This window comes from Lotus japonicus, chromosome 1 (genome assembly GCF_012489685.1).
Source record: "Lotus japonicus ecotype B-129 chromosome 1, LjGifu_v1.2".
NCBI classification, from domain to species: Eukaryota; Viridiplantae; Streptophyta; class Magnoliopsida; order Fabales; family Fabaceae; genus Lotus; species Lotus japonicus.
The window spans coordinates 46,632,934-46,695,247 of NC_080041.1; the positions used below are offsets into that span (position 1 = coordinate 46,632,934).

Genomic DNA, 62,314 nt, shown 5'->3' on the forward strand with positions numbered 1-62,314 from the left:
TTGGGAGAGTGGGAAAGATGCATTAAGTGGGAAACTGTAACCGTCAAACGTTGGTTGGTCCGAATTCAAAAGGTTGGGGATTGACGTGACATGGAAAGGACACTTCTAAGCGGGTGGTTGAGATCCTAAAAGATTGGCTAAACTCTGTGCCTCACCAAAGAGGGAACGCGTGGCACAAACCTGACGTGACTGCACCAGGGCGAGCGGGTCGAGCGTCCTTCTCAAGAGTGTACCTGTGGACTCAAATCGCCGCCAGGAAATCGAAGCACAAGATGTAGAAAATCTGATGTAAACAGGCCATGTTGTCCATAGGTTTCTTTCTTTTTTAAGCATCAGTCTCTATGCTTAGTCGATTTCTTTAAGGGTTATCGCCTCCTTATTTCATTTAAAGACACACTCAGCTCTCATGCTTTGAGCTCGGTGTCTTGTGGACTTGTAGACTGCGCGAGGCCCCGGGTCCCTCGCCTAGGAGTCCAGCCTTAGGCGTGGGATGAAACCAACACCTTTGGGCCCTTCGTCCCGAGGCCTAACTGGCCCACTTATGCATATAAGAGGCGCGAAGGCCCAACCCCACACCTATAAATAGGGGACGAGAACAATTTGTAAGGGACTCTTAGCTCATTAGGCAATAACAACATTGAAATTCTGTTACATTTTCTCTCTCTAAGCAGTTAAGAGCTCATCTCTCTAAAATCTCCAATCACATTCCACACATTCTTGACACTATGCCTTGATTCTATGTTCTTGGCGAGAACAGGGAGAAAGGGGTGGGAGAGTGAAGACTGATGAGTGTGAAATCGTTGTGAGGGAGCGAGTGGAATTTAGAAACAAGAAAGAAGGATGAGAGAAAGAGTTAACACTGACCGGATTGAAAAGGTGATAGTGGAATTCCGTTAGTGAAAATAATGATTCGAATAAAACAAACTTAGAGTGATGTTAAAAAAAAACTAGTGAAATAGTTGGCAAATGAACACGCTGGAGGAAAATTAGCAAAGTTTCCGTGTGATGGAATGCAGTTACACATGGTTATTCTTTTGCTGTAAATTAATGGTTATTTAGTTGCTCCCGTAAAAAAAATACTAGTTGTTACTAATATACTTTTTTTTTTTTTGAAATTTACTAATATAAAAGTAAACTGATTTTTTTTTAAATTTAAAAATAAACTGATATATAAATGGTGAAAATATTGGATTAACTCATACAATAATTAAATTTCATTATCACTTACTACTACTTAGTTAACATTATTTTTTATTTATATTATAATAAAAATACAAATTATAATTCTTCACTAACAATAAAATAAACTACTCACATATCTCTAAATATTATTTTTAAATAGTAAATATAGACTAATTTATATGATCATATAATATTATTTAAAATTATTTTTCTACTTATATAGTTATAATTAATAATTTAAATCAATCAATCAATATCAATATTAATATTAATATATATTAGAAGAGAAGAACTCCTATCACGCTGATTTAGTAATGTGTCATTCTCAGGTTAATTCTCATAAAAAAAATTCCACGTGTTATACTCAGGTTAATTCTCATAAAAAAATTTCATGTGTCATTCCATTAGATAACCACTAGTTTAATATAAAATAATATATTAACTCATTTGTGTAAACTGTGAATGTGGAATATCGGGTAAAGTGAAATAAAATTGAACATGCTATTAGACATAACTAGACTCTATAGGAAATTAGAAGCTACTACATGCTCATCTCACCAAAGATTTTACCTAATAAAACATTATCTCATTTCTTTATATTAATTTTTTTTTAAATAGAATTTCAAAATTTTGGGTGGTGCCATGGCATATCCATGCACCTCCTTGTCTCCACCACTGATAACAGGAACACTATCTACAACTACAAAACAACCAGCACGAGACCAAACCAAAGCCAAGCCCCACAGACAACGAAAGACCAAGCCGAGGGGTAGGAACCAACACTAGCAGGGACGAGATGCGACCAAACACTAGCAGGGAAGAATAAAGTGATACTTGAGAGAAATATGCAAAAGAAATTAACCTTCTAAAACTGCCATTGACTTCAACATTGAAGTATTTGGGTGCTGAGAGTGATCCCCATCTTTTAGAGCTGTCAAGGTGAATATAATCACTAATCAGCGTAGAAAAATAAATTAGTACATGAGGGAAAGAAAATTAGTGAATCTGATTGAAGAATAAAGTGATACTTAAGAAAGATGCAAAAGAAATTAACCTTCTCAAACTGCCATTGACTGCAATGTTGAAGTTTTTGAGTGCTGAGAGTGAAAACTATCTTTCAGAGCTGTCAAGGTAAGTATGATCACTAATCAGCGTAGAAAAATAAAATTGGAACGTGAGGCAGAGGAGAAATTGTACCAGTTAATTCTTCCATTCCCATTGAAGTTGCCAGGGAGCATAGGCATAGCCATGGGGAGAAAGGGGTGGGAGAGTGAAGACTGATGCGTGTGAAATCGTTGTGAGGGAGCGAGTGGAATTTAGAAATAAGAAAGAAGGATGAGAGAGAGTTAACACTGATTGAAAAGGTGATAGTGGAATTCCGTTAGTGAAAATAATGATTCGAATAAAACAAACTTAGAGTGACGTTAAAAAAAAAACTAGTGAAATAGTTGGCAAATGAACATGTTGAAGGAAAATTAGCAAAGTTTCCGTGTGATGGAATGCAGTTAAACTTGGTTATTCTTTGGCTGTAAATTAATGGTTATCTAGTTGTTCTCGTAAAAAAAAAAATTACTTGTTGTTACTAATATATTTAATTAAAGCAAACTGATTTTTTTTTAATTTAAAAATAAACTGATTTATAAAGGTGAAAATATTGGATTTACTCATATAAAATAATTAAATTTCATTATCACTTACTACTACTTAGTTAACATTGTTTTTTATTTATATTATAATAAAAATACAAAAAATAATTCTTCAGTAACAATAAAATAAGCTACTCACATATCTCTAAATATTATTTTTTTAATATTAAATATAGACTAATTTATATGATCATATAGTATTATTTAAAATTATTTTTCTGCTTATATAGTTATAATTAACAATTTAAATCAATCAATCATTATCAATATATATTAGAAAAGAAGAACTCCTATCACGCTGACTTAGTGACGTGTCATTCTCATAAAAATATTTCACGTGTGACGTGTCATTCTTAGGTTAATTCTCATAAAAAAAATTCACATGTCATTCCTTTAGATATCATCTCTTATGTTGTGTTATTTTATCTTGAACCGAATGTTTAAAAAATTTGCTCTAATTATGTATGATTTACCTAGATTACTCCTTACTAAATTTATTTCCAAAAGAAGTCTTGAAACCGTTTTCATTATCTCTTTAAATTAGTAAAAGTCTCAAGCCTAATTTACAAGAATCCCTTAATTTCTCATTGTATTCTTTCTCATGATTTACAATATATATAAAAAATAAAATATGTAGTGCTGAGATTATAATCCATTAAAATTTTAAAAGATTTTCCCTTATTATCTATGATACTGCATTAGACATCTCCTCCCCTATATATCAATATATGTTAGGAAATAATTAGAAGCTTCTCTTCTGTTGACGCGTGTTCCCTGATTCCAAAACAAATCTTGAAATCGAATTTTAAAATATTTGCCCTAATTATCTAAGATTTACCTAGATTACTCCTTACTAAATTTATTTCATCAATCTTGATTTAAATATGTTATAAATATGTTTAATTATTCTGGTGAATTAAAGCAATTATTATTTGATGGATACAGGGAAGATTGCAATATTTGATTTTATTGGTTTCCAAATATTTAAGAAAATGAAAGGTTTTAATAATTATTGCAGAAATAAGAAATTATTATAGAAAAAAATAGGGAAAGAGGAATTTGAAAGAATGAATGAGGGGAGAAAGAGAGCAGCGAATTGAGGGGAGAGAGATAAAATGACAATTAATGGGGAAAGAGGAAAAAATATAGGGAAACTGAAAATTTAAAATTTGAGATGAGAGAAAAAAGAGATGAACAAAATTGGAGGAGAGCACATATTGGGAACAACTTTTAAAAAAATGATTAAAACATAAATAGCTTAGAATTTAAAAATAATAACTAAAAACGAATTCACATAATCACGTTCATGATTAATGTATCAAATACAATAGACATATTTCACGTGCAACGTATAGGAAAAAAAGCTCTAGTATAAAATGTTTTTGAAAGAATAATATCTTTTAATTATTTTTAAAAATTTTGACTAATTTTATCATTGATCACTTACCCCTACTCAGTTAAAATCCATTGGTTAAATATACAATAATTTTAATTAAAATAGACTCTATTTGAAAAAAATTAAAATAGCCGAATTAATAAAAATAAATTTACTTTTAGTTATATTAAAATAAAAGCTCATTTTTAAAATTGTCAAAAAAAATTAAGTTTGATAAAATAATCACTTTGAAAGAAACGAAAAAGCAAGACCCTGTTATTTTCTTAAATCAACAAAGCAAGACCATGTTATTTCCTGTCCACCTCAAATGCAAGATAATATAAGAGTCTATCCTGCTATTATTCATATTATGTCTTTATCAAATCATTTATCTTATCATAATCTTATCCTATCCTGACCCCTAAACGAGTTTATAAGTATTTAATAGTCTCCTACTCACAAAACGAAGAAATTTATTTTGAAGGAGCAAAACAAAAAAATGAGAGATTTTCCTGGGATAAAAAATATAAAAAAATATGAAAGCCATATGTTCTGTATTTAATTATCTAAATCTAAATCTATCTATCTATCTATCTATCTATCTATCTATCTATCTATCTATACTATATATAAAAGCAAAGTTCCTGCAGCCTCAAGGGAAATCAGTCATTCAATATAGTAATGCACATGCGTGAATATTTTTCTATGGACAAATATGTAAATTTGAGAATAAAACAATCTTAACCATTGATTATTTTCTAAATATGCAATCACAACCGTATGTTTCTTTCCCATCTCCGCTTACGTTTCGGTCGTTTCAACTTTCAGGCAACACTTCCTCTACTCTTGCGTTCCAGCCGTTTCAATCTACACTCTCTTTAACGCTTCTTTCTTTTTTGCCCAAACCTCAATCTTTTCTCTCACCATTTTTTTGCTTTCACCCATCAATAACGGTCTTCTCCGCCATGACGGCTGAGCAGCCACCTGAGCCGCTGATATGGTTTTCCATTGTGTTGTCAGCCCGCTCAATTCTACATCCTGGGGGAGTAATCTGTAATCATGCTTCACATTGTTCAGAACACGTCTTCTCTGTTCTCCGCTTGGGTTGATTCGTTTCCATTCTTCTATGTTTAGAGTCAATAAATAGGTGAAGGTTGTCGTCCCCTGTGCGTCATTCTGAATATGGCTTCCTTCACCGGGGAACATTTGGCAAGGCTTATCTTCTATGCAAAATACGAAAGGTTCTAATTTTTTTTTCTATTTTAATTTCAGATTCAAATTCTCTTCTCCCTCAAGGAATTGCTGAGATCAGTATGAATTGTAGCTAGATTTAGGGGCATTCTTTCATTTCATTACGCTTTGTCCAATACCTCTATTGCATAGTAGACATAATTATTCGTTCAGGCCATGCTTTGATATGCAATTTTTCCATCTTTTCTGCCATTTCCATTTGTTACTGCCATTGATATATAAATAAGGTAGTTTTGCGTTTCGACTCTTCTCTGAAGGGTTTGGAAATCTAATCAATTTTCATTCAGGCACATGCTTTGACAGGTAATTTTTCCATCTTAATTTCCGTGGAATCCATCCATTTGTGAAACTTTGGCTGGGACAAGCACTTGGTAGAAAAGCCTTCGCCAAAGTAAGTGCTTCACGTTGTTTGTGATACCATATGTTGATGTTTGTGATACCATATGTTGAAAGCCCTTTGTAGTTTCTATTTTCATTCTTTGCTTTTCATACCATATCTAGCAAGTTAGTTCATGATAATATTAACCTGTGGACAACATGTAGTGGTAATGATATTGTCAACTTCATTATTTTTTTTCTAACAATTTCTTTCCGGGAGGAGGTTTCAGTGTTGTTAACACTCTTGCTATTTAACCCCCGTGCATCGCATGGCAATTGTTGTTATTTCTACTAAATCAGGTTAAAGATAACATCTCTATGCCTATTTTGTGAACTGGATCATTTTGAATTTTTTGTTTAGCCATTTGCAACTGTAATTTGTTTTTCTTTTTCTGTTATTGTAACATTTTTATTCATATCTCAAGGTTATGATTCAATATTGTGATGTCACAGATACTTCTCTTTGAAGCATAGAGTGGGAATATATATATATATATATATATATATATGGGGCCTTTAGGCTGGCAGTGTTCTCATTTGATCAATTACTTGGAGGTCAGCAGCACTATCTCTAATCACTGAATTAGTACTAAATACTTTCTGTATTATCAATCAGTTTTTACATCAAAGTAAGATGTGCATGGTCTAGGGAATTAATGGAGTGCCAAAAATTAAGAATGGTTATAATCCTGCCACTTGGATGTTGGAGGTTACTTTACAAGCACAAGAAGCAGCTCTTGGAGTTAACTTGATTCAGATGTTTGGAAGCAAACACTACTCTTTAAGCTTTTGTTATTTTATATGGTATATATCTACTCCTGACATGTTACTTTAATTTTGTATTTGCAGACAATGGAATTTCTCAAGTCACTTGAGGTATGACAGTCACTTTAATACTCAAACAAGTTGTTATCTTGGAAGGTAATTTTACTGCTGCAACTTACTCTGACACACTATAAGAAGCAATGGGTCACAAACTCAATGTTTTAATCAGACTCACAAAGATATCTCATAAATAAGTTATATTAAAGGAGATGACTGTCTTCTCAAAAATATAGACATTAGTCACAGTATAACAAACTCAATTTTGATTTGGTTGGTACTGATATCGAATTAGTTGTGACAAGTTCTGAGGGAATGGAATAAAGGTTATGGGATCTTAGTACCTTCAGCACCAAAGGAAAGCAACACAATTTCCTCTCTATAATATATGTATAAAGGAGGAATTTTGGAAGCTGGGAGTGCAAAACAATAATTCTATAAAAATAGCTGATCTGAGGATGCAGAGTGACAACATGGAGAATAGGATAGTTCTCAGGTTAATTAAAGTAACTGTCATATTGAAGTTATATTGAAGTTACTTTAAATGAATTATATTGAAGTTCTTTAAAGATGGCTAAAATTAAGTTGATGCATTTGTGTTGATGGTAAAGGAACGGTTCAGTAGAATCACCCAAGGCTAGCCAAGGCTTAGTATAATTTTGTGTAGACTGTAGAAGCCTCTTAATAAAAGTGAAGCAGTTGTTGCTTCTAATGTGCTGGGTAATAGTTTGAAGAGGTGCTACATTGCTTTCTTCTTTTGTTTTTCTTTTCAGTTTTAAGGTGTTTTTAATAGTTAACTTCCTTTTTTACTTCTGGGCAAGAAGAAAGCATGCCTGTAATGTATCCTTACATGTTATAGGAAATGAAGCTATATTAAATTGGACCATTTTAACATAGTTTAGTCAGACAAAGGGTGCATTTTTCTCAAGAATAAGGTAAGTCATCTTTTCTTATGTCTGATGTTTCATATTTGATTTTGCAATCTGGCACATTCTATGATTAGGTGATTTATAAATATTTGATCACACCTTTTCAATTTGATTAGCCTTGCTGCTGACCAATCATGTATATTGATATTTAATTCAGGTTATTTTTTTGAAGGAAGCAGTAACACATGCAGATACCGCTTTCAAAGTTTACTTGGTAGGTGTTTATTCTTTTGAAGGGGTTTACCTGATTAAATAGTTAATTGTCATCACATATGAGGGGGGAATATACATATGTTTATGAGAGGAGAAATAGGAATGCTGCTAATTGTAAGAAGGGAATAGTAGTGGATGGTGTAACAAAATGTTATCATGGCAGCAAGGTATTGGAGAAGGCAATTGAGGGGAATGTGTGTGTGTATCAGCTGTGATTGTTCTCTTATTTCTGCGTTATTTTTATTCAGTAAAAAGGAGAGGGAAAACTATAAAGATGGGGAGAACGGCAAGGGGAAAGATAAAAATAGAGGGAAGGAGAGGGAGAGGGATCGAGATAATGAAAGGCCAAGAGATAAAGTAAGTAGAAAGACCCATGAGGAAGATCATGAATTGAGTAATGTTGATGATAAAGTAGACTGCCCTGAAGAGAGAGATGAGGAGGTTAGGTATGATGGAGTTGTTGCTTTAGCTTGGCTCATTAATTTTTTTAATTTTTTTGCAATGTGAGATATGGTTTTGTTTCTATGTAATTAGTAGTATTTGCTCAAATTCAGGTGTTGGTTTAGTTGAATTAAAGGGATAGGGATAAGGCAAAGGAAAGAGAGAAAGAGAAGCAAACAGATAGAGAAAAGGAGACGGAAAGCTATAGAGCGGGGAGAAGGACAAGGGGAAAGATAAAACTAGAGAGAAGGAAAGGGAGATACATCGATTAAAAGAAAGGTCAAGAGATAGAGTAAGTAGATAGACCCATGAGAAAGATCATAAATTGAGTAATGTTGATAAGTAGACTACTAACGTACCATTTCATGTTATAATTCCTTAACAAGAAAATGTATCCAGCCGCTTAGTCGCTTACAGTCTTTTACTATAATTTGATATTCATAACACTTTTTATTTCTCGATATTGATCTTCTTTTGTTTGTTGACTTAAATTATAGAAGTTAGGTTGCTAAATGGGGCTTTCGTGCAGTGAAAGGAAAAATAAGAATGCTTTTACTTTGCTCATTGCTTTCTATTTTGATATAATGTTTTAGCTTATCCCCTCCTGAGACTTTCTCTAAGGCATATAAGCTGTGAAAGAATCTCTCCCCTGGAAATGGAGCATGTCCTTGGAAACATCTCTCATTGAGCATATCCACCTCTTGATTCCCTAAGATATATCAGTTGTGAAAGAATCTCTCCCCTGGAATTTGAGCATGCCTCTGGAAACATCTCCCATTTTACTTTTGTGTGCTTGTAGAAGTTGTCAGTGATTGAATTGTGAAACTGTATTACTCCATGTGACCAAGTAAACCGCTTTATTTCTAATGCAACCATCTTTTTAATGGTGGAAGCCTCTTAATTTATGTAAATAAATGATGATGTGGTTTTTCATTATTCCAAGTGTAGGTTTATCTAGCTTTACACATTGAAGTTTGAATTTTAGATAGGTCGCTTGAGATTTATGGAGCCTTCCATCAACAACTTCGATTTGAAAAAATGACATATTGAATTAAAATTCACCTCATACCATGGGGAAGACAAGTTTCATCCTTGCCTTTATCTGCTTAGCTTCTATGTTCTTAAATTCTGCAATTATCTTTGTTGGATACAAGATGAATGGTCAGGGCAGAGAAAAAGAAAAGTAGTTTGCAAAGGAAGACAGTTCTTACCTTGCATGGTTTTGAGCTTATTAGTAATGAGATCAGTAAATAGGACTGCAGTGTTAATGATGATAAATAATAAAATTAACAATATCATGTTTATTTGTAATCTACATTATTTGTCAGTGTTGATTTTTGTATTTCAGATGCTTGAATAATATAATTTCATGGGTGTGCTCTTTGTATCAGATCCTTGATCGATGAACTTTGAGGTGGAGACATAAAAATGGTTTATAGATAAAAAAAAAACTTCATCTCATATCACCTTCAAATTTATGATTATGACTTATGATATCTACATGATACCTTTAATAGTCTTTCTATTAACTTACCCTCTCAATTGGAAAACGTTCAACAAACTTAACAATAAAAACGTTTTTAAAGACAATGGGCATATTGTAACTCCCCTAGATAGTGAAATTGTCATTCGTCATTACTTTCTAATTTCTATATTCCCAGCCCATGCACTTTTTTATTACGTTAAAAGAAAACCATGAAAAGATACCATGCACTTTTTTATTACGTTAAAAGAAAACCATGAAAAGATAAAGAAATTGTAAAAACATCGCATCATTGAAGTGTAACGGCTGAAACATAAAAAGCCAAAACTCCATTTATATGATATTTTAGATCTCCATAATGATGACACAAAAATAAAGTATTTAATCAATGGGAGAAAAACATTTTCACTTCTACAATTCCATTTATATATATGTGTTTTACTATTATACAAAAGCTATAAAATAAAATTACTATTCTTTACATAAAGTTCATTTTGCACATCCACAAAATAAAAACAAACACATTTATCAAAAAAAAACTTTAAAAACTTTTTAATTTCTGTTTTCATATATTTAAATTAATTTTGATCTTTTAATTCATAAATTATCTTTTAATAAACATAACAAAAATAATACATATTTTAAAAAATTTCACGTGATAAAAAAGTATGAATATTCCCCGTGCATCGCACGGGTCAAAGGACTAGTAGTATATAAAAGAGAACCTAAAAGATGGCAAGTTTTAATACTTGGCAAGCATTGAAGGAGGTTTCAGCAATTTTTGCATGATTAAAAAAAATCAAAAAGAAAATCTTATTACCACTTTTGGAAACTTGGGAGTGGCATCTTTGTTAATTGTTTTTTTATCTAAGGGTAGTCATGTAATAGCACCTGCAATTTATTTTATTTTAGAAATATTTTTATCCTTAAATTTGACTAACATTCATTATTAATTCACATTAATTATCCACTACCTACTTCTAAACCAATCACTATTTAACAACTTAAACCATTTAAAAAATTTGTTCAAAGATTTAAACAAACTTTATAGCTCACCTAATTTATTCATATTTTTCATTTTCTTTAATCAATTTTACACCTTACATTAATAACTACTTAAATTTTGCTCCCACTACCAATTTCTTGACCAATCATATTTTTTCTTAAAAACAATTTAAATCATTATTATCTTCCTTTTATAAACCACCTCCTTCATTCACCAAAGAAAATTAAACATCATTTCTCTTTTTAAAATCATTATTTAAAACACAATTTATCTCTCTTTATTTCTCTCTTTTCAAAGTTTCATTTAAAACCCAATTGATCTAAGTCCACCCTGCATTATACCTTTTGTGTATGACCTTTCAATTTTTCGAGACCATTGTTTTGTTTTTGGTAAAATTTGAGACCATCCTTTTTTTATTGAAATGTTGAGACCATCCTTTAACATGTTGATTTATTTAAAAAAATATTGGAAGTCTTAAACGACCAAAGCATTGAAAATCAATCAATACTTATATTAAAACAGAATCACTCCAAGAAGTGATTAGTTGATGTGTCAGCTCCTCAAATATTTGAGAATATTTTATTCCCCCAACCTAAATAAACTACAATATTTTATTCCCCCACTCATTATTTTATTCCTTCCTCCCCAATATTTTTGAATATTTTATTCAATCCATCCTCACTAATCTCTCTCTCTCCCACTATTTAATCAATGCTTTTTCTTTCTCCCACTACTTCCCTCATTAATTTCAAATATCAATGACTTCACTCACTATCCATTATCAATGTGACCAATCAATGACTTTCTCCTCAACAAACTCTCATCACTACATAACTCATCCTAATATATTTTGAATTTGAAATTCAAAATTTTCTCTAGCTGTTCCCAATATGTTTTATCATTTTTCCTCATTCCAATTAATCTCTTCCATCTATTCCCTTAATCAATAACCCTTTTGAAAATTTAAATTTAAACTTGTTCTTCCCAATCAAAAGCTGTAATCCAACCGTACACCAATGTGGATGGCGCATCTAGGGGGAATCCTGGTATCAGTGGGATAGGTGGAGTGATTAGAAATTCTGATAAGAAATTTGTGGGATACTTTGCAATGGGAATTGGTTATGGTTGTGCCTATGAAGCAGAGGTAAAAGCAATATTACAAGGATTACTATTCTGTCAACAGTTCCTACTCAGGAATGTCATTGCAGAAAGTGATGCTACAATTGCAATAGGCTGGGTAATATCCAAAGATAAAAGGCCCTGGAAGCTGATGAATGAACTGAACCAAATCGATCTATTGATGTCTGAGATTAATTGCTTGGGAATTCGTCATACCTACAGAGAAGGTAATACAATTGCAGACTATTTAGCAAACAAGGGGTGTGAAATTCAGGATCCCATATGGGTGCTTGTAGAGGACAGGAGGGGAGTGAATGTGGAAAGCACCTAGCTTTGTCTTTGTTTTACACAGGGTTTCGTATCCATGTTTTCCTGGCTGTTCCTTTTGCTTTTGTGGAAGTTGTGTTAGAGAAATATTAGCTCTAATACTGTTTCCTTTCTTCTTGTACTATGTTACTCTTATTAATATTATATCTTCATCTTTCAAAAACAAAAATCTTCTTCCATCCCAAATCACCATGCAACACACAAGCTTTTAAATCTTCTTCCATCCCAAATCACCACACAAGCTTTTTCTCTAGCTTTTTTTGGATTCAATTTCTCTGATTCAATTTCACGCTAACAAGAAAGAGAGTGCATCATAGAAATTGAACCAAAACACCCTAATCCCAAATCACCATGCCATAGATGCAGAATTTCCCTTCTCCTCTCGAAGATCCACCCACCGCGTCTTCCTCCTCCGGTTCAAATGAAGAACATCAACCTCTGTCTCAAGAAAAACACGTAGAAGAAGAAGGAAAAAAAAAGCTTCGTCTTCTCTGCAACCTGATTCCAAAACCCCTCGCGATTTGAGGGTGTTTGCTCCTTCAGGGTCGTTCTCTTGGATGTCATGACTTCAGAGTTCTCTTCTCTTCCCCTCTTTGCCGCGTTCGTCGTCCCCCTCCAGCACCCCCTACAAGCTCTGTTTTGAACCCCAGGTTATTCTTTTTTCTTCCATGTTCTGAACTTAACCTACCACATTATGCTTTCTAATACATTTTTCCTTTCCATGTTGTCCACAGCGGAAATTTTCTTTCCCGTTACTATGTTGTTTCACTGGCAGGGACGATTCACACAGGTATTTTTTCTTTTGAACTTTGGATTTGTATTGGTTTCTATTTGCAATTTCTGAAGTGTTCCCATGATTAACTAAGATCATCTTTCTTTCAGTTTTGATTAATTCTAGGTTGTGAACAGTGGCGGAGTTTGACCGAAATCTTTAAAGGGGCCAAAATGAACATACTTGAAAATAAATTTCTCATAGAGTGCAGGACAAGAATGTTTTAAGAATTAAGAAAAATTTTAATAGACAACTTTTAACCTTTAATTATATTCATTGAAATTTTTTCATCAAGTTCAAACTTGTAAAACTTGTATCAAACGTCCCCATAAAAGTTTGTGTAGAGACAATGAGTATTGTCCAAGTTCAATATGTTGCAGCATGAGAGAGAAATACTCAATAATTAGACTTTAGAAGGTTTGATCTAACTCAACCTAAAAGCTACGTGATACCATATTAGAATTTTAGAGGTCTAAATCAACCAAAAATTTAGTTAATTCAAGAGTTGGAGATTGTTTTACCATATAAAAGTTATCTATGTATGCATCTAGACAATGTGAGACTAGTAACAATAATATTCAAAAAAGAGTTTTCAGAAAAATAATAATAACATTCGAAAAAGAAAGAAATTGAAACTCTTGTGAGAAGCTATATTTTTAGTGGATTGGGCGAGCCCCTAGAGGGGCAACGCCAAGTGTGTAGCCCGCCCAGAGGCGAAGGCCTGGCCTTAAGTTGGGCCTTAGTCTCGGAGGCCCAATGGACCCAATAGGTAGTGCCCAAGCTCTATAAATAGGAGGTAGTTACCAATTGTAAATGACTTTTGCTCATTTTATGGAATAATACATGAAATTCAGCATTCTCTCTCTCATTCTCATTCTCTCTTTAGCACATTCTTCCACTCTCTAGGTACTATCCCCTCCTTCAATGTTCATTCCCAGAACATTTGGCGCCGTCTGTGGGGACCGATAAACTTTCTATTCCAATTCACGTGGACTGATTGTGCAAGAGGCGATCTCTGGTTGCGATTCGACGATTCTGAAGTTTGCCTGGTTTGATTCTGTGATCGGTGTTCGTTTCCCGCTCGAATTTGTGTCATTCTTGATTTAGATGGAGACTCGACGCAGGAGGCAGCATCATTCTCCAGAGCGACGGCGAATTTCGCCGCCTCGACGGCCTCAACGAGTGGGCCCGGACTCTCCGGTGCAAGCAGCAGGCAACGGCGGAGTTCCTCCTCCATCACCACCACCATTTCCTCCGTCACCTTCGCAGATCGGATCCCCGGAGCACTCACCGGAGAAATCACCTACTCCGGAGCGGCAACCGGCTGTAACGCAGGAGGAATGGCGCCAGATGATGCGCAGCATTGGCGACATCCAGCGACGGAATGAGCATTTTCAAGCTCAGTTAGATTTTTACCGACGTGAGCAACAGGATGATGGAGGCAGGGAGGCGGATTCTGTAGCTGAGTTTCGTCCGTTCTCAGAAGATGTTGAAAACGTGGCGATTCCAGACAACATGAAAACGTTAGTCCTGGACTCCTACAGCGGAGATTCCGATCCAAAGGATCATCTTCTGTATTTCAATACGAAGATGGTGATAATCGCGGCATCTGACGCGGTGAAGTGCAGGATGTTTCCATCGACTTTTAAATCGACGGCGACGGCGTAGTTCACAACTTTGCCGCGCGGATCGATTTCGAATTTCAGAGACTTCTCATCCAAATTTCTAGTACAATTCTCGGCGAATAAGAACCAGCCAGTGACAATCAATGATCTATACAACATTCGCCAACAGGAAGGAGAGTCACTGAAGGAGTACATGGCAAGGTACAGCACTGCATCGGTCAAGGTGGAGGATGAGGAGCCTCGAGCTTGTGCTCTAGCATTCAAGAATGGTTTGTTATCGGGAAGGTTGAACAGCAAGTTGACACGCAAGCCTGCTCGTTCGATGGAAGAGATGCGTGCTCGCGCTAGCACTTATATTCTTGATGAAGAGGATGATTCTTTCAAAAGAAAGCGCGCGAAATTGGAAAAAGGCGACACGTCACCCAAGCGCGTGAACAAAGATAAGAATGGCGAAGTTAAGGGGGATGGCAAACAGCAAAGGGAAGATAAAGGAAAGGCGGTATTGAAGCCGACCAAGGCACAGTTGTATCCATGGCGCGATGATTATGACCAACGTCGGCCTTGGCAATCTAAGTCCCATCGCCAGCGGGAAGAGGCTGACATGGTGATGAACACAGATTTAACGGATATGCTCCGCGAGGCGAGGGACGCACACCTAGTGGATGAGCCAGAAGCCCCAAAGTATCAACCACGGGACGCCAATCCCAAGAAGTGGTGCGAATACCATCGGTCCATCGGGCATGACACGGACGATTGCTGGACTTTGCAGCGGGAGATTGATAAGTTGATTCGGGCGGGACACTTCATGCGAGGGGACGAGCGTCAGGGCGATGGACGTCAAGACAATCGTTCCGGCGCCGGACAATATCGAGGAAATCGCCAAAACCAGTGGCACAACAATGGCAATCGCAACAAAACGGATAAGCGAGAGGAAGAGCGAACAGACAATAAGGACGAGAAGAAGCAAGAATCAGCGGCTATCGCCATAAAAGGGGCTGAGGACACGTTCGCTCAACACTCAGGACCGCCCGTAGGTACCATAAACACCATCGCCGGAGGATTTGGCGGTGGAGGCGACACTCATGCGGCGCGGAAACGTCATATTCGTGCAGTTAACTCAGTTCATGAAGTTGCTTTCGAATTCGTGCACCCTGACATAACAATCTCGATGGCAGACTTTGAGGGGATAAAACCTCACAAGGATGACCCAATAGTAGTGTAGTTAAGGTTGAATAGTTTCAACGTTAGAAGGGTACTCCTGGACCAGGGAAGTTCAGCTGATATCATCTATGGCGATGCATTTGACAAGTTGGGACTGACTGACGGTGATCTGACTCCATATACAGGAACCTTGGTGGGTTTTGCAAGTGAGCAAGTAATGGTGCGAGGATTCATTGATCTGGACACCATATTCGGGGAAGATGAGTGTGCCAGGGTTTTGAAGGTAAGGTATCTGGTCCTCCAGGTGGTGGCATCTTACAATGTCATCATTGGGCGAAATACATTGAATCGCCTCTGTGCTGTAATTTCAACAGCCCACTTGGCGGTCAAGTATCCACTAAGCAATGGAAAGGTTGGCAAGCTAAAGGTTGACCAGAAGATGGCGAGGGAATGTTATAATAATTGCCTCAACTTGTATGGCAAGAAGAGTGCGTTGGTCGGACACAGGTGTTATGAAATTGAAACTTCGGATGAGAATCTTGACCCACGTGGCGAGGGGCGGGTGAACAGGCCCACACCAATTGAGGAGACAAAGGCGCTAAAGTTTGGCGATCGCACTTTGAAGATTGGGACCAGATTGACGGATGAGCAGGAAACGCGCCTGACAAGGTTGCTAGGAGAGAACTTAGATTTGTTTGCTTGGAGCTGCAAGGATATGCCCGGAATTGATCCAAACTTCATCTGCCATCGATTAGCATTGAATCCAAGTGTCAAACCAGTTTCACAACTCAAGAGGCGCTTGGGCGGAGACAAGGGAAAGGCGGTTTAACAGGAAGTAGACAAGTTGCTGGCGGCAGAGTTCATCAGGGAGGTGAAATATCCGACGTGGTTGGCGAACGTCGTGATGGTGAAGAAGGCGAACGAAAAATGGCGAATGTGCGTGGATTACACAGACAGACAGACTTAAACAAAGCATGCCCAAAGGATTCCTATCCCCTTCCCAACATTGATGGCCTCGTTGACGGAGCCTCGGGCAACGAACTGCTTAGCTTGATGGATGCTTACTCTGGTTATCATCAAATCCGCATGCACCCAGCAGACGAGGACAAAACGGCTTTCATGACCGCCAGGGTCAATTATTGCTATCGCACCATGCCGTTTGGATTAAAGAATGCTGGGGCGACCTATCAAAGATTGATGGATAGGGTTTTTGTTGGACAGGTTGGGAGAAACATGGAAGTTTATGTTGATGACATGATCGTTAAATCAGCGCGTGGCTCAGACCACCATCAAGATCTGGAAGAAGCATTTGGCGAGATAAGGAAGCACAATATGCGTCTCAACCCGGAGAAATGCTCTTTTGGTGTTCAGGGCGGCAAGTTCTTAGGCTTCATGATCACGTCCAGAGGAATAGAGATAAACCCAAACAAATGCAAGGCGATTCAGCAGATGAAAAGCCCCTCTAATGTGAAGGAGGTCCAACGTTTAACAGGACGAATAGTAGCTTTATCTCGATTTCTTCCTAAGTCTGGTGATAGATCCTTCCCTTTTTTCAAGTGTCTTCGGAAAAATGTTGCATTTGAGTGGACAGCGGAGTGTGAAGAAGCTTTTGTTCGCCTCAAAGAACTCCTATCATCACCGCCAATCTTGTCAAAACCAATGCAGGGACACCCGCTGCACTTGTATTTTGCGGTGAGCGATAGTGCTCTGAGTTCTGTGATACTGCAGGAAATAGATGGCGAGCAGCGAATTGTTTATTTTGTTAGCCACACACTCCAGGGTGCAGAGATTAGGTACCAAAAAATTGAAAAGGCGGCACTGGCAGTCCTTGTCACCGCCCGACGGTTGAGACCTTATTTTCAGAGCTTTACAGTGAAGGTGCGGACGGATTTGCCTCTGAGACAAGTGTTACAAAAGCCGGATTTGTCAGGAAGATTGGTCGCCTGGTCAGTTGAATTATCTGAATATGGGTTGCAATATGATAAGCGAGGCACAGTTGGCGCACAGTCGCTGGCTAATTTTGTGGTAGAATTGACCCCAGACCTGGTTGAAAGAGTGGACACCCAGTGGACTCTCTTTGTAGATGGATCCTCCAATAACAGTGGCAGTGGCGCGGGAGTAACGTTGAAAGGGCCAGGAGATCTAGTATTGGAGCAATCGTTGAAATTCGAGTTCAAGGCAACAAACAATCAGGCAGAATATGAAGCTCTGATCGCCGGATTGAAGTTGGCGCGTGAAGTGAAGATCGGAAGGTTGTTGATAAGAACGGACTCGCAGTTGGTAGAGAGTCAAGTAAAGGGAACCTTCCAAGTCAAGGACCCCAATCTGATCAAATACCTTGAGCGAGTGCGATATCTGATGACACTTTTTCAAGAAGTTGTGGTAGAGTATGTTCCTCGAGCACAAAATCAGCGGGCGGACGCGTTGGCCAAGTTGGCGAGCACGCGGAAGCCCGGCAACAACAAAAGTGTGATCCAGGAAACGCTAGCGTGCCCCAGCATCGAAGGCGAGCTCATGGCATGTGTGAACAGAGGGACGACGTGGATGGGGCCCATATTATCTATCTTGGCGGGAGACCCAGCGGAAAAGGAGCAATGCACAAAGGAGCAACGGCGCGAGGCAAGCCACTATACTCTCATTGACGGACATTTGTATCGCCGTGGTTTTTCGACGCCGCTGTTAAAATGTGTGCCGCCAGAAAAATATGAGGCGATAATGTCTGAGGTACATGAAGGAGTATGTGCAAGCCACATCGGGGGAAGGTCTTTGGCCTGCAAGGTGTTAAGGGCGGGTTTCTACTGGCCCACCCTCAGGAAAGATTGTATGGACTTTGTGAGGCGGTGTGAAAAATGTCAAGTGTTTGCGGATTTGTCCAGGGCACCGCCAAAGGAGCTGGTAACGATGAGCGCCCCATGGCCTTTCGCCATGTGGGGTGTGGATTTAGTAGGACCATTTTCGACCGCCAGGTCGCAGATGAAGTTTATATTAGTAGCAGTGGACTACTTTACTAAATGGATTGAAGCTGAGCCCCTGGCCAAAATAACCTCTGCAAAGATAGTCAACTTTTACTGGAAGCGTATTGTTTGCAGGTTCGGGATTCCAAGGGCGATCGTGTCTGACAACGGGACCCAGTTTTCAAGCAACCAAACAAGGGGATTTTGCAAGGAAATGGACATACAGATGAGGTTCGCTTCTGTGGAGCATCCGCAAACGAATGGTCAAGTGGAATCTGCAAACAGGGTGATTCTGCGTGGATTGAGGCAACGGCTTGAGGAAGCTAAGGGAGCCTGGCTCGACGAACTCCCTGTGGTACTCTGGTCGTACAACACCACTGAGCAATCTACTACAAGAGAAACTCCCTTTAGAATGACCTATGGAGTAGATGCTATGTTGCCGGTGGAAATTGACAACTTCACATGGCGGACTCATCAGGATTTTGAAGGGGAGAATCAAGCCAATATGGCGATGGAGCTGGATCTTTTGTCTGAAACACGTGACGAGGCGCACATTCGAGAGACGGCGATGAAGCAGCGCGTGGCCGCCAAGTACAATAGCAGGGTTCGTGTCCGGGATATGCAGGTTGGCGATCTGGTCCTCAAGTGGCGATCAAGAACCTCAGGAAACAAGCTGACTTCGAACTGGGAAGGGCCCTACCGCATTTTCAAAGTTCTTGGTACAGGGGCCTCTCACTTAGAAGAGCTTGATGGAAGGCGGCTACCCAGGTCATTCAACGGTTTGAGCCTGCGCTATTATTATAGTTGATCGCGGGCGAGAAAGTGAACGAAGTGAATTCGCCAAAGTTGGATATCTTCAATTTTTCTAAAAAGTGTCTTCAAAACTCTCCAATGTATTGCCATAACAAAAGCGTGCTCTTTTTCTCCGAAAGGAGTTTTTTAACGAGGCGCTCCATCAATAAAACGAAAATTCATGAAATTCGTGTCCAAAAATTCCAGGGATTCCCTGACGATCGGAATTGCCGATCGATATAAAGAATTACGGCGATCACTAGGTGGGACAAGCTTGATCCCCAAAGGGGCTTGCAGGAACCCTGAAGGTGGCGGCGATTCCACAAATGGCCTTTGACGCCTGGGAATCACCCCCCGGAAAGTCTGACGTGATCGCCGGTCCCGTAAACGATGTGCTGGGTAAGTCTCGCCAGAATACGACGAGCGCCATTAACTAGGCAAAAGTCTTGGGACCCCCAAATGGCCATTGGGACCCAAGCATTGTAAGCCCCGAGCGGGCAAAGCCCCGGGCGAAGCCCTCAAGAATGGAGGCCATTTATCCCTTTGTGGAAAATGTTTAAAGTCTTGGTGGAGAAATACCAAGCAACAAGCCCTAGTTAAAATTAATGCACAGAATCGTTAGGCGTAATTCAATCACATGACGCGTGAAGAAAAACGCAAGATATAAGGTCGGCGAATGAATAAGGTGGAAGGCGAGTGCTTGGTCACTCAGGATGCTGAGTATTTTATTACTCCGGGGCGTCGGGGCGTTTAACTATGAAATTCATTCTTAAATTTTTTAAACAATAAGAATGCGGCGATTTGCGAAGTGGCGACCAAAAAATTTACGGCGAAGGCAATCATTCAACAAAATTTACAAAGTATTCAAAGGCGATATAAAAACAACGGCGGAAGGTTGCTTATATATGGAAATGACAGGAAAGTGCATTACAGAGGGCGGTAAAGGCTAAGTAAAAATTAAAATTACATTATTCATTATTTCTTTCTTCTTCTCCTGCTTCTTCTTCTTCTTCTTCAGTTGCGGTCCAGAGGTGTTGGTCAATCAAAGGAGGATCATCAGGACCAACTAGCTCTTCAGCGGTGATTTCTTTCATTATTCCCATGGCGCTAAAGTCAAAGTTAGGGAACAAGTGTTGTGCCTGGTTCTTGGCGAGGTAAAAGCCACGCTCACGATTGTCGTAGGCAATGTCAGCGGCTTGCTCCCTCGCCTCAACGGCTTTGGCTCTCTCCACCGCCAGCTCGCCCTCTAGCTCTTTAATCTTCGCAAGGTGGGAAGTAATGTCAGAATCTTTCGCGGCGAGGGCTACCCCATGAGCCTCGTCCGCCTTCTTCATCTCTTCAGAGGTAGCTCGCATCGCCGCCTCCAGATCCGCCTTCGCCGAAGCCAAAGACTCGGCAGACTTTTCCTCCTGCGCCGCCAACGCCTTTTTCGCTGACTCCAGTTCAGCACGCAACGCTTTGAGCTCTGACTCCTTAGCAGCCAGCGCCTCGCCTCTAGCGGCCAAGTCCTTCTCAGCTTGGTCTTTTTCCTTTTTGCAAGCTTGGAGACTTGCATCGAGGTCATCCGCTTCTTCCTTCATCAGCGCCAGATGATCCTCCAGTTCACCGATTTTAATTCCCGCCGTACCAATCAACTTGTCGGCCTGGACTTTTTCTTTGCCCGCTTGGTCCAACAGTTTATCGAAGCGCTTCTTCCAGGCGGCAGCATCCTCTTGGTGCTTCGCATTCTCAGCTTTCAACCGTTCAGTTTCAGCGGCGGTGGCGTTGAAGTTCTCAAACGCGTGGGCGAAGATGCACCCAGCACGCAGAAGGCAAGCAAGGGTCTCCTCCTTGGTTTCATTAATACCCCGGCTCAAAACTTCTTTTTCTATGACGTCACGGTTGAGGCCGGTAAGCAAGAACTCTGAAGGTTCAATGGCGTTGGGAAGCATATTGTAGTAGCTAGAAGAGCCGCCCTCGTTGCCAGGAGCTCGCTCGATCTGGGCTGCTTCAAAGGTAGTGGCGGCACCAGGAGAGGATCTCTCCTCTTGATGAGGCGGGGAAGACATGGAACGCCCATCATTTGTTGGAGGCGGGCTAGGAGGTGTGACTTGGCGAGGGGGAGACTTGGGGGTTTCTTCTTCTTTTTCTTTCTCCCCGGCGGGAGCATCAGAGGATGCGGCAGCAGTTGTGGCGTTGATGGCGGCTGAAGGTTGAGAAGTGTTGGTGGTGGTGCCAGCAGTTGATGACTGGCCAGCAGTTGCGGGTGTGGCAACTACGGTGGTGGACTTGGCGGCAGCAACGGTGGCTGTACCACCGGCAGCAGAATTGGGAGCAGGTTGAGCAGATTCGGTGGTCGTGGCGGCGGAAATATTGGCGGAGGCTTTGGCAGCACTCATACCTTTGGATACAGCGGCAGTGATGGGTTGAGCGCCAGGGTTGGAGGAGCCGGCGACTGCAGATCCTGGGGCGACAGAGGAAACTTTAACCAACCTCCTCCTTTTGGGGACTTGGGCGCCCTCGGCTTGGTTCTCAGCTCCGCCCCGCTTTCTCCCGTCGCCCTCAGTGTTGAACTTTGGAGAAAAACGGGCCATTCTCCTCTCGCGGGCTTTCTGGAGCTCGGCGTTGGTGAAGTTCATATCTTCTGCAAAAAAAAAGAAGAGAAAGGGGTCAGTAACAACATAGGGGGTAAGAAAGAGAATGTCGATGATAAAAGTAAATTATAGGTGACCTAAGTATTTGGGTTTCCTTAAGAGGCGAGCGCCCTCAAGGACTGTTGAGCAGTCAAGGATGGGAAGCGGGGCAAGGAGACTCAAAAAAGCTTTGTCGTTAGCAGACAAAGATTCTTCCGAAGGATCAGTAATCCCATTGGGCTTTTCCGTCCAGTAAAGGGGAAAAAGGGCAGTCCCGTCCCTAAGGGTGAAGGCCTCTAGATAGGCGGGGTGAACCGCCACACGGAAGTACCTCCGGGCAAAGGAGGACTTCGCGTTGCTTTTATGGGGATTCAAACACTTACGGCCGGCTCGGGCCTTTAAAGAGATCCATCCTCTATTTTTGATGGACTTGGGGTCAGCATCGTAGAGGTAGAAGAAGCTGGTGGGAGATTGGGCGGTGCCAATCGTGGCACACAAAATTTCAAAGCACCGGATGAAGGCCCAGGCGTTGGGGTGAAGTTGACAGGGAGCCGCGTTGATGTCGCGGAGGACGGCTTGAACAAAGAGAGAAAAGGGAAGCCTGACTCCAAGCTCGCCAAACATATATTCATACGCAAAGAAAAAATGGGATCTTTTTACGTCGTCGTTGATCTTATGAAGCCAGGGGCGGTCCTCGGCACTGCAGGGCCAAATCCTGAGTTTGGCGTTAAACTCGTCATCATCAGACAAACCACCAAGGTTGCTCACGAATTCCACGATAAGATCACTATCCTGGAAAACGGAGAGTTGGTCTATAGCTTCGTGGGTGGGTGCTCTTTGGACTGGAAGGGGCAGAGTTGCGAATGAAGGTATGAAAAACGGTAGAAAGGGGGGGTTTGAATAACGTTTTCAAGATAAAACTTCCACCTTAAATATTTTGACAAATCTTTCGAGAACTTAAGTGCTAAGAATAAGAGATAGAAAAGCACACAAGGATTTTTATCCTGGTTCACTTGATAAATCACTCAAGCTACTCCAGTCCACCCGTTAAGGTGATTTCTTCCTTCTTAGAATGAAGGCAATCCACTAATCAGGTAAAGTGTTACAGCTGCACTTGAAACCTACAAGTGACTAACAATTACACTGACTTAGCTCACACTAAGATTCACTCTCTTAGTCTTCTCTAGGATCCGATCAACCTTGATCTCCTAAAGGAACTAAACAAACTGTTTATCAAAGAAATGTTTACAAGAGATTTGCTTCTGAAAAGCTAATAGTAAACACAATGAATTTCAGATGAAAGAATGCTTGAAGGTTTTTGAATATTGCTTATGCTTGTGTAAATTCTTCCAACCGCATCTTTCAATCTTCAGCCTCTATTTATACTCCAAGGATTAGGGTTTGAACGCTGCATGGAAATGCTACCGTTGGAGGGCAGTTCTGGAATTTCCAGCTTCTGCTGTGGCTGAGAGCGTTAGGTAGGTCGTCAGGATGGTACAGTTGCTTTTGTACTTGGATAGTGACTTGACCTTTAAACCTAGGAGACTTCTGATCAGGGGAATGCTTCATGTTGGAACTTGTGAAGCCGGTTGATCAGAGTCAGAGCGAAAGCACAGATCCTCTGACCGTTGTATCTTCTGATTCTGAACTCAGAGGGAAGTACATGGTCTTCAGAGTTTCTTGCTTCTGGACATCAGAGTTTCCACTATTCAGCTTCTGGATCTTCAGAGTCTTCTACACCATCAGAACATATGAACCTTCAGTGTTTCTTGGTTATCAGAACTTCTGGATCTTCAGAACTTCTAGTGACTGAGTCCACATCAGAGTTTGTATAACTCCAGAACTTCTGAAGCTTTTCCACTGTTCATACTGAACATGGTGAATGCGAAAGCGTTGCCTGGGTCACTCTTTATGCACAGTGCTTATGATTTGTGTGAGATTGAATAGAGGTCAGAGCCTGTAAATAGCACACTCAGAAAAACACGTTAGAGTACCACAATTGTTCATATCAAAAGGTTAACTTGTAACCATCAAAACATAGAGTTGTACTACTAGATCAAAACTTGATCTTACAGCGAAAGTTTTCAGTCGGAAAGGAGGGATCTCCGGGACCTCCAAACGGAGAGCGCCGGCTGCGGTGGAGTCAGGGTCGCTCTCGAAAGAAGAAGAGGTGTGATTAGGGGAGTTAGGGTTTGAAGCCATCTTCTATGATCAAATGGGGAAAGGGGAAAATATGAGTAGATAAGTGATGCAGAGATAAGGGAAGGAGGACTCACCGGAGAAGGATGTGAAGAGTGGGTAGCGGAAAGGGTGATAGGCGACGGCACCGGAGCGGAAGTTGGAAGAAGGAGCTTGGTAAGCGATAAGGGAAGTAAAAAGGGGTCTTGGAAGAGGATGATTGTAGGGAAAAAGGGTTTTTATAGGCAAAGGGGGGAAGTTGGAGGGGTGACGCGTGTTGGACGCGTGTGGAAGATTGAAAGTCATGATGGTTTTTGGGGAAGTGGAACGCGTGTGATGGGAGTTACTGCGCACGATAGGACAGTTATGAAAAGTGAAATGACGGTTCCGGAAAAAGAGGGAAACTGATGTAACTGAAGCATCACGTGGAGCAGTTAGGGATTTGAAAGGTTTTTGAAATAAGAGAAAGCGCGAAAGGCCTCGCAACCATAAAGACCAAACGCCATCGCCTGACAAGTAATACCAGCAATGAAGTTTAGTCACTCGCCAGGGACATTGCCAGTCAACACTTTGGTGATCAGTACATGATCAATGCCTGTCACCTGTCTCGCCGGCGAACGATCGCTCACCTACTCCAACTAATCGCCAGTGCGGAGCGATCGCTCTCGCCGCTTGTGGACTTGTGGACTTGTGGGCTTGCCGGTTTGGGTTGCTCGCCAAGACCAGTGGACTGGGCGACTAAAAATGCTTGTTTCCTTTTGCTTACGCCATGTTGGCGACGTAGTTTTCTTCTTTTCTCTTGAGCCATGTTGGCGACTTAGATTCCAGCGTACTATAGGATGCATGTAAAGGCATTAAAAAGACACACTTAGCTCTCATACTTCGAGCTCGGTGTCTTGTGGACTAGTGGATTGGGCGAGCCCCTAGAGGGGCAACGCCCAGTGTGTAGCCCGCCCAAAGGCGAAGGCCTGGCCTTAAGTTGGGCCTCAGTCTCGGAGGCCCAATGGGCCCAATAGGTAGTGCCCAAGCTCATAAATAGGAGGTAGTTACCAATTGTAAAGGACTTTTGCTCATTTTATGGAATAATACATGAAATTCAGCATTCTCTCTCTCATTCTCATTCTCTCTTTAGCACATTCTTCCACTCTCTAGGTACTATCCCCTCCTTCAATGTTCATTCCCAGAACATTTAGTAAATACAATTTTGTGAGAATCACACTTTAACCACTCCAATAAAATCTCAACTCAATCCAATTTGTGAGTATAAAGGTGTTTTGATACCAATATCTCGTCATCAAAAAGGTGTTATTAGTATTATGTATATTGATAGTACTATTTTTTTCAAAATTTTGGGAGGGCCTAGGCCACTCTTTGTCCTCTAGATAATCCGCCACTGGTTGTGAAGTTATTTTGGTTTCACAATTTCTGAAGGTTTTTGATTGTATTGGTTGATGTTGAAAAGAGATAAGTCCAAAGAGATAGATGATATGCCCAAAGCAGTAATCATTTTTCTTTCAAAAGGTATAGCAAAAACTTGAATAGATTCTTGGTATTCTTCTTCTTTCTTTCATGTGTTATCAATTAGAAATTTATGGTGCCTTATTTTCTTTTAGTTCTGAGTGGTGTGCTGTCATTCTTTCAGTTGCGCGTTACTATAATTTTACTCATCATTGTCTGCTTCTTTTTCTTTTTCTTTGTGTTTTGGTTACATATTTCCCCTGTTTGCAGGGATTGTTAGAAATTATTCCCAGGGTTTGTTAGACCAGCTTCCATTTTAAGGTATATTTATCCCAAATTGTGAGCAAGTGATTTTTTCCATGAGCCCATTGGTGATGCATCTCATAAATATGAAATTTCAGTTCTTTTGCAGAAGTTTAAAACATTATATGACCAAGTGTTTTGTTCATCATTTGTAGACCATGGATAACAGTTTTGAGAAATTTCTTTTCAATTGGCTCTAACAATTATGAAGGCATTTTTTTCATGGAATTTGATTAGCAATTTTTGGCAGAAGAACTTAATTTTTTAAGCTTTTCCATATTAACTTGAGTTTATAACATAACGGTTTAATGTTTCTAACATCTCTCATGTTATGCAAATTTCAATTTGTTTGAATTAAATGGTCTGAAAATATATGTATATTTGTTCAAGAGGCAATTTTGGTTTGCAAGTAAAGCTAGAGAGGTTTCAAAGAAGAGTCTACTTCTTCTTTTTACCATCTTTAATTTATGTTACCCCTCTATTGAACTCATACTGAATAGTAGAACTGTTTACTAATGCTTGCTGCTTAGTTAATATTCTACCTGTCGATTAAACTGGCTTCAAAGGTAGTATCTTTGATGAATACCGGATGTTATCTTTGATGTATACCGGATATTTGAATCCACAACCTCTACTAAGTAAAAATTTCATCAAGGGCTCCTAAATAGGAAGCAAAGTCAAGGGGGAACAATGTAATATCTTAAATTAATTGTATTCAGAGTAAAAATCTTGCATAATTGGCTTCATTCACTTCCTCTTTAATGTACTGTAGAGGGTAAGTTATTAATTCAGTTTGGCTTGCCGGAATAAAAAAAATCACGTCGGCAATGGCATGATATTACCTATGATGGCTATGGGAGATTTATATGACTTTAGTAGAGATTATAGTGTTTGAGTCTAAAAGACTATTTCCCCATATTGGTTAATCTTTGGAACTTGGATTCATGCTTCAATTAGGAAGTGAAAACTGAACTCCATTCAAGGTAGTATCTTTCATGGCTTTTCTTTGTAGCAACCTTTAGTAATACACAGGCTTAACGGTTCTTATCTGATTGATGTCTACGACACACTTAGCAAGCCTTTGTCAATAGGGATTTATTAAGTATTAATATTTCAATGTGAATATTCAACATTAATGAAGCTTCATTTCAGTAGTAATACACAGGTTTCATCTTTCCTTATTTTCTTTTACTTTATGGATTTGAAATCTAGCATTTTTTCTTTTTTTGGCTTCAGCCCTTGCAGACATAGTTAGATGGAGAAAGGAAGACGAATAGAGGAATGAGTTGACAAGAGTTTGCTGCCATGATGAATGCTTTAACATAGAAGCACTTACGTGGCTTGATGAATGAACCAGAGAATGACTTCAAGACTATGGACTTTCATGGCAAATGTTGGAAAGACTTGAAGTATTTGAAATATTAGATTTTGAGTAGTTATTAAATTGCAAGAGGTCGATCTTCCATTGTTGTATTTTGGTTTTCTTTTTTCTTTTTTTTTTTGACAATGAAAAGCTAGGATCATTTAAACTCAATTATTTCTTTAAGAACCAATGTATAGTTTGGGCTATACATGAACCTTTTTCAATGAAATTAGCCGTGCAGGGTCTTTGCTCCATGTATTATGCCTCAGCTTCATTAATATCACAGTGACGAGTTCTAGCTAAGAATCATAAATGCTTATTAACATAGGATACTATATCACGAAGTAATTAACTTTCATCATTTGAGATTCTACTCTGTTGTAGCACATTAAAGCAAATTGAATCGTTAAAGGATACTATAAATTTTCTTTAATTAAATTATTTTTTAACAAAAAAAATTTAATTATAAATATATAAACACTATAATCTACTTTCATTTTTTGTTTCAAATTACACGGTAAATATCGTATGGAGATTATAAAATATTTGTTTAAATTATAGGATTTCAAACTCCTACAAGGAGGAACGATCATGAAAATACTTCCATGTAATAATTAATAGAAAAATTTGTTTTGATAAAATTTATGTACTTTACAATTTGAAGTCATGTTAAAAGACTATATATAAAAGTTTTGTCTACTTTCAATTTTTTTAGAATTTTCAAGGTAGTAAACTTCCATGGGAAAAATAACATTTTACATGAAAATACTTTTTAAGTTAAAATAAATAGAAAAATACTTTCATATGAGTTTTTTGCTTTCTTTAAGTACATTATTAAGTTACATTTATTAAGTCTCAGTCCCTCTTCTCTTCTCTCACCCACTATCTCACCCTCTTCGTTTTCTTTCTCCCACTATCTTCCTCATTAAATTCGCATCAATCTATTCTTTTGTCTTCTCCCGTTAGAAATTTTGAAATATTTTCTGTTTACCATATCCAGACCATTAATGCTTCCTCTATACATAACATTCATTGGGAAACTACACCACCTTGAAGTTTCAATCTTTCCAATAAGCTTTTATCGGATTCAAATTCTAAGTTGAAATTCCTCATGGATCCTTCTGCAAAACCCTCCCTTCTCCGCATCACTTTCCCTTGAACCCTCTCTCACTCTCTAAATTCATCAGTAAAGCGATTTAAAAAAGTTATAAGAGTGAAAACATATTCTATAGATATTAAAATTTTTAAAATGATTATATCTTACTTGGACTGCAAAATTACGTAATAAAAATACAAAGCACAGGAATGAACATTTTACAATCAAGTATATTAAGATTTTTATTACTAGAAGAAATAGGCACTTCAAAGTTATTATTTTTTAATAATAACTAATTATCTAAAAATTAAAAATAATTTTATGATAAATTCCAGTAACAGTGTATTATTATTTTTATTGATAGTTTAAAATATATTATTGGCATTAATGCATATATAATATATATTATTTATATTTAAATTACAAGAGTAATGACTCCCACGGGTAGCAACATTTTGAATGAAAATACTTTCACATAAAATTTAATATACAAATAAATTTTAATAAGTTTTAACTGGTTTACAATATACTTTTAATGCTAAATTTGTATAGCATAATAATGCAGTCCACTTTCATTTTCACTATAAATTGAAAGGGAAAAATTCTCCTACGAGGATGAACATTTTAACAATAAAATACTATCATAAAAAAACTATTATGTTAAACCTAAAAACCAAATTTTCATAATTTTTAAAATTATTTTAGGAGTAAATATATATAAAAGTTGTGTGAAATTTTTCGGTTTGGATGATTTTCTTTGTGGTTTTGTTTTGTTGGTTGGTCATTTTTTTTTAAACTTTTCATTCTAGCAGGTAAAAAATCGACAAATATTGATTTTAGTATTTCAATTTTGTTTTGAATCATTGTATTGATACATGCCTAAATAATAACAGCAAAATCCATCGTGCACGAGTAATAACATTCTACATGAAAATACTTTAATGTTAAAGCTAAGAGAAAAATTCATTTTCAAATTATTTAAGTGCGCTGTTCATAATTTTTTAATAAATTTAGGAGTAGTTATATACCTATGTGTATTGGTATCACTTTATAAGTTCCCAACTTTATAGATCCAAATATATTTATTTTCATCTTTAAGGCAAAAATCATTTATACACCACATGTGCATAATTGAAGATTTTGGCTGATTAATTTAGTTTTTTCCAAAAATTTTATATTGGTTAAATCGTGCATGATCGAGTACAAAACACTATAATTGAGTGTCCGAATTTATTTTTGAATATCTAAATCTTTATTATGATTATTCTTTCATTTTTAGTAACTTAAATTGTTTATAATTAAAATATTTATTGATGTATCAAATATAATAGTAGTAAATTTCGCCGTGCAGCGCATAGGTAAAAACACTAGTAGGAGATTAATTAAGGCTTTAGACTATCAAAACATGCTTCCATTATTCTTCTTGAAAAATATTGGGAACCCACAAGCCTTTAACAAATCCAATTTCCCAACGACCCACTAATTTTTCTTGCATCAGGGATTCAGGTTTGAATCTATGCTTATATCTACTATATAATTGTGAAATCTAGGGCACCAACATAGGCGTGGAATCTGTGCTTATCCATTGCGAAGACTGAGGTATCCTTTTGTTGTTTTTTCTCTTATTATTCCGCTGAATTTTTGTATTTAATTTGGATGATAGGAATTAACTCGGTGATGATGGGGTTGTTGACATATAAATTTTTTTTCTTCAATTGGTGTGTTTGCTTGATGATAATTTGAGGAATGGTTTATCTTTTTCTAAATTTAACAATCACTATGCGTCAATTTGTGTTTGATTGATTATGGGGTTGTTCATGTAGGTTGTTAGAAGTCCCACATTGGCTAGAGATAAAGCATAGATAGCCTTTATAAGGGTAGCGCAAACCTCAACTCTAGAGCTAGCTTTTGTGGTTGAGTATAGACCTCCCAATTTCTAATATGGTATCAGAGCCTATCCTAGATCAATTTGTTGTTTGTTGTGGAGATTTCCCATATTTGGGGCACCCGTTGTTGTTGATCCCACGTTCCAGGTTGTTCTGTGAGACCCAAGTTTTAAGTTTGGAATAAACCGAATAAAATTCCTTTTTCACGATTAATTCGAGGTAATGTGGAGGAAAACCTGAACAAGTGTTTATTGAATGGGATAGATTTGTGAAGGAGAAAGTTCAAGAAAAAGCTAAGGATTGTATCAAAGTCGATAGAAGTTATAACACGATTAGTATTCGCTTAAACCTAGGTCAAGAACGCTAGTAAATAGCTAATTTACTCTTTAAGGTACGATGGAACTTAATTCCAAAAGTCTTTAGAGGAATGTTAGAATTTCTCTTATTCCTTTCCATGACAAGCGTTTCGATACGAAACCCTGGAATATACGAACGTCAATTTCCAATACTCGGAAGTTTGCCGAAACCGAAGCCCTGATAGTTCAGAAACCCTAAAATCTACGGACGATGAAGACTTTTTCCATTCGGAGTTTCAAATAAAGATTTCATCCGCGCACGCTCACTCTAATCGACGTTCCAAATCTTTCTTCAGAAGGAAGTTTCTGCATCCGAGGTCAAAACCATAAAGTGCATAAAGTGCATTTTAAGCCGGTACACATTAAAAACAAGCCTCGAAAACCAAAAATCATACTGATATTTCTGTGGAGAATTAGAAGATTCAGCGGGAAGAATATCGTGTCTAAAATACGTTGGAATCAGTAGGAAAAATCGGAATCGCGAAATTCTCATTTTTCCGCATTTTCCATTTTCTATATATAGTATGTAAGATGAAAAAAAAAAACAAAAAAAAAATCACAAACCCACACACACGGCCGAGAGCTTCTTGGAGGAAAGGAGGAGAAAAGTGATTTTTCCAATTCTTGACCGATCGTCGTTCCGTTCGTTGCTACGTGTAGACCTCGAGGTACTGATGCTTTTCCCTACCTCTGATTGTAAATTCTGTCGCTTTTCTCAATGTCTTTCTGTGCTCAAAGTTTTGAGCTTTTTGTAAAACTGTCCAAATAAGCTGATTTTGGTGTCTAAACTTATTGCCTACGTGCTCTAGAGCATGAATATCCAGTTGTTTTCGACTGAATCCTGCCGAATCGTCGCAGAGGTCCAGTTTTCTGAAAATACCCATTTTCTAACAGAGGTTCCACTTTTTGGATCAAAAACTCTCGACTGAGCTTAGCTTCAGTAGGATTAGTTGTTATAAATGTCGTTAGGATCGAGCTCATCAAATTTGTTTTTCGAAATTCTGATTTTGAGTTTCCGAGCTAAAAATATTGACCAAAATACCCCTGCGACAGTTTTCGACTCGATAATTTTTCTGAGAGTTTCCCTGGCCTAGATATCGCCTAAGAATACCTAGGAATTGAGTTAGATCGAAGAAAAAGTTCGAAAACCCTATTTTCCATAGTGGCCGAAACCTATTTGCTTGGGTACCATGTCCAAAAATAATTTTTGGGTCTCTATGACCTGAGCCATTGCGTAGCTCTTTCAATTGTCGAAATTTTGGCGCCGGTTTCGTGTCATTCCGAGTTCTGTAGCTCGAGTTATGCACGTTTTAGCGAATAAAGTGTTTTTGTACAAAACTTGAATCGAGTCAAAACTCATCCATTTGGGGAAAGCCCTTCCATTCGTGCCTAAATGTTGTACTCTGAAGCTTTTTGAGCTTTGTCGAACATTAGTTAGGATTGTTTCGACTGTATTGACTTGTGTTGATTCATTATTGCTTGTTTGCTCAAAGGTTCAATTGTGGAAACTTTGGGATTGACTGAACAAGCTTGTGAGAGAGACCTACACCGCGAGACTGGAACAAATCGAGGTTAGGGCAACTTACTTACTAGCTATTATATTGTAGGCGTCGATAAATTCGACTTGAATATTGCTTGATATTGAATATTGCTTGGATATTGTTTACATCTTTGAACTGGGAAATGTTTTCTGGAGGCTTCGGCCAAGTGAACTTATATGAGACGTGTGTCTCCGTTTTCTGAGAGGCTTCGGTCGTTTACTGGTTTCTGTCTTATTATTTCCGCACCATATTATTATTGCATCGCTCTTTAGAGCTGAATATTGTGGAATAGATATCGAATTGTGCGTGTTGACGTGATTGCGGAGCGTAGGACATTTGAGTTGATTTTGTTGATCTTTTGGGTTGAGAGTAAACCCTAGGCAGGTCCTGACCTGAGGTCTGAGATCTAGCCCTTTTGAAATACTTAGACTTTTCCCGGGGATTATATTTGGGGAATTTGGGAAGCTTTGAATAGTTGGAAATTGGAACTTGAGAACTTATAGAACTTGGATTTCGATAATAAACCTCATAACTTGATTAAATCAACTTGAAATGCTTTGATTATTTAACAAGACCTTTAGGAAAATTTAAGAGTTAGAAATGATTGTGAAAAACGGGAAATAGTCGTAAAGCCTTGAACTTGAGATGATTTGATGGTTGTCACGGGGATGAACCAAAGTGACCATGGAAATGTCACTGAGTGCAATATGTACTCCGGCTTTTCACAGCCTAGTCGCAAAGACGACTTTGACCTTCGGGTATCTTTAAATTGAAATTTGTAGTTAAACACTTATGTGTGAGGACGATTCGATGTTTAGCTAAACATATTGCATCATGCATATACTCGGGGTTGGGACGGTCGATATACTGGCCTTCATGAAGAACACCAAGAGTGTATCTTCGGCATAGCGGGCGCGAATCCTTATGTTCAACCCGACGGGTTGGACCGATTCGGCAATAATTGTTTGACACGCGTGAATCCTTATATTCAATCCGATGGATTGGATCGATTCGGCGGTAGTCACTCGGGCACGCGTGAATCCTTATATTCAATCCAATGGATTGGATCGTTTCAGCGATCGCCATATAAACTCGCGTGAGTCCGCAAGTTCAATCCGATGGATTGGACCGATTCAGCAATAATCTTTCGACACGCGCGGATCCTTATATTCAATCCAATGGATTGGATCGATTCGGCGATAGTCGTTAGACGCGCGCAATGTTCGTATGTTCGACTCCATTGAGCGAACCGACTTGGCGTTGTCATTTGCTGCGTGTGCGAGTCCTTATGTTCAACCCAATGGGTTAGATCGACTCGACATTCATATTTATTGGGATCGTCGTTTGAATTGATATTGCATGCATACATGCGCCCCAATTTGGAATCGTTGAGATATTGCTCATTGAATTGTTGAGATATTGCTTATTGAATTGTCGAGATATTGCTTATTGAACTGTGGAGATAGTAGATATTGAATTGTTTATTGGAGCATTGATAACAGGCCATGTATATACCTTAGGGTAGGCAATACAGAACATATAAGTATATATACAACATATATATATACCCCCTTATTCTTCACATGTTGCTTGTACTATTTATTATATTATGTGAGTTGACCCTAGCACCTTGGCTTTGTTTGTATGTTTGTGTTTGGGCGGTCGGCCTGCTGCCAGGCGTCCGTCAGCCGGTTCGTGATGATTCGTTGTGCGGGAAAGACCCGGAGCGAAATGACTATTACTGAAGCCTTCGACGAGGACCCGGACTTCATGCCTGATCGAGGAAGGGTCGATGATGGAAGTATAGGGTATGGGTGTTTTAGAGCCTACTAAGGTTGGATGTTAATGTCATAGCTCTGATTGTCATTTCTTATTTTGGGGCAGGGTAGGTCCCCGACTATTAGCTTTTTGTGTGGTTCTCTTCCATGAGGATCACAGGGAGTTTGTCGGACGTAGAAGTCTTTTTTTGAAGCCGTTTTGGGCTGACTTACTTTTCGGAGGACTGTATTTATAAAACTTATGACTCTATCTATGGGTCGCACTTGTTTGCCGTTGGGCAATACCTTTAGTTATTTGATGTTACATTCTGTCACTTGAGGACACTCGTGACGATGTTTTTAGTTGCAGCGAGAGCTGTACTTATATTGTATATTAATCGTTGTTAATCACGATTGGGTTGAGTCTTCATTTCGACAAGTCTTTTTATTTGAACAAAACGAAGAAAAAAAATACCTGCTTTTCCGCTTTATTTTATTTTTGAGTTACTAAAGTGATACCCGGAAATCGGGGTGTTACATGTTCAGTCCTGGACGTGAGGGGGTGTGTTAGAAGTCCCACATTGGCTAGAGATAGAGCATAGATAGCCTTTATAAGGGTAGCGCAAACCTCAACTTTAGAGCTAGCTTTTGTGGTTGAGTATAGGCTTCCAATTTCTAATATAGGTCAAAGTCGCCAGAAAAATTCCAAACACTAGCAAGTTTCATGGAAAGTTCGGAAGCATCAAAGCCCAAAGGAGACCTCCAAACCTGTTGTACCCAAGGTTGTTAATACAACATGCTATTCTCCATTTCTTTTTAGATTTCTGATATGAAGATGCCCCTTCACTACGTTGGTGGATTTATTTACTTTTTAGTATGCTAATGATAATAGTTTTTATTAGCTTTTTTTTTTATAATTGTATGACTCTTATGAAGAAGATTTTTTATACCAGGAAGGAAAATTGTGTGTCTTTCACTTTATCTGGGTGATTTTCACTGTTTTTTTTTGTATCATTCTTCAATTGATACTACTATCTTCCTGAAAGCTGAAGGGTTCTCTGTTTTGCGCTACAGGAACTAAGTCCCAGTGGTTGATGGGATGAAAGATGATCGCCGGTGCCCATTGGTTTTACAAATTGAATCCCTAATCTCTGAGGTTAGTTCATTCTCAAGATAGAAAAAATTATTCAATCTATTATTCGTAAATAAAGGATGTTTATTGTTCTCCATATATTAAACTTGCTGCTATTAATCTGGAATAATATATTTTCCTTAATTTTAGCTTGCTGACTTTTTCTAATTTCTTTTTTATTATCAATGAAGATTTTCTGTTGATCTCCCTGCACATAACAACGCCCATGAAGTCAATCCTGCAAATGGTGTTAAGGTTAACCCAAATGATCAAAATAAGAGTGATGAAGAATAGTGGAAATGCTCTCACAAATAATTTAGAAGTAGTCTTCAAATTAAGAATAATCTTATGTTTAATCAGATCCGTTTGTACTTCTTTTTCCATTGAGTGATGAGTTTTTTTTATATGATAAGTTTTTTTTATTTGAGTGAATAATAATGAAAGTCATTTTTATCTCATGGCAGGTTTTTCTATTTGCAAGAAGTTTATTCATATTTGTATTGTACTTGAAAGGGCTTACTTGATTAATGTAATTTTAGTTAAGGGTAAGCAAGTAATAGCTCACCTAATTTATTTTAGTTTTGAATTATTTTATGCACTAAAAAAACTATTATTAATGACTAATTCAAATTGGACTCCCACTAATATTTTGTTGTTCAATCATATTTTTTCAGCTGATTATTTTCAACCATGTATTTATCTATAATTAAAACCACCTCATCAATACCCAATCATACTTAAGCATTATGAGTGCTCTTTTAAACCTCATAAATTCCTTTATGATTCTTTTTTTCTTTTTACTTCCATTCCCTTGACTACCTCCCTATCTTCTAATTTCCTATTGTTGAAAAACAAATACAAAAATATTGCCTCCCAATCTGACCAGTTAAAAAAAGAGAAATAAATAGCTTATCATGTAATGTTTCATGTGCACAATTGCCTTGAAATAAATCCAGAGGCATTAATTCTCTATATTCTCAAAACGTATTTAATTATAAGTATTTAATTTTTTTGGATAATTTTTTATTCCCAAAATTCAGAGACATTAATTCACCTATTATATTTGATTGGTTAGTTTTGTCACCCCTCTTATAGCATTCTCCTATAAATAACTCAAGAATTTTTAGGTTCTATTACCATTGAAAGAGAAGATGATCTTGAATATTAGAGCTTTTGAAAGCTGAGAATTTTTCTGTTAGAAGTAGAGATCATGCAATCCGGCAGGCTATTAAAAGAAATATGACATAAAGGCTATAAATAACTCAATTTCTATAGGTATAGCTCCTTAAAAGTATGACATAAAGGGAATATAAAATGTTAACATAATATAGACTATACTTATTTTTAGGGGCTCATTGACGTTATTAATGTGTATTAGAAATTTTTAATTGAGCAGTCGAATTTATGAATTGGAAATGTTGAAAGATTAAATTGTTTATTTTCAAGGATGTTTCTGTTTTGACCGGAAAGAACTAATTTGATGGTTTAGAAGAATAAACATATTTAGTCTATATTTATTAATAATATACTAAAAAGCTCCTACATGAGGAACAGTTTGCATGAAAATATTTTCAAGTTGAAACTAATAGCAAAAGTTTTAGTATAATTTTAGTAATTTTTCCATACTTTTAAATAATTTTAAGAGTAGATATACAAAATCATTTTAATTTGATTGGGAAAATATAGATTCCACGGGGAAGAACATTTATATTAAATTATTTTCAAGTTGAAAATAACTAATACAATTTTACATTTTTTTTATAATTTTAAAGGTATATATATATATATATATATATATATGTGAATTTTTAACAACAATTGAAATAAATAAAAATATATAGCTTATATTTTTTTTATGTTTAAGTTTTTTAATGAGAAAGTAAAATAAATTATTGAGTCTCTAAATTCAAGTTTTCTAAGCATCCAATCAACATAACAATCTCACAATATAGAATAATTCAGCTTACAAATGAACAAGTTATTGGAATAACAAGTCCTTTATACATGAGAGAGAGGAGGAGAGAGAGAGAGAGAGAGAGAGATTAATAGCAGAGCTATAAGTTCAAAAACATGGAAAATTGTACACCTAAAAGTTCATGTGATTTCCTTTATTTATTGATTGATCTACTTATTTGAATTTGTTTTACAGGCAATATGATAGTCTATTGTTACTAAAAGACTCTCTTTATTTGGCGTGAATCAGGCTAGAAGATCTATTTACTTACATTGATAGGCAAACAGAAGCCAAGTTACGGAAAATGAGGTTTTACTGGTGCAAATAAGTGCTGGTAGAAACGGCTCTAAAGGAGGAAGATTTTCAATTAAATAATATATATAAAATATTATTTGTATACGAGCGTATTGATCCATTAATCAGCTGGTAAGATATTTATGCTAACTGAAATACTAACTTATTTATTAATTTCAAATAAACTTCTTAAAAATTAAAATTGATAGTTTTGTAACTATTTCAGTATGGTAAATTAGGAATAATTATTCTAATTTTAAAATATTATTGTAATATTATATAATATTCTAATCATATTAATTTTCACTTTTTAAAATTTCTTTCAGTTTTGACTGGAAAGAACTTTTAAATATTATTATTGCTGTCAAGAATTTATAAAGAAATATCTTTTTCTGCTAATTCATATGGTGGATTTATAATTAAATATTTGTAGAAGTAAAAATATATAAAACTATGATATATGTGGTGCTATTTTCCACGGTATCTATCAGTCATTTTCGATAAATGTTTTACATAAGTTTATGCTATATGCTATTTTCAGACTTTTTAAATGATTTTAAGGGAATATATATAGAATCATTATAATTTAATTGTAAAAATTGGAATAACAAGTCATTTATACATTAGAGAGAGAGAGAAAAAAATTTGTCACACGAGGATAGAAAATATATAGTCAAAATTTGTTGGGGTATAAAAAAAAGGCTGATACGAAGAGGAACATTTAGTATGAAAATACCTTCAAGTTGAAACTAATAAAAAATGTTTTAATATAATTTCTAAATTTTTTCTAGACTTTGTAAATATTTTTAGGAGTAGATATAGAGAAGCATTACAATTTGGTTCTGCGAGATCAAAAAACATTAGATTTTACTTTGGATTGGTTTGGAACCCAAGGAGAGAGTCTGAGTGCACCTTGAAGAAAGGGTAGAAAAATTCATCAAAGCGAATAACCTTACAGAGAATCATTTTGTTTGGTTTGAAATTCATAAAGATAATCCACACGTTATTCATGTTGGAGTCATGAACGAATTAATTTCGTTAAAAAATTCTCAAACCAAAAGTCAATTATTAAAATTTCGCTGTTGTGTTTTTTATTTTTGTTGGTGGTTAAGAATTAGATTGATTGGATTTTAAATCGAACAATTTTGTATGCTTTACTAGAATGTAGTGTTTTTCCACCAGAGATATCTATTGTGATTTTTAGTTAAATGTTCTTGCTTTTTGATAAATATATTATAGTATTTTATATAAGAGAATTATTAGTGCATCCTTTAAATTTTTTTACCCATCCATATTTATTTAGAGTTTAGGAAATCACAATTATATAGTGTAAAAACATGTCATTTAATAAATATGTAATTCATATTTTCTATCAATTTTTATAAGTTATAAATTGAGTAAATTTATTTGGAGATAGGAAAAACGAAAATAAAAGAAAAAAAAACTCATACAATTTACATTTACATTTACATTTATACAAAATAAATAATTTTATATATTAAAAAAAAATTATTATATACTTAGAAATATGTTCCCGTACATACTAGTTTCCTTAAGTTTCCTATGGTTTCCAATGCCAAATCGCCTAATGAACGAAGAAGAGGACACAGCAAAGTGGCGTCATTTTTAAAACGCATTGAAAGTGGCGGCAGCAAAACAAAGCGATGAGGAAGCAACAGCTCCTTCAATTTAACAGCTAACCAAATCAATAGATTAGATTAGATTCTAGGGTTTCAGATTCGAGATCAATCCTTTGTTTTTCTCTGTCAGAATCCATGGATAACAACAGTAACTCAGACCAAATTGTACTCGATGGCAAACTCTACAGACTCCTCAATTCTCTGATCGTCGCTCATCTTCGTGACAACAATCTCACTCAGGTTCAAACCTCCCTCGCATTCATTTTCACCTATTTGCTCCATTTTCAGCTACTTGAAAATTGAAATCGTTGTTTTCATCAATCAGGCTGCAACTGCTGTTGCTTCAGCAACCATGTCACCACTGAATGTAGAAGCACCTCCCAACAGGCTTCTTGAGCTCTTTGCTAAGGTCCATACAATACATTTACAATTTCGTAGCGGTAGACATATTATATATTAGTCCTTGATAATGCAAAAATTTCTCAAATGGTGGTCATGTTGTTAGTTACTAAACATGAGATAATTGTTATTGAAGATATTTGTGATTTCTAGAGACTAGGTTGAAGCTTTTACATTCTCGAGGACTAGTGTGTTAGTTCCGCGAAGTCTTACTTGTAGGAATTTCCGGAGTTACTCCTTTCGTATGTGTAATTCAATCTATACCTTTTATTTGAGCATGAGGAAGCTTTGTTGTTTTAAGGAAATAACAGGGTCTTGCAGTGGAAAAAGATGATGTGTCAAGAAAGACTTCATCTTCTCCCTTCCGCGATTTGGGTGCATCATTCCCAGTGCCTCGTCCTGGCGCAACAGCCATTGATTTCAGGCAAATTTTTTACACTTGTTCTGTGGTTTTGGCTGCTCTCCTTTTGCATTTTAATTTAATGGAACAGCATTTCAAGTGTGTTTATTTTGAAGTCGAATAGAATTCTCTTTTTTTACTTCAGTACATTTCGGTCAACCTTCATAGGAGGTAGATGGCTTCTATTATAAACCTTCCAGGTATAAAACTAAATTCATTTTCTACTATCGTAGTCTCTTCCCGTAATCTATGTTCAATCATCTTTCCCATAATTTCATATTGTGACTCATAAGTTTTATCCCCATATAGTTACCGCAATTTGAATATCCCCTTGCTTTTTATATAGTACATCTCCTCCATGCATCTGCCATTTGTTTAGATCTCATTGAACAACCTAGTGAGCTAACTGATACCTTGGTCTTCTACACATTTCCAAACTTCAATAGGGATATTATCAAGACCTAGTGCTTTACCATTATCCATATGCTTAAGAACATCTTTAACTTCTCTGACTCGAATTCTACGATAGTAAGCCAGATTTTGCTCATCCTCTCCCACTACTAAGCCTTCCATGTTATAGTTTGATCATTGTCCATCATTGAAAATTTTGTTGAAGTAATTCTTCTGTCTCTCTCCAATACCTTGATCAGTAACCAAAATTGTTCCCTCTTCATCTTTAATACATCTTACTTGATCCAAATCTCTTGGTTTTCTTTCTCAGTTTTTGGCAAGCTTATATATTTTTCGTTTTCCATTTTTTTGTCCTAAAGATCTCTATAAAGCTTCTCGTAGGTCACGGATCGTGCGTCACTCACAGCTTTCACAACATCGTGCGTTGTCGCGTTCGTGTAAAGCCTTAAAAAAACACAACATTTTATATTTTACCTTTTCTTTCACACTATCATTCCACCACCAAGACTCCTTTTTCTTTTGGTAAGCCCAAGACTCCTTATCTCTCAATCCAAAACCTTTAGATACACCCAATACTTCTTTGGCAACCCTCCTAACCTTCTTATATATACTCCCAAATGAGATTAACATCACCTTGTGCCTCCCAGTTACCTTTCTCCGCAATTCCCTTAAAATTCAAAAGTTTCTCTCCCTTGAGCTGCCATAACTTAATTCTTGGGTTTGTAACTCGTCGAGTTTTCTGATTATGGCTCTTAAAACGAACATCAAGGACCAAAACTCTATGTTGTGCAGTCAAGCTCTCTCCCAATATTACCTTGCAATCCTTCCAAACCCTATTATCTAAGCTCCTTACAAAAAAGATGTCAATTTGTGACCTTGAGGTCCTGCTTTTATATGTGATGGGATGTTCCTCTTGCTTTTTAAATTAGTGTTTAAAATCTTGAGGTCATGCGATGGAAAAATCTAAAATAGGCTGCCCTTTCTCATTTAACTTTCCAAAACCAAAACCTCCATGAACTCGAGTAAAAGGCCCTGCCTCTCAATTGACGTGTTCGTTTAGATCACCACCTATAAACAACTTCTCTTCTTGTGGGATGCCTTGAACGACACTCTCCAAATCCTCCCAAAACTTTTCTTTCAAAAAATCTTCTGATCCTACTTGAGGGACATAAGCACTAATGATATTGATAGTCTCTTGAGCCACAAATAATTTTGAAGATCAGTTTGGGTCCTAACCTTTTGACATTCACTACATTCTTTTTCCAGTTGTCCACAATAATACCACGCCATTCCTTCCTCTGACATTCCTGGTGTACTAAAGCTTAAATCTTGTAGTGTCTAGCTCCTTAGATTTTTCCCCAACCCATGTAGTTTCTTGAAGGCACATTATATTAATCCTTCTTTGACTCATAATGTCCACCACCTCCATAGATTTACCTGTGAAAGTACCAATATTCCAAGAACCAAACCTAATCAAGCATTCCTGGGATAGCTTCTTTACCACATCCGCCTAGGAAAATTTGAAGACCCTTGCTCATTTAACATTGCATCCTTGTGCCAATGCAACGACTCTAGCCTATTTAAACTGTACTCGACCTAGCATTAGCACAAATCTGTAACGTTTGATCCATATTTAAGATAATGGTCAGTTTTATGTTAGCTTTCGTAGGCTTAACACAATCTTCCTCCTTTACTCGGACTTAGGACTTTCTATGACAAGAGTTTCATCAAGCATAATTTGTTATATTTAATTTTGGTCTCATGCTAGTAGTAACAATACTATGTTCCTTCATTTTCATATCATAAATGAGATAACGGTAATCTTAATTCATCCTTTGGTGCTATGCTCTAAAAATGAACCCTGAAAAATTGCATTTTGTTATAACAGCTTTGTGCCAGATATAAAAGGTTCATCCAAGAGCTTCCCAAAGCATGAGACACGACATCTTTCAGAACACAAGGTATGTAATATGCTTTGATAACTTGTAAGTTCCTACAGTATCAATTTTAATTTCTTAATATCATGCAAACCCTACTAATAAGTATTAGCTTTCTAATTACCGGTGTTTTTGGACTGATTGGCTTAATTTCTAGAATATTGTCAGATGTGCTAAGTTTAGTCCTGATGGAAGGTTTGTTGCCACTGGAAGTGCAGATACATCAATAAAGCTATTTGAGGTGATGATGATTTATTGTTAAGGTTAGATGTTTTGCTCTCTCTTTGACATGACTTTCGAACTTATGCGTTCATTTATTTGGCAGGTTTCAAAGATCAAGCAGATGTTGCTTCCTGAAGCAAAGGATGGTCCTGTGCGGTCCGTCATACGAACATATTATGACCATATACAAGTATACTGGCATTTCTCCAAGTTCTTTTGAATTTATAACGTTGAACTGTTTCTTCTACCCCAAAATTCGATATTTAGATGATATAAAACCAATAATTGACTTCTGCGCTACTATTGATGTTGACACAGCTTCGTGATAGGAATGTGATTTCTAACATGCCAAATAACTAGTTTGTTTGATTTGAAAATATTATAGATTGCTAACTAGCCATTTGAAATCTAACAATATTGAACATTTTAAGGATACTAGATAGGCAGGTGCAAGGTTAGCATACCTTTCTCTGAAAAATAGAGCATCAGCTTATGGTGGTCAGCAATACTTCTGCGCTACTATTGATGTTGACACAACTTCATGATAGGAATGTGATTTCTAACATGCCAAATAACTAGTTTCTTTGACTTTGGAAATATTGTAGATTGCTAATTAATCATTTGAAATCTAACAATATTGAACATTTTAAGAATACTAGATAGGCAGGTGCAAAGTTAGCATAACTTTCTCTGAAAAATAGAGCATCAGCTTATGATGGTCAGCAAATTTACTAGTAACTAAATTACATGCTTTTTTTATGATATTTATTCTTTTCAAGTATATTGCACCAGATTGTGGAAGTTCATAATTCAAAATATGTTAACTTAATGAATTTACTTAACACAAACATTATATATCACCGTGCCAACTTCTATTTGTCTTTGTTGTAGTAGAGGTTTTTTAACCAACGTGAAGCTTGCTCTTACATTGATGAGTTTTTGCAGATACTTCTTTTCACATATCGCATTAGGCATTTACTTTTGAAAATTTAAAGTTTGTAAAATAATCTTGATAAACTATCCTTGTTTATTTAACTTTTTATATAACAAAACTGCAGCCAATAAATGATTTGGATTTTCATCCGCAAGGTACTATCCTGATTTCTGGAGCCAAAGATCAAACAATAAAGTACGATCTCTTACAGTATAACTCTGTAATTTTGTTCTGTATTATGCATCTCATCTGTACTCCTTTTTCAAGTTTCTGCGTTCTGCCCTTTTTCTTTTGGAAATGCTCTTATTCTTGTTTAACATTGTTTAGGTTTTTTGATATTTCAAAAACCAATGCAAAGAGATCATCCAGGGTTATCCAGGTTCGGCTCTACTGCATTTATAGTATAAGCAACAAATAGCAAATATAAGAATTGAGCATAAACTTCCATTCTTGTTCGATTATGTTCTGCAGGACACACACAATGTTCGCTCTGTTTCTTTTCACCCCTCTGGGGATTTTCTGCTGGCTGGTATTTATTTTTATCAGATCTTTCTTGCTTATCATCTCTAGTGATATTATTTTCTGTAATCCCACTGATTCAATCTCCAATTCCAAATTCTTGTATTTCTTAATTGTGTGTGCAAATTTGCAATTACAAATCCTGCGCTGATATATTTGTTGTGGAGCAATTTTCATTGTATATTTCTGTTAGCTTAGGAAATGGCTCAGTCAATACTTCCTTGTCCTATTTTCTATGAATCCACCCTGATTTCTGAGTAGGCAATAACTCTGCATTCTGGAATTTGAATGATTTTCTCTCTTAAACCACTGATATTGAGTGCCAGGGGAAAGCCTGTCTTTGTCTCTAAATCAACTTCCAATCCGCATCCTAGTTTTCTTCCTTGATTTTTTCTCACAACAAAAGTAAAGATGATAAATATTAACTTTTGACAGGGACTGATCATGCAATTCCACATTTGTATGATATAAACACCTTTCAGTGTTATCTATCAGCAAATCTCCTGGATATTAGTCCTAATGGAGCCATAAACCAGGCATGTAAATTCTCTCTTGTTCACAAACTGATTGACCTATGTTTTACTTTTATCGACGTTGAAGTGATGCCAATCATTTCTTGCCTGACCTATATAGGTCAGATATTCTTCTACAGGTGCCATGTATGTTACAGCTTGTAAAGATGGTGCTATTCGGTTATGGGATGGCATCACCGCCAATTGTGTGCGCACAATAATTGGAGCACATGGAACAGCTGAGGCTACCAGTGCAATTTTTACAAGAGATCAAAGGTATAAATGCATTTTAGTGCAAATGACACTCACATGCATTGATGCACTAATAGACCATGACAATGATAGTGCCACCGCCATCATGAGTTATGTCTCGATAGTGAATAGCATGACTAGCGGTTTGTCTTCAGCCATGTATTTGTGGACCTCCGAACCTTTGATGTCTAAAGAAATTACAATGGAGATTTGATAGGATTGCTAGTCAAGTTAGGCCCCCTATTAGGGAAGTTTATGCGAGAAGGAACCGAGCTACATAGCTCTTAGCTCTTGTGATTCTGTTTTGCTGAGCTGTGCCAGTTGTAATTCCTAGCAGATTAGTTAGGAATGATTAGTATAAATAAGTGAAGCTTAGTCTTCATTAGTTAGGCAGTTATAGAGTTGATTGGTTAGAACTGAATTGCCCTGCAATTCAGTTGGCATCTCTGTAACCGTTTGCTATCTTGCAACTGTTTTCTATCTCAGGTTTCAATACTCAGTTCTATAGTGTTCATCTTCTTCCTCAGAATTCTTGGTTCTCTCTGGTTCACAGTACCAGATCTATCAAGATTTTTTCTTTGGGGCAAGGGACAGGGGGATGGGTGTGTGTGCAGTGAATAAGGGTGTGATTGACTTTGAAGCCGAAGCAAAAACTAATTTTTGCTTTAAAGTGGGTGCTTCGCTTGCTGTTCCAAACCTTAATTAGTCTTAACATCAGAGTTAACAATCTCCGATCAAAATCCTGTTTACTACAGCACACATTAAGAGCTTATGTTTTATTTGAACTATACAATTTTTAGCTGAAAGCGAAATCACCAACCCCCCCCCCCCCCCTCTCTTGGGAATAAAAAGAAGATAAAAGTAATTCCATTCTTTACCAGTCCATTGCTTTTGATGCAACGGACATTGACAGTTGACAAACTTTTTATACTTCGCTGTAGTTTCCTGATAGGCTTAAATTGGTTTAGCAATATAACAGTCTGTTTTCTAGGTTTGTCCTCTCCTGCGGGAAGGATTCTACCATAAAGCTTTGGGAAGTCGCCTCTGGAAGATTAGTCAAACAGTATCTCGGAGCTACACATACACAGCTAAGATGCCAGGTAAATACATGTGTTCCGTTTAGTATTTTTTATAAATTAATCTTGGTCAATTCATATACGATGTTTGTGGTATAAGTCATGCAAATTCATGGATTTTTACCTTGCACTGAGCGATGTTTGTGTTTTTGTTTTCTTCTCCTTTTTTCGGTATCTAGCTTTGTCCAACATTTATAAAAATAGTTCTTGATATATTTCTCCCAGTCACAAGGAATCATTGTTTGTCAATTGCCACTATCATTGGAATTAAAAAGCTTTAGTGAAAACTTCAATAGATACTCACTCATCCATAGGTTGTATTTTCGGGTACATTGGGATGTATTAGTTATCCTCATTCCTTAGTCCACGTGAAATTCTCATACCAATTACCATTCTATGAACCCTTTTTTGCAGGCAATGTTTAATGAGACAGAAGAATTTATTCTTTCTGTAGATGAATTCAGCAATGAGGTTTGTTCAGTTGTCTACTGTGTGCTAACGTTAGCTTGATCAAATGAATATTATTTGAGCTATCTGGTATACTTTTGCAGATCGTTATCTGGGATGCGATAACATCAGAAAAAGTAGCAAAGTGGCCTTCTAATCATGTCGGTGCACCCCGCTGGCTTGAACACTCACCAGTAGAGTCTGCTTTTATTTCATGTGGAACTGATAGGTCAGTTCGGTTTTGGAAGGAAAATCTATAGGTACAAAGTGAAGGAGTTCAAAGATAGACGCTAAATAACGATCCTCTTTCTCACACTTTGAATTTTACCCTGTAACATCAGTAAACGCATTCACAACATGAAATTGGTGGATAATCTTTTAGCAGTGTTTGAGTGAGAATCAAATTGATTGATGTTCTAAAACTCAATCTTTAAATCTTTTTGTTGATCTTAGTTTGGTGTCTATGGGTGAGCAGAAATACTGAATCAGCCCGAAACCGAGCAGTAATAAGTTTTGAAAATCATAAGATTTGCCCAAATTTTGCCTGAACAAGATCCCATCTCACTAACAGTAGTCATTTTTTGGTGCTTGCTGTGGTACCTTCAGTCAGATCAAGGTGTGGTATTTGAAATGATGTGTACCAATAGAAAGCATGTTGTAATTGAGTCAGTATTCATGTATTTGTATTAATACTTTCTTTTAAAATTTAAGTGTTAATATTATGATCATTATTTGCTAAGAAATTCTACATATAGTTCCAGACCCTTCATATACTCTGCATCATCAAAAATTTGTTCCAAACTAGTGGTGTCGGAACTACTCTACCGTTCTTTTCGTTCGCCGGCCACAATCTCCAGAGGTCTCCTCCCTGTCGTCAATGAGCCTTGACGGCTAGAACCCTATTGCTCTTCGTTCATCGACCATGATAATCTGCTGAGCCACTCAATGCGGTTATTACACGTAAAATAATTTATGGGCACCATAGACCCAATCAATACAAGAACACCAAATAGTTACAACAAAACAGCTACAACACAAGGCACAAAACTACCTGAATGCTCAAAGTGCATATATTGTAACCCAAAACAAGAAACCAAAGTTGTGGGCGAGACCCCTCGCAATAATAAGGTCCATATTACTCATTTATTGGACCAGACCGCTAGGATGGAAAGGCACATAGAGGGCGGGCGAATGGGCTAGCATGTAACAGACTAGACAGGGACTGCCCGATGGCGGGGATAGTGTTGTATGGGTTGTTGGGCTGGAACTGTTGGAATATGCACTAGTAGCTTAATATTATTTATATTTAATCATTACAACCTAAATACGCAAGAGATACCTATAGCGTCACACGCATAAAATTGACTCATTAGAATGTAATATAATGCCTTATTGGGGCATGTTCATTAGATGAACACTTATTGGGTCAGGTTCATTGGATTACTCCAATAGGCATTAAGGAAAATAGAGCCTGAGATGCTCAAACCCTAGTTAGACACTCTGCTCATACTCTTGCCTCCATTAGCACACCGAGCCGCAAGGGTTTCTAATGGGAACTTTTGGAGACGAAGTTGTTATTGCTTTGTTGCCCACATCTTCAAGAGGTAATCCCTATTTCCTCTGTTGTGTTTGTTTGTCAGGATAACTTTGTGATAAAAATAGGAGTGACACAAGAAAGGGGGAGGGTATTTTTTTTGGTACATCAGAAAGATAAATTGCACCCGCCAGGGATTGATCCCTGGACCTGTTCCACCCAACCTACATGTCCCCTGGCTCTACCACTTGATCTATCATTCGGGGACAAGGGGGGGTTTGAATTGTGTATAATAAAAACAACATTTTTAAATTAAAATCCAGGAAATATAAGTTCTTAAAGCTTTTTTGAAAAACGAGTTTACGTGCAGTAGATCGATTAAAGCGTTTTAGCAATAAAGAACTTAAAAGTAAACAAGAGTAACACAAGAGATTTTATCCTGGTTCACCCAATATCGGCGGACTATGTCCAAGCCTTGATATCCACCAAGATTTTCCACTAAACAAGTACTCAACAATACTTCTACCAATAAGTACTCGAATGACTTCTCCCAACAAGTACTTGACATGACTTCTCACAACAAGTATTATTCAATAGGACTCCTCCTAATGCATAAAATTGACCCATTAGAATGTAATTTAATGCCTTATTGGGGAAGGTTCATTATATGAACACTTATTGGCCCAAGTTCATTGGTTAAGTCCAATAGGCATTAACGAAAATTTAGGGTTAGCCATATTGACAGACTTATAAATAGAGCATGAGATTCTCAAACCCTAGTTAGACACTTTGCTCATACTCTTGTCTCTGCTAACACATCGAGCCGCAATCTAGTGGGAACGTTCACGTGGACTTTTTTAGAGACGAAGTTGCTATTGCTTCGTTGCCCATGTCTTCATGAAGTAATCATTATTTCCTCTCGTGTGTTTGTTTGTTAGTAGAACTTTGTGATAAAAATAGGAGTCATGCAAGAAAGGGGGAGGGTTTGAATTGTGTCTAATAAAAACAACATTTTTAAAACCAAATCGGAAATATAATGAAATTTTGATTCACCTTGGATGGATGGGCAACACAATGTTTAGGACATTGTGTAGAACATGCAAACAACAACAAACAGAATTAAACGTGCTATAAAGTAAACAAACAATGAAACAAAATAACACAAGGAATTGGTAACCCAGTTCGGTGCAACGTCACCTACGTCTGGAGGGTTTTAACCCAATAAAAGGAAATCCACTATTAGTAGTTTAGGAACAACCGATCTTACAAGAACAATCCTTGTTCATAAGGATTACAACCTAAACGCTACCCAGTGTATTTCTATGAGAGCCCCTCTCACTTTCTCTCAATAATCACCGCCCCAGTGATTGAATCACAAAGTACAATAAGGATGGAGAGATTTCAACTCAACGAAACACAACAACTCAGTGCTTTCGTTATCAATGGAAGCAATAGAGTTGATTACAATAAACACACAATGGACTCGCAAAGTAAACCCTAAAAACAATCAGCAATCCGTACAACAGCTAGGGTTTCTTGCACAATTAAATAGATGCTCTCCCCGTTTGGCAAATTTCGACTAAGACAACATAAGATCATCTTCACTTGTTCAACATGAAAGAACTCGTCAAATATCTCAACATAGCAACACAAATAGCAGCGGATAAACATAGCTTGAGACTAACAATTCTTGCTTGAAAAAAAACCAACACAATGCATGAGAAGTAAACAACATAGGCAGCATTTGTCTGAGCATAAACAGTACTGTTACCTAACAAACAACCAGCAACATAACCAAATAGCTACTTCTCCCCCGTATTAGCAGAATTTGTCAAAGGAACAAGGAGAATCACAATCATAGTTAAGTAGAACCCAATCGAATGAAGCAAACAAAAAGACAAAAACAACCAAACTATGCTGAACTATCACTAGATGTCTCAACATCTGGTTCAACATCAGCAGCAGTGGTCTTCCCCAAAGTCAGGCTTTTAATGAAATGAAGAGTTTATGGAACAAGCTCTCTCTCCAAAGCTATCCTCCGCTGGAAGACGTACTTCCACTTACAACACTTTCAACAGAGTAAAAGGAAATGTTGTCCAGGGGAGCAACGGGAACATGCTCTAGAATCCTCCTTCTAGAAACTCTCTTCCTAGCCGTTGTCTCAATTTCCAGGACATCCCGCTCGACATCAGCCTCATATGCAGAAACAAACCTTCTTTTTCTCTTCACACTCTTCTTCTAAGGAGTTTCATCCTCAACCACAAAAACCTTCTTCTTCTTCTCCTTCTTTTAATTCTCAGTGACTTGCACCTGAGAACTCCTATACGTCTTTGGAGACTTGCTAGACTTGGATTTTGAGCGGGCATACTCCTTCTTTTTCTCAGAAACCATACTAGACAACACCAAATCCTCTGATTCAGTGTCTTCAACATCATCTTCCATTTGAACCTCTTCCTTTGAAATTAGGTCTTCAGGTTTAGCATGGGTGGAAGGGGTAACAACATCATTCATCTCCTGTGGAAGAGATGGTTCAACAACAGGGCTTGAGGCACATGAGCATGAGTATGCACTTCCTGATCCAGTGGATCATCAGCAACATCAACATGAGGATGGCTTGAAGGGGTATCTTATGATTCCCGTTTAGTTGTTGGAACATCAGGCTCAACATCCTCGTTAGGATCCGTCACAAAAGGAGTTTCAAGAACATCTTTAATGGCAGACTCAATAACATCATTAAATACTTGGGTTTTCAGGAACCTCGATTGTCGCGCTTGGCATCGTCTGAGAACCCTCACCAACAGTACCCTTCTTCTTCTTTGGAGTTTGCTTGGACCTCTTCTTTTTAGTGCTTCCTTCAGGAACAAGATGTTGAAGGGGAAGAACATCCTCTAGAACTTCTTCTGCAAAAACAGGGGCACTCAAACGATTAACCCTAACATATTTGGGGGTTTTTGGATTCAGCCCCAAAAATCTGACTCCATAGGCATTGGTCACTGGCTTGGGGCCAGAAGCATTCGCCTTGCTTGAATCTTGAGACATGGTGAATGAAACAGAGAATGTGAAGCACAAAGAACTCTTACAATTTGTGGCAGAGAGAATGTAAGACACGATTGAGAACAAGATTGCGGTGGTGAGATCATGAAGGGTAGTTATAGGGGAAGTTACCAAGACAAGAGTGCTTTCCCTGATTACGCGTGCCACACAACTAATGGTAATCAAAATATAGTCGTTCGCACCCTTGATTTCCGCTAATTGTTGCAATTCCTCAAAAAGACATATTCCTAATAACCTTCTTAATTTTTCAAATTGCATAGCATCAAGAGCTTTAGTGCAAATATCTGCCAGTTGTTTCTCAGTCTTACATGCTCTAAAATCACAATTCCATCTTCAGCAAGCTCTCTGATGAAATAATGTCTAACATCAATGTGCTTTGTCCTGCTATGCTGAATAAGATTTTTAGAAATATTTATGGCACTCAAGTTGTCGCAGTATAATGTCAAGACATGTTGTGAGACATTGTACTCTTTAAACATTTGCTTCATCCAAATCAATTATGTACAACTACTACCTGCAACTATATATTTTGCCTCTGCTATAGATAAGGACACACAGTTCTGTTTCTTGCTAAACCAAGAGATCAAGTTGCTTCCAAGAAAGAAACAACCTCCAGATGTACTCTTCCTATCATCAGCACTACCTGCCCAATTAGCATCACAATAGCCTATCAACATGGAATTTGGATCATGAGAATATAGAATTTCATAGTCACTAGTTCCATTGATGTACTTGATAATTCTCTTAACTTGAACAAGATGGATGGCCTTTGGTTCAGCTTGATATCTAGCACATACACCAACAACAAATGTGATATGTGACCTACTTGCAGCGAGATACAAGAGACTTCCTATCATACTCATGTATAGACTTTGACTCCCTTCTCATCTTTGGTTAATTTGATATGAGTTGCAGTTGGAGTCCTCTTATGACTAGCATTTTCCAAACCAAATTTCTTGACGAAGCTTCTGGCATATTTTCTGAGAAATGAAGATTGTATTCTACATTTGTTTCACTTGCAACCCCAGAAAATAAGCATGTTCTCCTACTAGACTCATCTCAAACTCTGACTTCATTTGTTCAACAAAATGTTCCACCATTTGGTTCAACATTCCTCCAGGGTAGATTTTGTACACTTGCAGACACGCCAACAAGTTTTTGGCGCCGTTGCTGAGGAATTTTTTGTGGTTTTTGGTTTGAGTTTTTAGTTTGTGGTTTTATTTTTTGTTTTTATCTTTGTCTAGAATTGGTGCTACTAATCTTTCTCTGTTTGAGTGTCACACTTTCAGGTTAGTCTCACAGGAGACACCGTCATGGGTGGCTGTATGACGGACGAGGAGATTGAAGCCCACATTGAGGCGAGAATCCAAGAGGGGATCACCCTCCGGTTACGAGAACAAGAAGTTGAGAATGCCAACCGGTCTCTTCGGGAACTCACTTCGGCTACCATGAATTATGACTATCCCGGGAGCATTGCTTTTCCCGAGAGAGGGGGAAACTTTGAGTTGAGACCGGCATTCATCAACTTGGTGAGCCAAAGCCAATATGGTGGAGGTGCCCTGGAAGATCCTCACGCTCACATGGAGAAGTTCATCCAGAATTGCAACACTTACCGGGTGAACAATGTTCTTGGACAAGTAGACGACAAAGCATTATCTCACTGTCTACTACTGAAGCTGAATATGTTGCAGCTGGAGCATATTGCCCTCAATTTCTATGGATCAAACATTAATTAGAAGACTATAACATCCATGAGCACAACATTCCCTTACTATGTGACAACACAAGTGCTATAAACATCACCAAAACTCTAGTTCAACATTCAAAGGATCATATTGATATTTCATATGTTCACACAGACGACCAACTTGCTGATATCTTTACAAAACCTCTCATAGAAAAAAAAAATCACCTATCTGAGAGAAAGTATTGGTATGCATTGTGCTTCTTGAGATGTACTTTGTATTTACTAATAAAATACAGGTATCAACAGATGAAGCATTGTCTAATACAAGACATGCATTGTTTGATAAAGTACTGCCTATTACAAGAGTGACACAGAAAGAGAAAAATGAAAAATGGGGAGAAAGAGAAATATGAAGTAGTCGGTCATTATTCGAAGGAGGAGAGTGAATTCCAAGTAATATTATGTGTATTGTGTTGATCTTTAATGAAATTTTTAATTTCTCTTGGAAAAAGAAAGCTTTTTTGTACAAATGATAATGGGAGTATGTAAGTAGAAAATATATGGGGAGTATTCTATCATTTTCTAGTGTTGTCACCCCACACCCCAGCTACAATAAATCCCCAAGGACCCTACGTCCTTCACACCCGAAGTGCTCGCCTTCCATTCAGCATCCTTAGAAAGGAAACTCCCTCACCACGAAGTGGTATTTTCCAACTTAAATTTACCTTTTCGTCGCCAACTCACCTTGGGTGTTTTAAACCTTCCTTTCGCCTTGGTTGTCTTGACCGCCTCCTGCAGCACAACCTTACCCTTTTCTTTGCCCTTTTGGCGATGCACCTGAGGTACCGGCGGCTTAACCCTAAGTGCCCCCCACTTTGTTCGGTCCTTTTCACTCCAATCGAAAAGGTCTAGATTATCACTTAACAATTTCTCCAAACACACTTCTTGTTCTCTAGTGAGCCTGGCTCCAACTTCCAAAACTCCCCTGCTAAACTTTTTTTCCTCAAACTCTTCAATCAGCCTTGCCCAGCAGCCCTCAGCCTTTGAATCAGTGAACTGACCTTGCTTTCATGTTCTTCTCAGGCTAGGAAGGCCCCATGAAATCTCAACCTCATAGCATCTATGTCCGGCGGCAGAGCCTTCCTTCCCATACAAGCTCAAACAGTTGTTGTAGGACTCCTTGGCCCACTTCTGGTCAACCGTCGTCCTTCCAACCTTCCCGCTGTTCAGAGGGTACTTGACCGCCAAATGGGTTGTGGAGATCACAGCGCATAAGCGATTCAAAGTATTTCGCCTAATGATTACGTTGTAGGAGGTTACTACCTGCAAAACTAGGTATCTCACCCGCAGTACTTTCGCATTCTCGTCTACACCAAAAATTGTGTCAAGGTCCAGATACCCCCTTACCCAAACCTGCTCGCCTGAAAAACCCACGAAGGTCCCCGTGTAAGGGGTCAAGTCCTTATCTGTCAGCCCCAGCTTATCAAACGCATCGCCATAAATGATATTTGTAGAGCTACCTTGGTCCAAAGGCACTCGTCTGACGTTGAAGCTGTTAATTCTTACCATGACCACAATGGGATCATCTTTATGGGTCTTGATACCTTCAAAGTCTGTTGTTGATACAATGAAGTCAGGGTGTTGGAAACCGAAGGGATTTCCTGAACTGAGCTCACCGTCCTTACGTGTCGCCTCCTCGCCGTCTGGGTGTCACCGCCGCCTCCAAACCCTCTTGCAATCGTGTTGATGGTTCTCTTCGGCTCCCGCTTCCCGGTGGCCAAGGTTTCCTTTTGGTCCTTCCCTAAAGCTTGTTGGTGATTCCCCTGCTAGCACTCTTCCTGTCGGCGGTCTCCCTGCTAGCGGTTTCCCCGATCATATTGCTTCAGACGCCCTGCCTTTATCAGCTTCTCTATCTCCCTTTTTAGGGTGTAACAGTCGTCGATGTCATGACCCACCGAGCGGTGGTACTCACACCACTTGGTTGTGTCAACTCCGCTACACGGCGGGCGCATCGATTGCTCGGACTCCCCAATCATGTGTGTAGTCTTCACCTCACAGAGGATATCCGTCCAATGCGTTTTGAGCACCATGTCTTCCTCCTCTCGCCGGCGGGTGCCTGACTGCTGTCAGGGGCGACGAAGTTCAAAACTTTCTCGCCGCGGATACAACTGCTCTTTTGTCGATTTTGTTGTCGACTTGCCTTTCTTTTCCTTGCACCTACTGCCTTCACCCTTCTATCCATCATGCCTTTCCTTTCCCGACTGTTTCACATGAGCGTCGTCCCCCTCTTTTTTCGCGCGCTTGCGTTTGAACGGATCATCCTCTTTGTCCAGGATATATGTGTTTGCCCATGCGCATATCTCCGCCATGGATCGAGCTGGCTTTCTGCTTAGCTTTTTGTTCAAGGAGCCAGGTAGTAGCCCTTTCTTGAATGCCAAAGCACAAGCACACGACTTGGAATCCTCAATCTTAACAGACATGGCGCTATAGCGCGCCATGTACTGCTTCAGAGTTTCTCCCTCAAATTGACGAAAATTGTACATATCGTCAATCGTCACTTGCTTGACCTTACTCGGAGAGAATTGAATCAGGAATTTCGATGAAAAGTCGCAAAAATTGGTGATGGAACCGCACCATCGTCGTACTCTTGAACATCGAGGGGAACATCCTGCACTTGACTGCGTCCGATGCCGCGTTGATTGTGACACCCCGATTTTGGTGGCGTCACTTTAGTAACCAAAATAAACTTAATGCGGAAAAACGTGAATATTTTTTTTTTTATAATAATAACTAAGACAAGACGGAATTAAATAAAACCCAACAATAACAAAAATCAGAACTAATATACAATATATAAACAGCCCCCGCTGTAGTAGCAACCTCGTCACGAGTAACCTCCAGTGACGGAAAGAAAAGTACAACGCCCGTAGGCAATATATACAAACCAAATGAAAAGGTGAAGTGCCTGCAACACTATCCCTCAAAATTGAGAATCAGCTGACCCAATGGCCTGAAAATAAGACTTCCTAAGTCCAACCAACTCTCTGTGATTCCCGTAAGGAAACCACACAAAAAGCTATAGGCGGATCTACCCTGTCCCCTAAGTAACAAATGAAGCAAGACTGTCAGAGCTAAAACTCTACTCCTACACTAATCCTAACTCGAGGAGCTCATACCAACACTCAAAACTATGTGCTAGCATGATCGTCGTCTGAATCAGAATCCAGAACGACCAAGTCTACTAACCCTATCCGTCCTCCCCTCGCAACCGCAGTGCGCTCTGATGCTGGACTCACGGGCTTAGGGCCCGAACCCTGATCATCGATGATCGCAACGGTGGGTGCACTAGACCCTGCCGAAGGCACTCCCACTGGAATCTCCTCTGAGGGATCCTCCTCGTCTGAAGACAATGGTGGTGGTGGTGGTCCTCCAAGTCCTGGTCCACAGTGAACGCCCGGTGGCAAGTTGAAGCTGATAGAGCATCGCCTCAACACTCCTGACCTCAGAAGTCCTCCGCTATCCACGTGATCCTCCATGATGCGCCCCGAATACGTCGCTCGATGGCTCGCGGGGTCAACCACCCACGACCCGGGGTCGTCCTGATCGATCATCTCATACCTAATCCCCCCCGAAGGGTGGACCATGGTGTACCAATCCGCAATATTCATCTGACAAAAGGCGTTGTCCGCCAAAACACACACAGAAGACGCGAGGGTCAACTCTAAAGAACTATGTAGATAATAAACCCAATAGGTACAAGTAATAGATAGCCACTTAGGCTTATAGCTAGAGATGTCATTCCTAGGGTTGCATGTTCCACAATAACATAAACGCATTAATAGCAACTAGCATGTTCCAAATAGGTTTAACAATTACCAATCACACTCAACAACTAAATTAGTATGCATGTTGCATGATATGTATGCAGGTTAACCCAGTCAACCAATATGCAATCCGGAACGGATGGACATCAACGGATCAGCCCTTCACCAGCCACGGTGGTGCCATTTCGGCCCGCGTGCCTCTTACTCCAACAACAACGGTAGTCAGATCAGCCGTAACCCGTAGGTCTGCCATTTCGGTCTGCTACAAGAGACGTCTACAGACGCTCTATCACGGAAATCCGGGTCTTATGACCATTTTGGAATCCGACGAGGTCCAGAGTACGTCCTGTGTTAATACCCCATTAATGTTGCATGAATGCAGGATGCTTAGTCAAACAACGTCTCCGTCCTCACTCGACACGTCGCCACGTGTTCTAGGTAACTTAAAGTCTCTAAAATCTTACCCTAAGGCAAAGTCGATTCTGCGACAAAAGACACACTTCACAACACACATAGCTGCTCCAACAGCACAAGAGTATCACATACTCGGGAACTAACGGTTCCCCGGACTTATCCCCAGGATAGCCCCACAACATAGCTGCTCCAACAGCACAACAACCAACGCTGCTCCAACAGCACAACAACAAACGCTGCTCCAACAGCACATCAACAAACGCTGCTCCAACAGCACATCAACAACAGACTCAACACTTGGATCCGACGACACTTCTCGTTTTCCAAAACTATGATTTGCATCCAAAGCCTCCTTTCGAGATTTATACCATTACTTAAAGATTTAGAGGTTGTTTAATGTCTTATGAGTTTTCTTTACAAAATAATTATCCCTTTAGTCTTATCGCGAATCCTATAAGTTCTCGGGATCTTCGAATCCCCAAATGACTCCAGAGAATGTCTCGATCCATAAACCCTATACAAGGCCCGAATCTCATTCGTCCTATCAAACTTTCTCAAAACTCTCAAAATAAAATCGGCATGACCTGCCCGCTATTCTCACCATTCAGAATCTCAGATTTCCAGTGTAAAGCATATTGAAATCATCACAATCAACAACATGTCATATATCAAGAAATCTCAACATTAACACTTAGCACTTAGCATATAAAGCATGCACTACACATCCTAGATTACCCACATAGCACATAGCATGTAAGTTAATCTCAAAAACATTCAGTAGATGAATCATCTACATTGTCAGCCGAAGCCTCAGAAAACATTTTCCAATCACACACAATTCCAGTGCATAAACAGTAAACAATGTCGAAACATCGACCCTAAGCATTAACTAGAGATTCAGTGAGAAGCCCTCACCTGAAGGTTCTCCAGTATGATCGTCAAGCGCTTCCTCGCACTCAAAGTGTTGTTCCTCAGAGAAATCCTCAAAAGCACCTTTACAATGAAACCACAGAATACTATCAGAATCTATCGGAAACTAAGCTATCGATACTTACTAAGGTTACTCGAAGTAATCTATACTCTAAGGTACGATAAACTAGCGCGAAAGGACAAGTTTTCGGAAAAGGAAATTTCCTCCTCCCCCCTAAGTAGGTTCGGCCACTTTGGTTAATTGTGGGGTTCGATTTTTCTTCGATCAAACTTGGTTCCTATGCTATCATAAGCCGTAACTAAGGGTATTCTGAACTCGGAAAAATTATCGGATCAAAAACTGTCGCAGGGGTATTTTGGTCATGATTTTTAACTTAGGATTTTCAAAACTGAAATCCCAAAAATAAAATTTTGCAGGGACGTCACCAACGACGTTTATGACAACTAATCCTACTAGCACTAAGCTAAGGCGATAGTTTTCAGCCTAAAGGTTGAAGCTTTACTCCAAAAGTTCCAAAAATGGGTATTTTAGGTTCAAATTGATTCCAGCGGAATTCCGGCGACATAACGGAAAATCTAACCCGGCAGAAGTGATCTTGGGCACATATAGAAGAGGTTTAGAATCAGAAATGAAAGATTCAGGATAGTTTTGCAAAAACCCATAAACTATCCGCTCAGAAAACTCTACAGAAAAGCTATGGAAAAAGCGATCAGAGGTAAGGATTAGCGACTATACCTCGAAGCCTTGAAGCAGCAACTGATTGATCGACGATCAAGCAAGGTTTGAACAAAAACTCTTCTTCCTTCTTCCTTGTTCTTGGCCGCGGGTTTGAAGAGAGAAAATGGAGGAGAATTTGAGTTTTTCTTCCTTTCTTTGCTATATATAAAGGTTGGAAATTCGCGGGAAAATGAAAGTTTCGCGAATCTGATTTTTCCGGCGTCATTCTCCGTGAATTAATAGATATGTTTTGGCAAAAGAATTCCAAAACTATAAAGAGGTCTCCTTGTATTTTTGGCAACTAATGCATAGTCGGTATAAAACTATTTTACCCGATAAGTTGCTTTTTGCATCGAATGTCGGAATAGAAAACTTCCTTCGGAAGAAAGATTGAAATCATCAAGAGAAATGGGTGTACGCGTGTAGAATATTCATTTGAAGCTCTGAATAGATAAAGTCCCCATAGTCGGGTGATTCCAGGGTTTTGAAATACCAGGGTTTCGGTTTCGGCAAACTTCCGATGATTGGAATCGGACGTTCGTAGATCCTAGAGTTTCGCCTCGAAACGATTGTGATATGTGGAAAAAGAGAAGTTCTAACATTTCTCTGAAGATTTTTGGAATTAACTGCCATCGTGCCTAAAAGTGAAAATTAGCTATATACTAGGGTTTCTGACCTAGGTTTAAGCGTAAAACGTTCGTGCTATAACTTTTATCGATCATAATGAAATCCTTGAACTTTTCCTGAACTTTCTCCTTCATAAATATATTTCATTTAATAAGCTTTCGTTCAGGTTTCCCTTCACATTACATCAACCCTAATCGTGAATAAGAAGTTTATTCACTTAGCATGAACTTAAAAACTCGGGCCTTACATTACTACCCTCCAAAAAGAAAGTTTCGACCTCGAAACTTAAGGGTTAGTAAAAAGTTCTGGATACTGTTCTTGAATCTTCTCCTTCAGCTCCCATGTCGCATCACCAGTGTCTTTATTCCAAATGACCTTCACTAACTCGATCTCTTTCCCTCTCAACTGTTTTATCCTGGTGTCACCAATGCTAATTGGCGGTGTCTCGAAAGACAGATCATCCTTCAACTCAATATCATCCAGCTCGATAACATGTGTCGGATCCGCAATATATTTCCTCAGTTGTGACACGTGGAATACATCATGAATATTTGATAGAAATGGAGGTAGTGCAATCTGATATGCGACTGGTCCAATTCGACGAGTGATCTGATACGGTCCAATGAACTTGGGCGTAAGCTTCTTTGACTTGATTGCTCGACCAACACCCGTCGTCTGAGTAACTCTCAGAAATACATGATCTCCTTCTTCGAACTCCAGAGTTCTGCGCCTCTGATCTGCATAACTCTTCTGTCTACTCTGAGAAGTCCTCATCTTCTCTCTGATCTGCTTGATCTTCTCAGTGGTCTGTTGCAGAAGTTCCGGTCCTACCAACAGATTTTCTCCGTTTTGGTACCAACACAAAGGTGTTCTACACTTGCGGCCATACAAAGCCTCATACGGTGTCATACCAATGCTCGTATGAAAACTGTTGTTGTATGTGAACTCAATCAATGGCAATAAGGTATCCCAACTGCCCTTGTTGTCCAGAACGCAAGCGCGTAGCAAATCCTCCAACGACTGAATAGTTCTCTCAGTCTGTCCATCAGTCTGCGGATGATAAGCAGAACTTAGTCTCAGCCTCGTTCCCAAAGCTTCTTGAAGAGCTCCCCAAAAATGTGATGTAAACTTCGGGTCTCGATCGGATACAATACTCGTCGGTACTCCGTGAAGTCGTACAATCTCCGCTATATATAACTCTGATAGTTTCTCCACGTTGTACGTAGTCCTCACCGGTACGAAATGAGCCGACTTAGTCAGTCGATCCACGATTACCCAAATAGAATCGTATCCCTTCTGAGTTCTTGGCAAAGCCACGACGAAATCCATCGATATGCTATCTCATTTCCATTCTGGCACATCCAAGCTTTGTAGCATACCTGAAGACTTCTGATGCTCCACCTTCGCCTTCTGACATGTCAGACATGCAGCTACATACTCAGCCACTTGTCTTTTCATTCCTGGCCACCAAAAATTCACCTTCAAGTCCTGATACATCTTCTTCATTCCAGGGTGAATGCTTAACTTGCTCTTGTGACCTTCATCCATAATCAATCTTCTCAAGTCAGGGTTGTTAGGCACACAAACCCTATCCTTGCACCGTAGGATATTGTCACTTCCTACCTTGAATTCTGGGTCCTTACCTTGACTTACCAAATTTCTTTTCCCGAGCAGAAACTCATCTTGTAACTGTTGGTCTCGGATTTCCTCCATCAACCCATTGGTAATTCTGATCATTCCGAACTTCAGTTCTCCCTCGGATAATTTCACATCCAAGCTCAAATCTCAAAATTGCTCTAACAGCTGCAGCTCCTTCACCATCATCGACGAGATGTGCATCTTCCTGCTCAAGGCATCAGCAACAACATTCGCCTTTCCAGGATGATATTGCAGAGTGAACTCGTAATCTTTGAGAAATTCCATCCACCGACGCTGTCTCATGTTCAGCTCCTTCTGCTCAAACAAATACTTCAAGCTCTTATGATCACTAAATATGGTGAAATTGCATCCATATAAGTGATGTCTCCAAATCTTCAGCGCAAATACGATTGCAGCTAGTTCCAAGTCATGAGTCGGATAATTCTTCTCATGCACCTTCAGTTGTCTTGAAGCATAAGCAACCACCTTCCGATGTTGCATCAGCACACATCCCAAACCTTGATGCGAAGCATCACAGTATACCTCATAAGGTTCCTCCGGTTGCGGTAAGACGAGTACAGGTGACGTCGTCAACCGTTCCTTCATCGTCTGAAAGCTAGTCTCGCACGCTTCAGTCCATGCAAAAGGTTGGTCCTTCCTCGTCAGTTGAGTCAACGGTCCAACAATCTTCGCGAAATTCTCGATAAAGCGACGATAGTATCCCGCTAAACCGACAAAACTTCTGATCTCAGTCACTGTCTTTGGCCGTTCCCATGACAATACGGTCTCTACCTTTGCTGGGTCCACAGCTATACCCTCCTTAGAGATCACATGGCCTAAGAATTTTACCTTTTCGAGCCAAAATTCGCACTTGGCAGGATTGGCATACAACTCCTTCTCCCTCAGCACTTGTAAAACCTGTCGCAAGTGCTCCTCATGTTCCTCAGCATTCTTTGAATAGATCAGAATGTCGTCGATAAACACCACGACGAATCGATCCAGGAATGTATGGAAAGTCATATTCATGTAAGCCATGAATATTGCCGGCGCATTTGTCACCCCAAATGGCATCACTAAGTACTCATAGTGTCCATAACGGGTTCTGAATGCCGTCTTCTGGATATCCTCGGTCTTGACCCTGATTTGATGATAACCCGACTTCAGGTCGATCTTCGAGAATATGGTAGCTCCCCGCAGTTGATCCATCAAATCATCAATCCTAGGTAACGGATACCTATTCTTGACGGTTACCTTGTTCAATTGTTGGTAGTCGACACATAATCTCGACTTCCCGTCCTTCTTCTTCACCAATAAGACTGGCGCTCCCCAAGGTGAAACGCTTGGTCGTATGAATCCCTTCGATAGAAGATCTTCGAGTTGGGACTTCAATTCCACTAGGCTCCGCAGGTGCCATACGATATGGTGCAATCGAAATCGGCCCTGTTCCCGGTACGATGTCTATAGCAAACTCAATGTCGCGTACAGGCGGTAATCCAGGTACATCGCCAGGAAAAACATCCGGTGAATTCTTTCACCACTGGAATACTCCAACTTCTGGGTTCCCTTTGCTCTCCAAGCTTAGCAAAACAGAATACTCCTGAGATCCCTCGTTCAAAGCGACGCTGATGTATTGGCAGATAGATACTCGGAAAGATCCGAATCAGGGAATACCACTCTCTTTCGGTTGCAGTCCAAAAGACAATGATAGCGGGACAACCAATCCATTCCTAGGA

At 38.5% G+C, this 62,314-nt stretch overlaps 1 protein-coding gene and 1 long non-coding RNA gene across 2 annotated transcripts; both read left to right on the forward strand.

The window, feature by feature from the left end:
* Positions 1 to 7,512: 7,512 nt before the first annotated feature.
* Positions 7,513 to 9,121, forward strand: LOC130731869 (uncharacterized). The gene is made up of 3 exons (XR_009016859.1): positions 7,513 to 7,589; positions 7,741 to 7,797; positions 8,831 to 9,121. It is a non-coding gene; the product is annotated as an uncharacterized LOC130731869 (long non-coding RNA).
* A 29,848-nt stretch (positions 9,122 to 38,969) lies between these two features.
* On the forward strand, positions 38,970 to 46,577 carry LOC130734428 (cleavage stimulation factor subunit 50). The gene is made up of 14 exons (XM_057586889.1): positions 38,970 to 39,286; positions 39,372 to 39,455; positions 39,757 to 39,869; positions 42,145 to 42,217; positions 42,351 to 42,434; positions 42,519 to 42,605; positions 43,474 to 43,544; positions 43,677 to 43,728; positions 43,821 to 43,878; positions 44,304 to 44,404; positions 44,502 to 44,656; positions 45,624 to 45,732; positions 46,123 to 46,179; positions 46,260 to 46,577. The coding sequence occupies exons 1-14, from the start codon at positions 39,182 to 39,184 to the stop codon at positions 46,413 to 46,415; spliced, it is 1,305 nt and encodes a 434-aa protein (XP_057442872.1). The 5' UTR covers positions 38,970 to 39,181; the 3' UTR covers positions 46,416 to 46,577.
* Positions 46,578 to 62,314: the final 15,737 nt, after the last annotated feature.

Coding starts and splice junctions, on each gene's coding strand:
- LOC130734428 (XM_057586889.1), top strand. CDS start 39,182: ATGGATAACAACAGTAACTCAGACCAAATTGTACTCGATGGCAAACTC. Junction 39,287..39,371: donor GTGACAACAATCTCACTCAG/GTTCAAACCTCC, acceptor TTCATCAATCAG/GCTGCAACTGCTGTTGCTTC. Junction 43,729..43,820: donor GATCATCCAGGGTTATCCAG/GTTCGGCTCTAC, acceptor TATGTTCTGCAG/GACACACACAATGTTCGCTC.